Source organism: Malaya genurostris, chromosome 3 (genome assembly GCF_030247185.1).
Source record: "Malaya genurostris strain Urasoe2022 chromosome 3, Malgen_1.1, whole genome shotgun sequence".
NCBI lineage: Eukaryota > Metazoa > Arthropoda > Insecta > Diptera > Culicidae > Malaya > Malaya genurostris.
In genome coordinates, this window is record NC_080572.1 from 237,948,685 (window position 1) to 238,020,773 (window position 72,089).

The window sequence follows — 72,089 nt, forward strand, 5'->3', positions numbered from 1 at the left end:
TTTTTTTTTTTTGAGGGGTTTAGCATCAGATTTTTTACCTGCGATACACCATCGGGAAGCGAAAAATATCACCGTCGAGTGCAATAGCACTTTTTTCTGCGCTTCTTACCGTGTTATTATGCAAATATCCGAGCCCATTTGTCTTCACCGATGTTTTTTCGCGGCTTTTGAGATTTTCAAAAGCCATTCGATGACACCAGCATTGCGTGAGTTAGTTGAACAAATATGTTTAATTCAGACTGCACTTCTACTGGAAAATTGCACTAAGCAGTTGGGCGTTGCCAAAGGCCGCCTGTAGTGTAAAAAGTTAAATGGCATTTTGGCTAGCCGAGGTGTACCTGGCGAGAAACCTACATATTTCATATTATGTTCGAAATTATTGGAAACTGCGTGTTGCATTATTCTCCGGTTTGCTTCCTTCACCGGAGTATGCACCCGAACCCGACGTTACCGAAGAAGACGAATGACCAATTATCGATTTTCGTGAGCGCTGGCTCTGCTTGGCCAACCAGTCTTTGTTATTTGTTTTAGAAGATTGTTCTCATTGATCGATTTTTGAAGTTAATTACCTGCCGGTTTGCTTTTTTTGGAGGTGTGACTGCCTGGTGTATGTTGATCGGAAAGATACATTAGCGGCGCCGTTGCCAGCGATACCAATTTTAAATTGATGATGCTTGAAAAAATTGCAACCGAGAATCCTAACAATCTGCAAAATACACGTTTATTTATTTATTTATTTATTATACTGTACCTTGAACAGACTGTCGCGTATGCAGTCTGTTGCATATGTTAAGAGCATAGTCACAGTAGTGTAGAAAAAATCTTAGCGATCTATTTATTTTTTCTTCATATCTATGTTTTATGAAAGGAATCAGCAATAAGTTAAACTGATTTCTAGTCATGAGGGGTGCTTAATCTTTGCGTTTCGAGACATTTTAATACGTTTGCTTGAAAAAAGACTCAAATTGACCGAAGCAGTTGCTCCGAAATACTTGAGGAAGTCGAAGTAGTTTGTAAGCAAGTGATCAGCAAAATGGTTGGTAATGCCGATAGGTGTTTCGTTCACTGGAATTTCAGCAAAGTTACGAAAAAGAGGAAATTAAAACTTCTTGTTGTAATTTTGGAGAATCAAACTAATATGACTACGTTAAGGTGCTATGAATTTGACAGTAATAAAAGTAGACACATTATACAGTGTGATTGCAATTGGAGGCATTGGCTTTCAAATAAAGTGAAATATCGAAAAACATTGGAAAAAATTATTGTTAAGCAAAGTTATAGTTAAAACCGTGTAGAAAAGTTCAATCTCTTACCGCTTCCAATCAATTCGACCAAAACGACAAGACTAAAATGCTTTCCAAAAAGGTTATCAAAAAAGGCCGAAACGTCGGGTAAATTTGGAACTAAATTGATTGCCTAATGTTTTGTGATTGAGAAAGAATACCGTACCCAGAATTAGACAAGCAAAAAAAAAACACGTTGAAAAATGCGTGGTACTGATGAAGAAATAATTGGATCGCGATTGGAACAACGTGGACTTTTCTGGGTAATCTTTTTTATGGATATTTCCGGAAATGTATCATGCCTGGCAACATCCACAAATGGACTTAAACGGACGGAATTATATGAATTCTAGATCTGAATTCTGGAACAAAATTTGAGATCTGAACTTTGAACCAGAATTACGGAACTGCCTCTTGAACTATAATTTAATCCTGAACTCAGTTTCAGGATTGATTTCCTGATTTCAGATTCAGAGTTTAATGCCTAAACTCAGATTTAGAATTCAGAACCTTCATGCTGGAACTGGATTCGTAATTTGGGTTATGAAACTAAATTTTGGAACTGGATTCATTTCCTTATTTCAGGTTCGAGATTCAAGTTCCGAATTTAGTGCAACAATTAAATCCGGAACCAAGATTCTCAAAATGAGTTTCAGAATTCTAGAACTAAGTTCCTAAACTGAATTCTTGGTCTGGATTCCGAACCTGAATTTTAAAATTTAATTTGAGTGCAGCTTTCAGGTTCATCGAATGAATTTCACAAATTGATTCTTTCAAGAAGCATTAAAGAACTGTGCATAGTTTTTCCTCTACTGAGTACGTACTATCTACAAAAAAAAGTACGGGTGTGTAATGTTAGAGACATAACTGGATGTCGTGAATACGAATAAAACTGACACGGTTTCTTTACACTTTCGAATTCGAATTGATAGTTGATCGATTGTGTGAATTGCGAAACTTTCCCCCTTTTCACTACTAAAATTTTAAACGATTTTTGACCTCGATTATCTCATTTCGGATTTGCAAAATTCATTGAAAGAAACTATCAAGGTGCTGTACAGGATTCATTTCTGCCTTTTAGAAGGACCAAATTGTTAAATTCTCTACGATATTTAGCACAGTTCGGAACATTTTTCTCGAACGATTTTTGCACAGCGAAAAGTACACGAAGCAAATCAAATTATTTTGGATTTTAAATTAACTGACGAGTTTTACCTTCGATTTGCAAAGAAGTAATCTTAATAGTTCTTTAGATAACATTCAGAGCCATTAGAACGGCTGATTTTATATAATGTTGTCCACTTTTCGTTTCTTGTTGTCTTTCTCTCCAATGCAAACGACCAGCAGCTGATGCGATCGTTCTTGCTAGAATTGAAACTAGCTTTGCGTACAATCCGACACATCCGCTCGCAGTGCCAAATGATGCGAAACTGGTTTAATGCGTCTTCTCACCTTGACTACCGGAAGGCAAATGAGAACTACAACCTGAGCGTTTGAGGTTTTTAACCACGCAGAAGGTGCGCTCTCCGATGCCGCTGTTTGAATGCGTCTTCTCGCCCCGACGTCTGCTTCCATCCAACGCACAAGAAGAAATGATCGATTTTGACCACGGTCCTTGCGCGAAAAACCCAAGCAAAGGTAAAGAGTTTTCCGCGTTGTTTTAAAATTTTCAGAAAATTTAATTTTTGAGTTGTTTGTGGTTATCTCACACTGTTCAAAATTTTATCCTAAATTCCTGATCATCAATACAAGTCGAGATGAGATATTCACGATTAAGTTCTGCCCATTCTTCCATATAGCTAATTTTGAAAAGGCGCCCCATAGTAAAGTAAGTCGTATTCACGACAAAACTGTTACGTCGTTGTATTGTTTCATTCTCATTTGTTCAGCGGTATTTGTGTGGTAGAATATGTTTGTCGTCAATCGAACTTTAGCATAGATTCACCGTTATAACTTTGAAGGCAAACCAGAAAAAGTGACACATTCACATAATCAATCAACTAATACGAACGATTATTGATATTCGGAAGTGTGAATGAAGCATACAGGTTTAATTCGTATTTACGTCCTCCGGTTATGTCTCTTACATTACTCACCCGTCTTTTTTTGAAAATATCAATATTCTTTGCAATCTTTGATTAATTTCGCAATGAGTTAAACAAATATGTAGATGTAAGAATGTGGTCTTTGATCTCGTTGTAACATCCAAAATGTCGATGTTACGCCATTTGCGAACGTGCTTCTCCCGTCAGTTGGAGGTGCCCCCATCGAGCTGATAAAAGTTGACTACGCCAATGAAACGGAAAGGAAGATGATACAACCACAAACGAATTTTCCAGACATGACAGGCACGATCTTTTTTTGGCGCACATCTGCGGTCCCCCATGAAACTGGCAACAATGGTGATAAACTGGTTGCACTGAACCTTTCGATTCGTTAGCTCATTTGTATATATTGAGATTTTATGGTACACTTTATATTTTGCTTGTTTTGATGTAATCAGCTAACACCATGATCTCTCGTGTATTTAAATTAATAGCGAGAGGACAGTTTACAGCAGATATGAATTATAGCAGTTAAATGGAAGTTACATTGTAAACTTTTCGCGTTGGAAGTAAAGGTAGCTCGGAAAGCTCGGAATTCCAAGTGCTAACACAGTAGATTTCCGGTCATTTTAGAAAGTATCGGGTACGAACCAGAATTTTTTAAATTATTGTAGGCACATACATGTCTTTATTATTTATCTTTGATACAACTGTCAAACTGAAAACAAGCAAGTCACCTAATGAAAGTGTAGAAATATGCATAACATATTGTTTTCTGTGAAAGATTTGAATCCGCTCTTTATAAGTTGTTCGAACCCGCTATCTATCAGTATCCTAAAGTGAATTCCAAAGGTACAAGAAAATTATTGAACTATATTCGGCTATCTCGCTAAGAGTAAAAATCCAAACTTAAACTATCTTGTATTAAAACTTAAAATATCCAACCTCAATTCTAGCTTAGAAATAACCGCACGTGAACAGCACTTGTAGGAACTTGCCCGTGAAGACGATAAAACTAAACGTAAGCCCATTTGATATACATATTCTATGCCTTTCTGATAATCTGAACATTCCACAGGATATTAAAATTTAATGCCCACAAGATAAACGTGTTTTATTAGGATTTCGGAAGCTGTTGTGTTGTCGGAAGGAACAACAGTCGACTTTCATTGAATCATTATTCACTAAGAGATTTTGTAATTAAAATCTAAGTACCCCTAAAACGTATTTATTTCGGAATAAAACAAAAATACAACAGCTTTTTAGCAGTGATTACTTTCTCTATACAGTCCCAGTAATTACACTAAATCAACCGGACCAACAGTTCTTGAGATATATGTTTTCGAACATTTACAAGAAAATGTTTGCTTACGCCCTTCGGAAGAATAGGACTGGTGCTTATGGATAATATTCGGTAATAAGAAATAGGGAATGAAATTTTTCATGCCAAAAATCTTAGAATCACCACGAAACATTTTTTTTTCAAAGAATCAACTCTGGGAAAAATGTTGAGATTTTTGAAATCGATTTTTCTTTGCTTTCTCATATAGAAAGATGCAGATGAAGTGAAGTGATAAGTGAAAATTTCAGCCCGGTGGCAACAATAAGGCGCTCTAGCCAGTGCTATCGTAACCAACATCTCGGTCCTTCGGGGCCTTCAAATCTAGCAAGTCAGTGAGAGCAAAGTATTGCAATTTGGCACTGCACGTTTCATAACGATATCACATTCATAATCAAACATATAAAAATCAACTTTGTTTCAACAAATCACAGATATCTACCATCAACAATATTTTATTTATGTTTACATACTTCTTCGTTGTTTTCGTCTTTGCGGAAAAGATGATGGTCACAAAAAATTAGAGGGTTGTATTCAAGACACGACCGAGCACAATAACATTAAAAATGAAACGTTTCTAGGGTCTTTATAATAAATACAAAAATAAAGATGAAAATGATGATGATACACTAAACTTCACTACACTTCAAGTTACTTGAAAGCTCAATTTTAGATACAAACAACCTAAAGATTTAAACCTGAACAAATGAAACTATTTCATTTTATGATGATAATTTTCGAGAAACGTACAAGCTTATTAATTTGATATGATTTATATCGTTTATTTACCTCCACTTTTAACTTAATAATGGTCGTTCACTGGGTGGACTTATTAATTTTATAAACAGTTAATCGATCCAAGAGAATATTGTACCAGTAATCTCAGTAATGGTGTAATTTTATTAATCCTTCAAAATCGTCGATAATCTTTGGAAAGTGTCGGTAAATAATATGGCAACAATACGAGGAAAAAAATATGTGAAACAGTCCGCATAAAATATTGTCCGCCTGTGGAACTCAATTATACTACTAAACCGAGGAGACCGCTTTTAGATAAGTTTCAGAATTTAATTTTGAATCTTTTGAAGCGTTTAATTCCTGGTGGGACAACAACTTGTTCAGTCACATATAATGAAAAAGAAGTATCTATGATTATCATCATCACACAACTTTATACTGAATCCATTTGCGCGCCACCGTTTTGTTCGCATGAGAATGAAGATTGAAGTATGCAAACCGATCCATTGCCAAATTAAAACATTTTTAAGCATACAATATTGAAGCTTTGGAATCATTTGAATAAGGAAAATCCATTAACAAATCATCGAGGAACAAGCGCTGCAAATTAGATCCGAAAAATCTATCGCCGATAATTCTAAATTGGCCTGATAGTTACCAGAGAACCAAAATTAAATACTCAATTCAAACAAAATTTTCAATAGTATGTATCTGAAATATTCAAATGACGTCATCTCATAAGTTTAAGTTAAATATTTCCGAATCGATTGGTTGTTGAATTATATAAATCCATCAACAAATGACTGAGTTATAAGCGTTCAAAATTATGACAGAAAAATGTTACGCGATTAGTTTTGCATGTTTTAAATTGACACCCAACCTCGGGAAGCAAAGTGTAAGGCATTTGTAATGGCAAAATCGACCAAAAATTTGCTAAATACATGGGATATTTCAAAAGAATCGGTATCCACGCTGATTGGGTTTTTCAATAGCTAGATGATATATAAGATACTCAAGCGAACACGGTGCCAGGAAATTTCACCAACACATAATGCAAAAAGCGACAATCCAGTCATCAGCTCACTGGACAAGCTACTTGTTTCATTCACAGTCAAACATCAACTAGGCAAAGAAATATTGTGCAGCCTATATTTATAGATTTCTCTTCATACTACGCAGAACGATGCGGTGTTTTTATGCATGACGCAAAGCCTCCTATGCCAAACAAGAAGTTGACGTCATTTTGAACAACAGGGATTGGTGGATGAAAACATAGGTCGATTCCAACCATTTTTTCAATAGTATGCTATTGAAATACTGAAAAGACGTCGTCATACATGTTTAAGTTGAAAGTTTCCGAACCGATTGGTTGTTAAATTATAACAATCCATCAACAAATGACCGAGTTATTAACGTTCAAAATTATGACACAAAAAGGTTACGCGACTATTTTTGAAACTTTTAATTGACACCTGGCCCCATATAGTGAAGAGTAAGGCATTTTTAATGCCAAAACATGGCGGCCCAGCAGGGACTTGTAAAATTTATCAATTTCATGAGGATTTTTTTCAAAAAAGATGGCGAAACGAGGTGTAAATTTTTATAAAATTTACTAGTAAATTCATGTTGTTGCAAATCTTGTTAGTTAGTGCATACATTAACCTACTTTGAAACTACTAGTCCCCGGTCCAGATCCAACTTCCTGTTCTGAAATTAAAGGGCGATGCGCGTCAAAACTTTCAAGCTGTCATACAAAATGATGCAAAACCGGTACGCATCGATACTCGCAGGTACGGAAGAAGAAAACGCCATCGCCTAACACACAGCGTGCTTTGTTCAATTTTGTATAGTGTGCAGGGGTGCTACATTGAAATCTTTATTAACTTGACATAACTGTTTACAAATTGAAAAGGTGATGGTAGTTTATACCAAAGAAAGTTTTTGATTTTATTCAAGTTTAAAGAAAAATCTTGACAGAATCTTCTAGTTTGAAAATGGTTTGATGGCTTTGAAAATATAAGCAATATGAGAAAGGCATCCACTAGGTTGATTAAAAAATGTCTTTTGATATCAAATAACTTAATAATACATGAAACTTTAAGATTTGTGTTACCTAAAAAAAATTTTAAATCAATGGAAATTTTTAGATTTCCGCTATCAATTTATTTTTGTTGTCGAATGTCTTCAAATTGCATGTATTGTTTTCGAGATAACACTAGATCTCTACGTTTCATGCAATTCTAAGACATTTAAAAAAAAACTTTCCAAATTTTACAGACCAACGTTTCATGATGACTTTTGGCTTCAAACAAATTTTCGATTTTGGACATTTCAAATTTTCCAAATAGTATGGATAGAACGAAAAGCAAATCATTTCAAAATTCTATATGAGGCCTTTCGTTCCGTCGAAACTCTTTGAAAACTACAACATGGGTACATTCGAAAAAGATCTGTTGACTACATGTTGGAAAAAGTTATTTGAAGTCGTTTCTAAAATCAAGTCAGTAGCTTCTAAACCATTGATATTTCTGGTGAATTTTTGCAACGTGAGTAGAGTAGTAACCTTCTATGCACAATCTCTCAAAAGTTACCCAGGATTTAGGCACTTTTCACGATTTCAGACAGCGTTTTCCTAGACTTATAAAACTGCTCTGAAAAAAATCGTGTTAAATAGGGTTTCCAGCGATCATTGACAAGCCGGAAGTGACGATATTGGGTAGTGAATCGAGTTCAAACATCGTTTTTTCGTTATTTAATCATCAAATCGTTTCCGAAAATATACATATTTTAGGAGCTTCCAAGAATCATCGAAAAACTGGAAGTCGCCATTTTGGATTCTGATTCATGTTTCAATATCGTTTCTCCTCATCGACTCATTAAATATGTTCCCAAATTATTCATATTAAAAAGGGGCTTTCAAAAAAGACCGAGAGACTGGAAGTTTTTAACCGGCTTCGAACATAATGTGCTGACATTTACTCATCAAATCCGTTTCCAAAATACTCATTTATGAGAAGATTTCAAGGAATATTGATAAGAATTGGAAGTCGCCATTTAACTACTGTTTAACTACTTCAGACAACGTTTTTCTACATCTTCGATCTTTTAGAAATACTCATATTATAAGGGTTTCAAATAAACGTCGATAAACTGGAAGTCACCCTCGTGGATTCTGAATCGAATTTAAACCTCGTTATTCGTCATTTATTAATCAAATCCTTTCCGAATAAAATCATGTAGTAATGGATTTCAAGGGATATCAAAAGACCGGACAACAAGATTAATTTACTAGTAAATCAGAAAAAAACGGATTCTTGGTTGCTTGTTCCTCGACGTCTTCATGCATTATCCTGTTGATCTAATATTAACCAAATATTGCTCTTATAACTGTCGTTTACCAGTAATTTCAATGAAATGTAAAACACTAAGTTCCACATCACTGTTTAATACGAAGGTTTATTGTCCTGCTTCAACCCCAGGTCCCGAGATAATGACTGGTGCATTATATAAACTCAAAATCCGCATTCTGCCGTAAGCTAGAACGGCCGAAACAAAAGTGGTGATTACGATTGGTGAAAGTGCCTAAAGTACCGCGTAATTTCTTTCGTAAACATGGATTTCGATGGCGGGCTGCAGGATAACGTTGCACGTTTTTTTTATCTTGGTTCAGTTTTTTTTTCTCGTCGTTGGGCTACCGAGAGGTGCATCATGTGCTGCCGCCCGCCCCCCCTACGATGTTGAGATCGTGATTACGATGCCAGAAGATGGAATCTGTCTTTCGTAGGATGACGGCCGGATCGTTGTTGGCATCCCGGCATGATGTTAATGCCGTCACTACTCGAAAGGAGAGCGAGAAAATTAATTTAAAGTTTCCCTAGATTCAGGCGATATTCTCCAAAATGATGGGATAAGCAGATGTTTGCCGAAACTTCTCTGGTTGTTGAACCACACACTCAAATTGCGGCACATTCATGATGACCCCGAGTGATACATGGTGCAATTTACTTTCGTTTGATAGGCAAACATGTCCATCAGCTGCCAGGCGAAAACTTTTCCTGTTAAGAAAATTCGTGATTTTCTCACGAAAGCGGAACGAGGATTTGGAGAAAAAAATTTTTTTTTGGTGTAGAAATTAGAGCCAAACATGGTAAATTGACATACGAATCAAGAAACCAGGAACTACTGATTTGTGTTCTGTTGAAAAACTTGTGACTGGTCATGATAAGATACTGTTTGTTCAAATCCATCAAATTTTTCGAGTTCAGCTAATAACAAGTCCTGTAATCCTGGCGCTTGGATAGTAATATAAAGTAGGATAGGATGTTTTTTTCAATTTCTAAAAAGTAACTGATTTAGCCTTGGTCTCTCCTATATTATGAAAACACCCTCCGAATTTTTGTTCTAGGTACGCGCCTGATTACTTGAAAAATTTAGCGTACACTAAGACTCGAGCAGAAGTGCATAACGAAGAAAAGAATTCTTAAAAGTCTGCAGATTTTTTTTTAAAGTCAAAGTCACAATTTCTGCCTTTGAATTTCATAGCACTTGTCGGGCAATCTACGAAAAATCACGAATAAGTGCTGTTGATCCAACCGTCATAATGATGCTGATGGAAAAACTAACATGGGGTTAAATTGAGGCTGCGTTTGGTCGGAGCTACTCCACATCAATTGCATCGTTGGGCTCGTTATCGTTGTGCAGCAAAGGTGCACATTCTTCCCAGGAAACAATTATTTGGATAAACAACATCAACAAAAACACACAATGCTGTTTGGCGTTCTGTTTGCCAAGCTCACCATCAGGGATGATTAAAAAAGTTTACAAATGTATTTCAGCTAACCGAGTTTCGATAATGGTAGGATGCGAATGATGAATAGCTTGAGGGAGTTCTCGGTGAGGCCCCAAACGCCAGCCATTTTCCTGAGTCATGTCTGCATTTAAAAGAATCTATCGGCGCAATCTGTTAGTAATTTACGAATCTGGGCGCCGGTTTTTGCCGTCTGTGTTACTTTTAGCACATCCAGGTATCGATTCTAACACGAGACCCTGCTGACATGCCAGGGAATGAATGGATACCGTCGCAGTGGTGTATTCGAGTGCGTGTGTAAACAAAAAAAAAAGAAGGGAATCATCCTACGTGATGTGTTTGGGTAGCAGCTCCGCGATGGATTTCCGTTCTGGTGTTGGGCGTTATTGGTTCTGACATGCAAGCCGAGAAGAATGCCCCCGAAGGATCCCGCGTGGAAAGATTCGTGCTGCCGTTAATTGGAGGATTGCTGACTGAAAAAACAAACTTCCAAGGATTCAACTCTGACGGTCGGTCTGTCTTGCGGCAACTCGGGATTGCTGTTGCGTACTTTGCAGTGATAAAGAAGTTCATTGCGCAAACGAGCTACAGCCGCAACCGCTTGGGCAAATATTGGCGAGTGATTAATTTTGAGTAATTTCTCATTTTAATTTAAAATTACAGGCTTCGGAGCGTGTGAGCCAAATTGTACGACATCTACCAATTTGCAACGCATGTTGCCTTGCTCCGGCGGGAACTGTCCGTGCTGAACACGGCAAAGGCGTTACCATCGGTGAGCGAATAGTTTGTCCCGTGATGTCCTGCCAAGATCGAATTTGCCAAATTTTTTTGGTTTCGGTAAAAAATGAGTCTCCCGCTAGCGGCCAAGGCGAAAGGAGGTTTCGGTGTCACAACCGCTGCTGCAGCCAACAACCGATGCGGGCAGAGCGAGTGTAAATGATTAGTACGTACACTTGACCGGACCCGTGGTGACGACAAAAAGTACTGAAGTAAACATAAAATTGAAGGAACAGAAGCATGACATGATCAGATTTATCAACGAGATTGGTTTGTCAGGGGGAGTAGTAGTTGCGTGTTTACCGGGCAAGAAGCGATCAGTTACGTATTGGGAAGTGAGGTAAAATTATCAGTTTCATTGCAAAGATTTTTGATACATGGGGTTTGAACAAGCCACGACGAATCGATTGAATTAACGAAAAGAAATAATTGATCGGTTTTTTAAATTATAGATTCACAAACTTTCTAAAAAAATTCAGTTCTAGAGTCGATTGCATTCACAACAGTGATTAATAACTCAGTGAAATTTAGATGAAACAAGTGGGGACGCTAATGAAAAATTGTAGACAGTTTTAGTTTCGAAAAGTCATATCTTTTATCCTTACATTGAGGGCTTTAGACTATTGTATATTGAATTTAAACTAAATTATACTTTGTTACACTACCAATTGAACATTTTGAAGCTGATTTGGTTTTAAGAAATGAAGTCCAAATTTTCAAAAGGGCCGTTCCTTTTCGGTTGAAGGAGAAATTTTTAAAATATTTGAATAAGCTAGAAGCAGAAAAAAATGTTAAATTTGATTGGGATAAAAACTGTAATAAAGCCTTTGAAAGTTCTAAAGAATTATTACTTGAAACAGATTTCCTGGAGTTTTTCGACCCGAACAAACTGATTATTGTAGTTACTGATGCATCATGTTATGGATTAGGGGGAGTTATCGCTCATATTTGTCCTATGTTCGAGCCCCGACCTGGAAGGATTCTTAGGCTGTGAACCATTTCGCGGTTAATTTTAACTTTTGGTTAAAATCTGACACTCGAGTGGTTAATTTGATGTTGTCAAAAATAACCCTGCTCGAGAGCATGGTTATTTTTGACAGATCGATAGTTATTTTCCAACACTGAAAAAAATCTCGCGATGAAAATTCTAATATTAATTCTTTAGTTGAAATTATTTCCAGTGGAAAATAAACCCAAATAACTTTCCGTCCGTCAAATTTTGAAATGGGCCACAGTTTTAGTCAAATTTAACTACTCGACACCAAATAACCACTCAAGTGTCAGATTTTAACCAAAAGTTAAAATTAACCGTGAAATGGTTCACAGCCTTAGTGTCAGTAGGATCCATAGTACTAGCCATGCAATGATTCTGTACACTAAGAATCGGCTGCGAAGTCTGTTGAAACAGAAAGGCCAAATTCCACAAAAGGAATGTAATGCCAAGACTTTGCTTTTTATCGCTCATATTGTCGACAAGGTTGAAAAACCGATATATTTTACTTCGTTTTCGTTGAATGCAGCCCAAAGAAAGTATCCAATATTACATTTAGAAGCGCTATCACTTGTTTGTACCATAAAAAAATTCCATAAGTATTTATTCGGACAGAAATCTACGATTTTTACCGAACACAAACCACTAGTGGGAATTTTTGGTAAAGAAGGCAATATTAGTGGGTATAGAGAAACGCAATCAAAGAAATTACATAAACAAAAAATCAACTTTAAAGACTTACAAAATTGATGAATATTATCCGATTTCGACTTCTGAGAAATTACAGGATGATGAGTTTTACGTCATAATAATTCATCACCATACGAACCGTTTTGAGCTATGCTGGTCCTTGTGTACCGGTTTCAGAAGTACTGTCAATAATGACTAATTTCTCTTTTCGATCCGACTTGCAGTTCCAAAATTACAGGGTTTAAACTGTCATTTAAATCGACGGCCAATAAACACTGAAGAATATTCATGCAAAAAAATAAAACATGCTGATTTATAAAAAAAGGTATCATCTCACTGCTAGTTGGATAAAGTTTGTTTCTACAGTCAATACACTGTGCCAAACTGCCCGAATTATATTTAATATTGACTGTGATACAAACTGGGGAGAGAAGTTATTGATTGTAAATTCTATATTTATGTCAATGAATACCAAATAAAGTTTCCAATCTTTGTAAAGCCAAATATATTATATCAATATTGATCACTCCAGGGAATCCAATACAAATCGCAAAAGACACCACAGTTACCTTTTTAATCACATCACAATAATCGAGAGAGATAGTGATTAAAGAGAAACTGTCACTTGCTTATACGCCCTTTTGCAAAATTAACCGAGAAATGTCAAAACTAATTGAGCATGCTGTCCACATAAAGGTGGGAGCTTCCTAAGTAACCATATGTATTATATCACTGCACATTTACAACTCTATCTTTACATTGTTAATGTTTAATTACATTAATCCTACATACTTTAAAGTCTTACAACAACCTTCCGCCGTGCTATATATCGACATTCAATGCTATATTTTGAAGCAACGAAACTTTAATAATAACAGTGCAAGGAAATTGAATAGCTGCATTGAACCAATGTTTTGGTTTTGATAAAAGGTGAAGTAATTCTATGATTTACAGCTAGTCTAAGTTTACCTTTATTTACCAATATGTGTCGGTAGTACAGAAGTACAATGGATTACCTAGGAAAATTTGTCTTTTACTTACATCGAAACATTCGAAAACAACACTGTTAACATTGTGCAGTGTTATGCATTGGTAATTGTGAAAAGACTATAATGCTATTAGAGATAAAGTAAGATTCTTATCTGCAAACAAAACATGTCAAAGTTCCAGGTGAAAGGTGCTAACTACGAAACCAGAGAGCCACGGTTTATGGGTTCAAATCCAAATAAATATCCAAAATTATAAAAATAATACGCCGTAAACAACATTAATAGTGATGTTAATTTTTCATGTTGAATATTAAATATCTTTTTCAATATTTGAATTTCATTCGTAACTCATTATTTAGGCTCTCTTACTGCTTTGTGACATTTTTAATCTACAGTTGAAATTGTTACCATCGATAAAGTAGATATTTGCATTATAGCTACTTTAATAATGAGCAATTCCTGCTTCACCTGTCAAATCCTACAAAGAAAGAAAAAAATGAAACTTACACGACATGTAAACCAATCGTACTATTAAACAGACATCAGTTGAAACGAAAATCTGAAAATTACATTGAAATGCATTTACTTTTTCATCGACCAAGGCTGTATATTTACAAATCGCTTAGTTTTGTAATGTAACATTCCATTCAATTACCTGCTCCGAATATGTGCATGAAAATAAATGTAAATTCACAAAATATTTCTACCTGTGTATGAGAGTCTAATAATCGCCCTTTTCAGCTTTATAATAGCATTGTAAAAACATGAGTAACTCCACTGCTTTTAATTAATTTCATTACGTGAATTTTTAAAGCTGAAATAATGTAAAGTTATAATGCGTCGTGGTTATTTGTTTTGTTTTTTTTTTATATTTTGAGTATTGTTTTTCAATTCTGATGAAATAAAATATCGCCTATAAACAATACGACAATGAAAATAGCAAACCGTTCAAAGTTCTGTGCAGAAATAGAATTGAACCTATCGTCTTCATATTCAAAAGTGATGAAGTGGTGTTCAATTTTTCTGAAAATAAAACGACCTGATATTGTGTATTGTTATCACTGAAATCAGAAATCATCATCATATGCCTGAATACAAGTGGATTGATTTCTAAAATCCAGAAATTGTAATACTTTCTTCGGAAATGTTGGCGAAATTTAGATATTAGCATTACGATGAATTTGTTTCGTTCTGCGTTATTTGATCCAGTGTACTGATTGGAAAAGCTGTCTAAATCTTTCTAGATCTGGATTCTGGCATCAAATTTTTGACCCGAACTCCGAACCAGAATTGAAGATCTGACTTCTGGTTAAGAATTCAATTCCTAAATAGTTTTAGAACTCAGTTCCAGAATTCATGTTAGAATTCAGAATTCATGTCAGAATTCGGAACCTGTATTCTGGAATTAGAATTCAGTTCTAGAACTAAATTCGGAATCTGGATTCTGGAAATGAGTTCAATTCCAGGATTCAAGAATTAAACTCCTGAGCCGAATTAATCTGGTTTCCGAGTCTAAATTTTGCAACTAAATTCTGAGCCTGTTGCTAGTTCCGAATTTACTTCTTGAATTTAGAACCAGTTCCTGAATCCTGGGCCAGAATTTAGGCTCTGATGTAGATAAATAAATGATGACAAAAAGTTCTCAACAGTTGTAAACATCGGAAAAATTCCACCAATCGGATCATTAAAATATTTTCAAATGATTATCCGAAGTTTCATTTAACTGAGCATGTAAATAAAAAAAAATCTGTTTTAATCCACCTAGTGGTGTAATGATGCCTTTCTCATATCAATCATACTGTCATATATAATACACTAAGGTCTTTTTTTATGCGGTCTTTTTTATGCGTTTTTTATGCAAATTTTCAGAAATATGCGGTTTTTTATGCAAAGTTTCAAAGTTATGCGGTTTTTTATGCGAATTTTCAGTGTTATGTGTTTTTTTATGCAAATTTTCAGAGTTATTTGGTTTTTTTATACGAATTTTCAAAGCTATGTGGTTTTTTATACGAATTTTAAGAGTTATGCGGTTTTTTATGCGGTACGTAAACTCGCATAATAAAAGACTTCAGTGTACTGTGGTATTCGTACAGGACCACAGAACCTTTAATTTGAACCTAAGTTTTCAAATCGGTTCAGCCGAGAACACAGTTAGAACACATATTTTCATTTTTTTTGCACACATTACCCCATAACTCCGGAACCGGAAGTCGGATCCAAAAAATATTCAGGAATTTTGTATGGGACACATACACATACACACAGACATTTTGCGTACTCGACGAACTGAGTCGAATGGTATATGACAGCCGGCCTTCCGGGCCTCGGTTCAAAAGTTGGTTTTCACAGTGATTGCATAATCTTTCTATATGAGAAAGGCAAAAATTCTTAATCCACCTAGTGGTGTGATAATGTCTTTCTCTTGTCATCCAATGAGTCTCATATTGCCATATTTTTTCATTAAAATAATTATTGACTTCAGTATGTTCGCATATCCGACAACATTCTTGAAACCAAAAGTAACAGTAATGGTGTATTTAGAAAAAGAAATGCGATTATTCGATTATATGACTTAGGTTGATGCCAGAGTGAGCGCGGAACGCGGACCCAAGTGAAGTGATCCAATGCGATGTACTGTTTTCGCATCGCATTCACTCTGACAGGTTTGCTTTGATCAAATGCAACTAGTTAACACGCGCGCCTCGACGCTTTCACTGTGACAGCAACTTTAGGGTGAAGCCACCCAGTAAATCCGAACATCGGACGCATCGTGCAAGAAAGCTTTTGATTGCGTTTCGAGCTTGCATAGTGTATCGGTAGAACAACAGAGTGAAGATATACCAAAGCAGAGAGCGGATGTCTGATTACTCAGGTGATGAGATATATCGGGGTTGGATTTCCAACCTCGAACATAGGGTCAGAGTTTTTCTGGCCCTAAGAGGCGAATGACCTAAAGGTTAAAGCCTCTATGATCGATACAAATGTTTAACAATCTTTCTCACCCTATCGGGAAGACGTCGGCTCGAAAATGTCTTGTTTGATATTCCTTCGCTCTGTTTCTCTAGCGATACATAATGTAAACATAAAGCTTTTTTAGGTCAGCGCGGTTGATGCAAATGGTGCAGAATTGCCCGATGACGGACCGATCGAAGCGCTACGATCGGCCCCATATCGTGCTCAATCGGTCCGATAATCGGCCCGATGATCGGGCCGATGCGGGTCGACAACATCCACCGGGCAGAGAGAAAGCGACAAGCAACGCAAAGCGAAGCGATGCGAAACTCTGCGACAGATCGCACGGAGTCACGCATCAGAGCTCCGTCTACTCAAGTTCAGCAGCAAAATGACAAGTATGTCAATTTTTTACCAACAATTTCATAGGAAATTTAACTTGCAAAATCAGTTTAAAATGATCTAACTTTAGATAAAGATAATATTTGTAGTGCTTTGAATTTATAAACTTGGCAGTTGAAATAAATGATAAGATGTAAACCCAACATGATTAGTATTTCTACTTACGCTTTTGTTTGTTGAAATCTTATATTTTGTTTTGTTCTTAAGAGTGAAATGATTTCTTTCAAAATAATTTGAAGGATTGTTTTTGGTACATTTTTTTCGGCCCTGGTATCCAATGGTTCGGTGCCACTTTTAGTCCGGTCAAGGCAGAAATAACCTGCATTAAATGTTTGCTGTGAAGATAACGTATTACGAAATATTGTGCAGTTTCTAATATTATTATTTATCAATATTTACGCTTGGGTTGAAATTTTACTTTTGAAACGCGTACAAACTTTTCAGTTCATTAACGGTCTGATTCATAAGAAATATAACTGATACGTTTCAATTGCACAATAAACTTTGTTGTATCATTACATAAATAAAACCACAGATCAAATGGAGAAAACTCTACTTTTGTTAATATGCAATAAATAGGTAATTTATTTGAACAATAAAAATTTTGTTCACCGAAAAAGCGAATCATTTTCCAGGCGGCCAGTATGAAACGAGCTTAAACAATGCTTAACCAAGAAAAACAACGGTGTGTTGATTTTCGTTCTCTTGCATTCGCTGGCTTACCTCACGATGTAAAATACCTGGTGATCACGTTTTTCTATGTGTTAGTGCGGTTGTCATTTTATTTTGGAATAACAGAGAGACGCGAAGAAGAAAAACATAAACAACTGACGTTTCGGGAGTTGCTTTTATGAAAATATTTAGAGTTGATTCTGTTTGCGAAAATATTGACAGTGAATTGCGGTGTTTTGTTCCGGGATGTTTCAATCGTTTTCATCACCTGCATTTGAACCCCACCCACAGCACAATCACTCCATTATCCATAATAATTGTAATAGATACCACAGTGCAATCCGCCAAATCCTTCCTCCAACGAAATGAACAGAATCGGATGTGTGTAAAATTTTCTATATTTCGACGTTACCTTGCAAGCCCTTGAAGAATAAATGTCTAGATTTTCAATTAGTGCGAAAGATTCGCCAGGCTGCGCGACAACTGGAGCAAATTAGAAGTGAAATCCCGATCTGAACTGGTCGTTTGTTTATGTTTACATGCTTGAATCCCGGCGCGCCATACTTAATTTCGTGAGAAAATTACCAACACAACCAAAACTGTCTTATCACGCCACCAGTGTATTTTACGTCGTGGGCTTACCTGTGGTTCCAGGATGATAGTAAATGAAGCAAAATCTAGTACTGCACAGACCGGCAGTATTTTGTACGCTCTCTTTGCCTGCACGCACACACACACACACGCACCTCTTCCATATCGTCGGGTAAGCCAGAGAGAACTGTCAAATCGTGAAAAAATATCTTCCTTCGGGTGCGTGTGTTCTCAGGAATGACAGCATCAAGAAAACGGCCTATAAATTGTGATTTCTCGTTGTGGATTATCTGCTGGGATGTGCTAAATCGTGTTCAAAGCCAGCATTGAGTCGTGCACTCAATGAATGTACTGTTAAAAATTGCTGCATTGAAGTGGGTGACCTGGAGGTTGTCTCCGTTGTCCGAACAGTGAGCAGATACATAAACAACTTTTTGCTAACTGGAACTGGAGCTAGTCTGAAGATATTCGTCGGTGGACCAGCCAAATACCTTCTAAAGCTGACGGTAAGAGTGAAAACTTTTAATTAACCTAACAGTAAACAAACTATTTAGTCTGGAAATTCGGTGCGGGTGATAAGAAAAAGGATCGCGAGCGAACGATGAGAGAAGTCGATTTTTATTCTCTGAACACACCAATACTACCGTTCGCGACGGGTGTAGGTCGTAACATAACCTCAAAGAATTTTTGCTACTGTTGCTAGAGTCCATTGGCTCTCGCATGTTTGTTTTTACGGGTTTTTGCATTGATATTGTTGTTGGATGAACAATTTGTTGCTGTAGAAAAGTTTGTTTTGATACCGGCTTTGCATGTTTTAGCAATAATCGGTCAGGTTTTAGTGCAAGCTTTTGGTGGCTCATCAAAAAAATCAATCCAGTGTTGGTTGGAGTCTGACGTAAGTCAACGCGTGATGCTCAGCTATCTTCTGATGAATGTGAAAATTTATCCCTCATTCGGATGTATTTTTTTAAATTTCTTTTTACAGAATGATACCAATTAGATGAATATGTTCCGTAATCCACGAAATCGGCTGTGATAAGAATCCTACTGAATGCATAGCTCATCCGAGCAAGTAACGTGTCGGGTGGAATTTCAATTTGCAAGATATTTTGATTTCGACAAAAGTAAACAAGTGACGTGCCCAGAAAATGGAAATGTCAGAAATACCGGAAGTGAAGGTGTCCAGCTGCAGTAAACCATTTCAGTGTTCGGAGTGTAACAAACAGTTCCGGCAGTTGAGCACATTGACAAATCATATGAAAATACACACTGGTATGTTGAGGATTTCGGATTTTTTTATTTGTTTGTTTAAACATTGATGAGCAATAATTTTCTCACAGGTGATAAACCCTACAAATGCACAATATGCTCGAAAGAATTTCGCCAAACCACAACCCTGTCCAATCATATAAAAATTCACACAGGTGATTGAGAGCAAATTATTTCTCGTTAATAATTCCCCGAAATCTTATTGACAATCGTTTTGTTTTCAGGAGAAAAACCTTTTCACTGCACCTACTGCGGTAAACAGTTCCGTCAATTGAGTACGCTATCCAACCATCTCAAAATCCATACCGGTAAGTTTTGTTTGATAAAAACTTTTCGTCCGAAACTAAAAGTCAATTGATTCCCTCAGGAGAAAAACCCTACGAATGCTCAGTCTGTGGGAAACAGTTTCGGCAGAGCAGTACCCTGAACAGTCACATCCGGATTCACTCGGATGACAAGTACTGTGAGTATTTCTAGCGTTCTAAACTCAACCAAACCCCCGAACCGAATAGTGTCCTAACAATAATAGTGACAGCCTCTTCTCTTCCCAGCTGTGAAACCCTTCAAATGCAGCGTTTGCCCCAAGGAGTTCCGCCAAACTACGACCCTATCAAACCACCTGAAAATTCACACCGGTAAGTGGAAGAGATTGTGGCCCGTAGCTTCGCACATGATCGATTAATTGATTGTTTTACAGGTGAAAAACCTTACTTATGTACATATTGCAATAAAAGTTTTAGACAGACAGGCACGCTCTCGAACCACTTAAAAATTCATACCGGTGAGTATCATGTTTCTTCACTATTTTCAATAAAGCTCTACCACATATGAGTTAGAATCTGTTTTTGCATCATGGACAAATGTTTTAATCTTATTTCTTGACAAGTCAAATATACTTTTTTCCGGGTTTAAGCTCATGTCATTTAAACTCTTTCAATGATGTATCCGTCTTTTTAACTGTTATTATTTGTTCGTTTTCTTCGGTAAACAGGAGAAAAACCTTACGAATGTTCTGTGTGCCGAAAACAGTTTCGACAGTCCAGTACGCTGAATTCTCACATTCGAATCCACGCGGAGGACAAGATATGTAAGTAGTTTAACAAATCCTCGATTGATTGATGTTAAATACTGTTTGAAGATAATCCTTTAAGACGGGGAACAAATGTCTCAAAATGGGAGCCACTCCTTGTTTATTTCCTCTTTCAACTGTTACGGAATAATCATACATTTTCCCTAAACTCAAAACCAGAAGATTTTAATTCAGGTTAAATGTGAAGCTTTATTGTGTTACGCTTAAACTGTGCATAAAAATGACACCTTTTTCCGACAGAAAATTCACCAATCCGATTGCATGAGAAGTTCCAGTCAGAAAAAAAACACAACTCGAACGGTAAACTCAATGAATCATTCTGAAAAATTTCTCAGAATATTTTCAAATAAATTTCAAGAACATCATTAGGTGGATTTTTCGATATTCATCACCGTTTCAAAGAAAATTTAATTTGAAACGGAAATATGTTTAAAAAACATATCCTAAACGGACGTTCCTCAGCGTCTAATGGATATAAAGGTAGTTCTGAAAAGAACCTTTTTTGTAAGCGTAAAACTCGGAGGATGACAAGTTTAATTCTAGTGTCATCATTACTCGTTTGCAGTCAATAAGGCGGGACTGATGAGAGCAAAAAATTTGTTCGGTCACATAACTGCAAAGCGAAGTTTTGGTACTACTTTTCTTTCCTGGAATTTGACCTTCTGTTTAGACCGACATCGCAGCCGATTCCTAGCGTACAGAACCATTGCATGGCTGGTGCTACGATCCTACTGGCACTAAGAATCCATTCAGGTCGGGGCTCGAACATACGACAATTGGCTTTCAAGGGACGCATAACTGCACAAAGTGCGAATTAAATCGATATTGGAGCATTGTGATGAAAAAAAAATCAAATATTTTTTTTCTGGAATCAATTTTTGGTTCCTTAAAAGAGCCAAATTGTTCAATTTCGTTCATAATAAAATAGGTCGAATGTATTTTCGCAGGAGCTTCGTTGCAGCCAAAATTTTGTTGAACATTATTTAAGACAAATATTAGAAAAGGATTTATCTGCAAATGATGCCTTTCACTTCGAATCATTGCTGTGTTGCCGGTAATCTTTTATTCTAACACTTCGCATGGTATGATAGCAATTTCAAAAATGTTTAGCAGGTCATCAGACTTCACGTACTCTGATGAAAACAGAAAATTTGGTCTTCAATATGTCAAATCATTTACTCAAGAGAGATTTTTGAAAAGGACGAATGATTTTTTTGAATGTATTTTTATCTCGAAAACTGTTAACTTTAAAAAAATGTGTCGAAGAAAATGTTCTAGGAATTCTATGGCACACTGAAAAAATATACTCAGGTCTCTTTTTATGCGGTTTTTATCCGGATTTTTAAAAGTATACTGGGGATTTTTATGCTGTTTTTTTACGCGGATTTTCAAAGTTATCCGATTTTCTCGGTTTGCCTTAGAAATGCATGAATCGTCGAGATACGGAGTTATCTAGAATTTTTTTCAAATCAACTCTCTGACATTTCGATATTTTTCGAAAAAAACTTTTTTAGACTCAATTCATAACTCAACGTTACATTTCTAAGACATTGGATATAAAAAATTCTTTTGGATTTAGGAAATCTCAAAATTTTTTTCCCAGAGTCGATTTTTTTTCTATGCAAACTCACAAGGACGTTTTTTTCCATTCTTTTTAGATTAAACCATATCTCAACGTTTCATGCATTTCTAAGACATTTAGTATTGACATTTTGTTTTGAGATTACACCATATTTGGATGTTTCATGCATTTTTATGATATTTGGCATAAAAAAATTCTTTAGTTTTTCGTTTTTTACGCAGATTTCCGAAGTTACGCGTTTTTTTTTGTTGTTTTTGTTCCCCCCGCGTAAAAAGAGATCTCAGTGTAATGCGTTCATTTATTCGAATTTTCATAGCTATGCGATTTTTTTCATACGAATTTTCATAGAAATTTTTGAAGTTTGCCGGTTTTCTTGTTTCATCTTCGAAATGCACGAAACGACTAGATCTAGTGTTGTATTTGGGGGAAAAAATTAAACCGACTTTCTGGAACATAGATTTTTTTTTCGATATTGTCCGAATTTGTTGTTTTCTGCATTCTCAAAACAGTTGGCATAAAAAATCAATTACGGTATTCTCGAAATGTTTTCCAAGTGCCAAAGTCGTTTTTGCCTTTCTCATATAGAAAGGTTATGCAATCACTGTGAAAACCGACTTTTGAACCGAGGATCGGAGGGCCGAGTGTCATCATTCGACTCAGTTCGTCGAGTACGCAAAATGTCTGTATATGTCTATGTGTGTGAATGTGTGTGTGTGTGTGTGTGTAATATTTTTTCGCACCGAACCGATTTTCGTGAACTTAGATTTAAATGAAAGGTCTTGTCCCCCCACACAAAGTTCCTGAATTCAAATCCGATCACCGGTTCCGGAATTACAGGGTGATATGTGCAAAAAAAATGAAGAAAGGTGCACTTACTTTTCTCAGAGACGGCTGAACCGATTCTTACAAACTTAGATTCTGACAAAAGGTACAATTGTCCTATCCAATGTTCCTGGATTTTATTTTGATCCGACTTCCGGTTCCGGAGTTGAATGGTGATTAGTGAAAAAAATTTCATTTCAATCTACTTCCTCATTTTTCTCCGAGATGGCGTGACCGATTTCAACAAACTTAGATTGAAATGAAAGGTATCATAGTCTCATACAAAACTGCCAAATTTCATCCGGATCCAACTTTTGAAGTGTGTTAAAAATTGGATATCACCACTTGAAGCGGCGAAACAAAATACTTCTTAATTTACTTCGAAATTATTCCATTGTCAATAGGTAACCAAACAACCCGGTTCTCGGTTTTTGATTGTGGAAACACCGGAAGTAAATAGTAAAATAATTTCTAAACTTACCTCAAAACTGTTCCAATCGGTAGTCATTGTCAGTAGACGGCTAAACATTAATTTTGCTTTCTTGGTTGTTCTTGGGTTTTTGATGAATGACCGAAGATTGTAGCCATAGAGTCAAAAATGGATCCCAGTCACTTATCTCGAACCAACTTCGATTATACCGGTTCCTAGATTCCGGTTTCGGAAGTACCTTTTTTCGTTCCTCAGAGATGGCCTAACCGACCTGAGTACTGTTTCATTCTGTAGGTTATACTAGTTTATGGACAAACCTTTTTGTTTTTTAGAATAAAAAAAATTATTTTGAAGAATACCACACATTTATATATAAGAATATGTGAGATATGAGAAAGGCATCGTTACACCACTAGGTGGATTAAACAAGTTTTATTTTTATTATAGAGGTTCTAACCAAGAAACCATTCACCTCTTAAGGGCTGAGGACAGTACCGTAAAGTGGTAGGTTTTTTGCTATTTTCCCGTTTCAAATTATTTTTTTTTGGAAATGGTGCCGAATATAGAAAAATTTACCTGACAATGTCTTCGAAAGTTAGTTGAGAATATTCTGTGAAATTTTCAGAATGATTCATTGAGTTTAGCGGCCGTGTTGAATTTTTGTCGTAAATACGACCTGGTATCAAACCTCAAACACTCAGGTCATGCGTGGTATCAAACCTCAAACGCTCAGGTCATGCTCTCATTTGGACTTCAATCGTCGGGAGCAGCAGTCGTCAATGCTTTCATTTGGACTTCGGTCGTCAGGTGGAGCAGTCGCTAGTAATAAAAGTAGACCTTTAGCGTTGTACAAAACCTCAAACGCTCAATTCGCAGAGCCAGTTTCCCTTCGAAGAAGATCGATTACATCATCCTGTTGGTGGTCGTTTGCATTGGAGCAAAATACAACGGAAAATGGACAATAATGTGGAACATTATGCTAAATCAACCCTTCTAATGGCTCTAAATGTTACCTAAAGAACTATAAAGATTGCTTCTTTGTAAATCGAAAATAAAAATTATCAGTGTAGTGCAAATCTAAGATAATTTGATCAGTTTTTTGCAATTTTCATAGTTCTAAATTCGCAACAGTGTTTGGTAATATGAATATAATTACTTGAAAATTTTTCGAATAAAGTCGTTTTTCATTTTATAATTGACTTGAATATAACGAATTTCGTGCTAAATCATATTCGCGGTTGGCAAAATTTTCTCAGATTTGAATGAAACTGGACACGTAGACTTGGTCTTAAAATGTTACATCGCATATTTTGTTTTTCCAAAATTGATCTAGCCAGGCTGTTAAAAAGGGTTACACTTTTTTAACCATTTTTATTCAAATAGTGAACCAAAAAGTAAAAAACATTCATAACTTATTATATTATTGATTTTCACAAAATTATTCATATTTCCCAATGAAAATACTGAAAAACTTTCATATCAAGTCCTACACTAACTTTAAAACTTTACAATCAATTTACAAAAAAAAAACTTTTTTTATTTGAGAGGAGATTTCACAGAACGCTGGCTGCCCGATATTTGCAAAAAGTGTCAATAATGGAGAAGAAAAAGTTTTAGTTAGAAACACTTTTTTTCTAAAACTGCTCGCCTTACCATACATGGACGGTTGGAAGGGAACATAATAACCTACCTTGGGACAAGGTTTCATTGATTTCGAAAGTGGTGTTGGTGTTTTTTTGTAAGTTGACTTTAAATTTTGTAAAACGATTTTTTTCAGTGTAGGATTCGAATAGACGAACTTTGCGCAAAATCGCATTCGGAGTTGGCAGCATACCGACTTTTTCACAAAAAGCCATTTTGCTCACTTTATTTTTGCACAATTGATCTGAGCCCTTTTTTTAAAAGGACTATTTTTATCATTTCGGCCAATAATTAGAGTAGAAAAATCACAAATCGTACACAAAATTGTTGTCATGGTGATGTTCTCAGAATTAGTTGAATTAGTCGAATGAATATACTGAAAAAATTAATAATCGAGTTTTACACTGAAAAAATTTGAAGTCACAAAAAACGCTATTCTTTATATGAATGAAATTTTGTCCCAACATACATAATTATGTCGTCTGCCAACCTTCCATATATAGTAAGCTGGGTGTTTTGAAAAGTTTTTCTAACAAAAACTTTTTTATCTGACACTTTCTGCAAATATCGGGCAACTAGCAACAGGGTATTCGGTGATATTTTCTATCAAATTGAGATTCATTGTAATTTTTGGTGATTATGACTTTCAGTTTAGTTTAGTTTTGAATAAAAAGATTTGGATAAAAAACTCGGTTTGAACAAGGAATAATTTTTGTTTGAAAAAATTTGGTCCTTAAATTTGTCCGTCTTGCAATGTACGAACGGTTTGTAGGGAAGGTCACCCGATGTAGGACCCGATAAGAATTTTTCCAGTATTTTTTATTGAAAAATTTGACTGATTTTGCTTAAATCACTAGTATAACACTTTTCTGTAGAATTTATCATTTCCGACAATACAGGGTACTCCATCTTTTATGGCGGCATGTAAACATTGAATAACTTTGAGAAAATACAACCGATTTCCATAAGTGATGTATTTTTATTCAGTTTGTTTTTAGTTTTGGATTAGTTTTTGAAAACAATACCAATGATGTTGCCACCATTATAAGCAATTACAAAATGACTTCTTTTTTCTGCGTTTGTCATTATCTTGTCGAATAAAACACCCGAGATGTCGATTTCAGCACGAATGTTTGCCTTGAGTTCGACAATAGTTTGAGGCTGGTTGGCGTAAACCTTGCTTTTCTGACAAAACCATAAAAAAGTCCGGGGGTATCTCTTTCATCATTCCATCGACAGGGAGCTGGTAGTTTCCCAAATCTCCAGTGTCTCGTGTTTCAAAACGGTACAACGAAAGTTTAACTGTTGATCGAAAGGAAAAAAAAGGTGGGTGGGTAATCTCAAAGGCATAACTGGAGGACGTGAATACGAATTAAACGGGTATGCTTCTTTCATACTTTCGAATTGTGCAATTAATACAGCAAACAATGTAAACGATGTAAAATTCCGATTTTAATTCTAGAACTGAAATCTGAACGTGAATTCCGAACCTGAATTAATTACTTGTTAACTGTTAATTAATTATGTTCCGAATTCAATTCTGGCATGAAGGTTCTAAATTCTGGAACTGAACTCAGGATTTAAATTCTAAAAATTGAATTCCGTAGTAACTCATATCTTGAACTATGTACCAGTATTCTGATGTTGAATTCCTGAATCGGAATTCTGAATTCGAATTCTGATCATCAATTAAGACGCTAAATTCAGTTCCAAAATATAGTTCTAAAAATGCACTTCCGAATAGAGAATTAGTACTCAGTTCCACAGTCTTAGTTTTATCTTTTGAACCTGTACTGTGAAAATTCTGAAACTAAATTACAAAGCTTAAATAAGGCTCAGAATACAGGTGCCCCAGAATTCAAGTTCTGAACCGTCGTCCGATCGCGAAAAAGGCAGGCAAGCGTGATGACTTAATTTTTGAGTTATTTATGGTCATCTCATATGGTTGAAAGTTTACTCATAAATTGCTGATCATATTTCTGATGACATGGAGAATGCATTATGTAGTTGCATTCAGTAAACCTTGAGATATTCATGATTAAGTTCTACCATTCTTCACAAGGTGAATTTTGGAAAGGCGCCCCATAGTAAAGTAAACAATGATGGCATACCACTTGAGTAGAACACCAGTGCGTAAGTTTCATTCCTACATTCGGTGAGCAGCACACAAGAAATATATTTTCATGAGACTGTTATGAAAGAAGAGAAAGGCATTATCACACCACTAAGTGGATTAAGAAGGGGATTTTGTGTTGATTTTGCGTGCCCCACGTTTCTTTTACGCAAAATATACACCAGAGTGCGCAACGGTGTGTACACCTTTGTGAAAATATCTGCGTCTACCACAGAGAATTTGAGAGCTCTGGTCTAACACTTTGGTGCGATTCAGTGCTACAGGTAAAAGAAAATAAACACGCGCACTCATGGTGCGTGCCCACTTTATACAATAGTGGTGTATATATGTAAAAGAGAAGATATCTCGTTGAAGTTGTCAGTGCGAGGGGAGAAATTTCGGTAGCTATTCGTCACACAGAGGAGATGGACATTGAAAGTAAGACTAGTTCGCATCAAAAAGTGGCCAAAATGGATCTCCGTATTGAATCTAAAACTTGACAAAATCACATCGTCTCACTTTCGGCAGCTTCCGGGACTCTTGATTTTCACTGTCCATCATAAGTTAGGTGTCGCAGGAGACGTTAGAAAGCTGAAGTTTACCAAAAATACATGAATCGGCAAGCAATTTGTTCATGTGGAAAATGGAGTACTCCATTTGTGACAATCGGCCTCCGGAAGCGTCTAATTCCACTTCTATGGATCTATCACGATGGTCCTAGGCTTTTCTTTAGCTTCGCGCCATTACTCGAAACATGTTTCGTGCCAAAGGACTTCAATTCCCCCGAAAACACCGGAAGAAACGGTCAATTGAAAAGGTCGAACGGGAAGGATTCTTAGTGTCAGGAGGGCAATGCACAGTGGTCCGAATCGGGAAAATAGCAAGATTAAAATATTTTTGTTGTTGAATGTTAGTTTTTTGCATCTATTGTCTTCACAAAAGTTGTTTTCAATCCACTAGGACAAATTTTGATGTAAATGTTCATTGGGGTGGGTCCAAATTTGGACTGAAAACTGGAATCTAACATTCTTAATTGAATTTTTAAAATTATTGCACTTTGCAGAAAAGTTGTAGGAAATTGTGTTTTGAGCAACTTTACTGAAGAACTCTTTTTCTTAGCTTTTCGATGGATCGAGTTACTTCAATTTTTCGGAATGAAAGTAGGGTGGTTCTTGAAAAAACTTTTTTATTCTATCTTTTTTGTGAACAGTTTTACGAGAAAATTATCTTCCGAAGAGTTGTCAAGCTAAATATTGAGCACAATTTTCGCTTATTTTTTTAAAATATATAAGCTACCATTTAAAATGGTTTTTCATCGAAATCAATCCTTTTAGTAATAAATTAATTCAAATTGTTAAACAAAAATCTATTTTAGGCAGTAAATTTCTTGTTTATCAGTTTTAGAAAAAAATATGTTTGAGACACTTATAGGGCTTATTTGAAACCATAATTTTTCTGAATGAGGCATGTTTCTACGTTTTGTCATTTAATTTCTTTGACTTTTTAGATTTTTTGTAAGGCAATTTTAAAACTAATTTGCATGAGTTGGAAAAGAACACCCTCTCAGATTTCTCTCTACTTTTGAATGACAGATTATATTTAAAAAAAAATGGAGCAAAATTGTAAGCAATGTTTAGCTTGACAACTCTTCCAAACCAATTTTCTCGTAAAACTCACAAAATAGTTAGATTGAAAAATGTTATTTTTTAAGAGCCACCCTACTTTTATTCCGAAAAATTGAATAACTCCATCAAATGAAGAACTAGGATAGTGGCTTCTTCAGTAAAGTTGCTCAAAACACAATCTCCTACAACTGTTTTGTGAAGTGCAATAATTTTTCAATTCAATTAAGCTAAGAAGTTTGATTTCTGCTTGCAATCCAAATTTAGACCACCCCATTTCATATCGAAAGATTCGCCAGTTGATTTCAATCAACTACAAAAAAACTTATATTTAATAACGAAAAAAAAAATTTTTTCTCGCTAATTCCCCGATTCGGACCACGCTATGGATCGGCTGCAAAGTTCGTTTAAACAGAAGGTCAAAATAAGAGCAATGTAATACCAAGGGTTTGCTTTGGAAAACATCCTGATGAAGTAACATCGAAAGAAGATATGAAGAAAAATGCATTTTGTGGTATTGAAATTTAAGAAAAAACGAACATGGAAAAAGTTAAATAATATCCTTGATTTGGTTCTCTGAAAGATTGATAGTTCTTGTACGCAAACTCAAAATAGTAACCTAGCTATGGTTTGCACATGGTGGAATTACTTTATATTGAATCCAGTTAAATTGTGTAAAGCAGTCATTGAAAGGAACCGATCGAACTGTGAGACCATAATTTTCCATCACGACTACGGCCGGCCACATATTACGGGTGCGGAAACAAACAGTTCGAATAATGATGCATAATTTAAATAACTTTGAATTTATTTGCAGCCCCAATGAATTTTATTTTGTTCATAGAATCGAGTACAGTTGGACTCGATAAAGCTCTTTAACGAATTCCACAGCTATATGATATTGTTTTCCTTTTTGATTGTGTGAAGTTCCTCCAGCTGGGCCATACAGTGTTTTCAAACAAACTGTTTTCACTAGTCAAACCAAAAGTATAAATCTCAGGATCGAAACAGATCCGAATTTCAATTCAGGATGGGAAAAAGATTATGTTCGGGATCAATCGAAAACGACATTAGACTTAGTTTTTCAGATAACTCGGTAACCCTAATGGTAACTAGTTTGTAACATTTTGTTTCATTTTTTTTTCTCGCCCGCAAATTTCAGGTAAAACATCTCCATCACCACTTCCGTCAACTGTGACCACAATCACCATGAAGCTGGAAGATATGAAACCGCCGCTGTACACCATCATTTAGGTATAGAGAAGTCCAAACTTTGTTCACAACAGCACAACAACTAACCGAAGGTGCGACCGCCTAGCTAGGGCCCCAGTAAGCCAGTTACTGCAGATGCAATTTATGTTATTCTGTTAAATTTTGCAACCTCCCCGATCAACCGGATTGATTATCACAACCCTAGGTAGGAGTAACTGGGCTTCACTAGTTGGGAAACGCACCGCAGATGTCGTCTCAGCCAAGGTGCGGACAGTCCGATGCGAATGTATTATACTACAGCTTCGTCTTCGTTTATCATTAAGGTTTTAACAAATTGCGCCGGGAACCCATAATATACAGCCAGCCAGCCAACACAATCAGTTTGCGCGATGGCATTAATTTGGTCATGCTTGCCGCCCGAGTCCGACCTATCAATTCCATTCTGGTTTGGAAGCTTTGGATCAGTGTTGTGGGCCGAAATTAAAACATTATCAACCTACAAATGGCACTGTCCGGTAATCATCGGTCATTGGAGGTGCTACGTGACACTGGTAAATCATCGGAGCTTTACCATCGTACGGGAAAAGGGCATCGCATTTCGAGTTTTTTAGACTTATTTTTTCTTCTTTGGTAATCATTATTGAGCTTGGCTGAAATTATTGAAGCAGAAAAAAAAAACAAGCATGAAACAGAAATGGATGAAAAACGACGTGATATGATAGGACAAGTGATCGGAAGAATGCGGTGAGGGATGGTCAATTATTGTAACCGATTCTGTGTGTTTTAGATTTTTGCTTTTATTTAATTTTTGTTGACCACTACTGAATGAATGATGGGATCGCAATTTTTTAGCCAGTTTTATTTTAAATTGGTGCTACTTAAAATATGTAACACTTTTGTCACAGTATAGCATGAAAAACGGCTTAACCACAATAAGTCAAGAGTTTGTAAACCAGGATCGGTATAATTAATTGTATAGTAGAAATATATTTTGTTAAAATTATATTTAACAAAATAGCGCTCATGCAGAATCAATTGTGTGTTTTGTTTGTCTTCGGATGGCAGTCTAGGGATCAGGGTCATTTCGCCGAAAGCCATTTCGCCGAAAGCCGTTTCGCCGAAAGTCATTTCGCCGAAAGGGTTATTTCGTCGAATGCCATTTCGCCGAAAGGGTAATTTCGCCGAATCCTGAAATCGTCTTGAAATCGTCATTAGAATTAATTTAAATTAAAGACAAACGAAAGATGATAGCGTTAACGCCCGTTTTGTTGACCTACCATTGTACTACTTGAATAATGATTGATTGTTGTACTCTTGAATAAAGATTGATTCATGAACCTCAGAAAGTAGTTCCCAACAAAACTTGTTGGCTATTAGCTAGTAAGCATCAAAGCAATTGCATAGGTGTATCTACCAGGCAAATGTAGGTGGTATTTTCCGTTTATTATGTGAAAATGAAAAAACATCTAATGCGGCTACGCCACGTGGTTTTGGTTCATGTGTTGTCCGACCTCGCTACCGCTCGTTCGGACCTAACTAAAGCAAAGAAACCTAGCTTTGAGTAGACCGGGCAAACGAGGCGGTTACAGGTTTGTATGCAAGAGGCCGCCGCTTCCGACGGCGGATCGGCGGCCGACTCAGCTGGCGTCGGCTCGGCTTTGTGCCGCCGAACCATCTTGGCTTCGGTTATGTTGCTGCGCCACATCAGTTATACAAGAGACATAATATGCAGGAGATATTACCCTTTCGGCGAAATGACCCTTTCGGCGAAACGACTTTCGGCGAAATGGCATTCGGCGAAATGGCTTTCGGCGATATGACCCGCTCCCGCAGTCTAGGAATGGAATCCACATTTCCCCTATTTCTTGATGGAAAACAAAGTTTTTCTTTTCTCGGAATTTGAAGGTATGTTCTTATAATGTGCTTACCGGAGAAAAGGAAGTTAAAATCAATCAGGTCGGAATTCTAGATGGCGACTTCTGATAAGAATTACTATATTAACAGATTTTTCTGCAAAACCACTGATTTTTTACCTATTTTGCCACACAGATTCTGTGTCACAGAACACAGATTTTGTCAAAATTCGCAGATTTCTACAGATGAATATTTCATAAAAATGACGGATTTTCAAAATGTTTTTCACAGATTATGATCAAAAATATGCAACGCAGATGGTACACAGATTTTTCAAGTTGAAACACAGATTTTAAAATGGCAACTCTGCTTCTGATGCGTTGGGATTTCCTGATAACCTTCACAGTATGGTCATTTTCGGATCGGATTTGATGAGAACATTCCGGAGGACATCATCATTCGTAGTCGTTTCTAACTCCTAGATGGTAACTCCCGATCTATTGATATTATTTGAAATCGGTTAAAATATGGGTGTTTTTGGATTGAATTTAACCACCAGAACTTGAAACCCATTTTCCGTTCGGAAAATATATGTACTCTGAGGTCTTTTTCTACGCGTTTTTTTCGTGGTCTTTTTTTACGAGGATTTCCGAAGTTACGCGGTCTCAAATTCCCAAAGCCGATTTTCACAATTATTTTTTGAAAATACACCAGATCTGAACGTTTCATGCATTTCTAAGATATTTGGCATCTGAAAAAAATTCTCTTTAGTTTTTAGGTTTTTTTACGCGGATTTCCAAAGTTACGCGTAAAAAGAATTCTCAGTGTGCTGTAATGGTTTCCCAAACAATATCGATGTACTGGTAGTCGCCATCTTGGATTTCGGAACGACTACATTTTTTCCGTCATCGACTCAATCAGATGACAATCAGTTCGCGAACGGTTCGAAAGATCTAGTTCTGCTGGAAGAATGAATGAACAACGAATACTAGTTGTGTGATATAGAAAAAAAACCCTGTTTTAATCCACCTAGTGGTGTAATGATGCTTTTCTCATTACCATTTCATAAGAAATCGATGCAAGTTCCGACGGAATGTTCGACAGTCTGTTTCGAGAGCCGAAACTCGGAGATCGTCACAATCGCAGATCAAATAGCCAGGCTGAAGGGTTAAATATTAATAAAGTTTGCTTTAAAAATTTCGTATTTATCTGCGTCGTAAACATTATGACGATTAGACATTTTGACCAATATATGGAAAGTTCAGCGAAAAAACTATTCCATGCAAATGTTGATTATAGAGACAAAGACTTTGAAACGAAGTTGATTGATTCACCTTTAATTCACTATTTAGATTGAGTCAATTAAACGAAAATGAAACCAAACCAAAACCTGTGCTCCTGTTTCTGCTATATAAGAAATTCAAGTTAAATGGATAGTAATACTTTTCCGACAGCACAAAAAAAAAAACACAAATAAACAACCTACGAATTCGGTTGTGTTTTGAAAAACGTTTTCGTTCTCCCGTACACGCTATACGAAATCGAATGAAGCACGCTGTATGCTTCGTCAGCATGGCGGTGGTATTTTCTTCTTCCGTACCAGTACGTTTCGATGCGTACCGGTTTTGCATCGTCATTTTGTGTATGATGGTTTGAAAGTATTGACACTTTCACAAGAAATCGAATCTGGATGAAGCTGCACACTATCTTTCAAGAGCTTCAATTTGAATCAAGAATTGTGAAAATTGGTTTAACCGTTTGCTGAGAAACCGAAGTGAGTTCCGATTTTGGAATTCTTCGTCACTATTATCGGTGCTTCCGGAATCGGAAACCGAGGACTAGTAATCTAAAAGTAAGTTTATATATTCACCAACTAACAAGATCTGCCAACTAGTTTAATTTATCAGTAAATGTTACAAAAATTTATACCTCGTTCCGCCCGCCGTCACAAGATGAACAAAATTCCAATGAAATTAAATTTCATTAAATCTGTTCAGCAATGTCAGTGACTCATATAGAAACCGATTTTGGAAACGACACCCGGAGGGCCGAGTGTCATATACCATTCGACTCAGTTCGTCGAGTACGCAAAATGTCTGTTTATGCGTGCGTATGTATGTATGTAACATTTTTTGTACTTCTTTTTTTCGGAGATGGCTGAACCGTTTTTCATGAATTTAAATTCAAATGAAAGGTATAATTGTCCCATACAAAGTTCCTGAAGTTTATTCCGATCGGACTTCCGGTACCAGAATTACAGGGTGAAGTTTGCTGAAATATTTATACTGTCACTAAAAGCAGCGATGTAGAAAAATCGTAAGATAATTTCTAAACATCCCTCAAAACTTTTTCAATCGGTAGTCATTGTCATTAGACGGCCAAACAAATTAATATAGTTTTTTCTGATTCTCGGTTTTCGATTAACGACCGGAGATTATAGCCATAGACTCAAAAATGGATCTCAATCACTTCTTTCGAAACGACTTCGATTATACCGGTTCCCGGATTCCGGTTTCGGAAGTACCTGCAATAGTGCAACTCATTTCGTTTACTTAGAAATGGCCTAACCGACTTGAGTACTGTTGAACTCTGTAGGTTATACTAGTTTATGGACAAACCTTTGTGCTTTTCAAGAGTCAAAGAAGACTATTCTGAAGAGTACCACACATTTATATATGAGTAAATGAGAGATATAGGAAAGGCATCATTACACCACTAGGTGGATTGCAACAAGTTTTACCCCATTTTTTTGGTGAATATCCTATAATTTCGGAACCGGAAGTCGCATCGGGATAAAATTCAATAATAGCCAATGGGACCATAAGACCTTTCATTTGAATCTGAGTTTGTGAAAATCGGTTCCGCCATCTCTGAGAAAATTGAGTGAAAATTGAGAATCGGTTGTAGAGTCGGTTTCCACAGCGATTGCATAGCCTTTTTATATGAGAAAGTCCAAAAGTGAATGATCTCCATAAGAAAGTGTACTGATAATTGTATATTTCAAAAAGCTCGTAGTTTTTAAGAATGCAGTAGAAATCGCATATTTTAACGACATCTAAAAAAGTGCACAAAAGTGAACGATTACTAGTTTAAATACACGCAAAAAGTCACTGCCTTGTCCATCACCGAAATATTTTTCTCTCATTTTTTTCCCAGAAACATAGATAATTATTTCGGGCAGTTTTTCTACCAGTTTTTCAATCAATATTTGTTCTTCGAACTGCTATTTCGAGTTGTTTTTTAAATCAATTTTTAATTGTTTCATTTTCTGCATTTTTTGAGCAGTTTTTACTAGATGTTCAACCGTTCCATGAAATTGTTTTGAAATCGACATTAAACCGTTCCTCGAGCAGTTTTTGCGAACAATTTTCCGAGTGGTTTTTTAATCGATATTTATTCGTTCCTCGAGCAATTTTTTATATCCATTGTTAATCGTTCTTCGAGCTGATTTTTCGAGTATTTTTTCAAATCTCAATTCGTTTTACCTATTTTTATATATATAAAAAATAGGTATAGAATTCGCTCAAACTTTAGAAAATTTTTCCGAGGCCCGGAGGGCCGAATGACATATACCAATCGATTCAGCTCGACGAACTGAGCAAATGTCTGTGTGTGTGTGTATGTGTGTGTGTCTGTATGTGTGTTGTCAACTAAGAGGTCGAGATCTCAGAGATGGCTGAACCGATTTTGATCAAACTAGTCGCAAATGAAAGATCTCCCCGTCACCCAAAACGCTATTGAATGGTTTTGAGATCGGATGTTTACTTTTTGAGTTATACAAAGTTTTATGTCAAAATTTTCAGTTTTTTGACAGTATCTGTCACAATTGACCTTGAAAACAGAATATGTTTTCAGACTTAGATTCCGCACGGTAATACCTATCCAACAAGCCATAGATTGTTAAAATCCGTCCATTTTTAACGGAGATATCGAAATTTTTCTGTAAGCGACTTTTCCCCCTATTCCAGCAGTAGGAGTTTTGAGCGCTGTATGACAAAGAAATGTTTGGGAGCAACGGAAAACACGATTTTTTATACTGTTACATACAATTGTTTCTAAGTACCAAAAGGATTGTGTACAGCATCCTTTTTCATGACATTTAGCCTCGGACCGATTTTGGCACGGCTCGTTTTTGGCAACATAATCGTTCGAATATGACATATATAAACCAGATGATGGCAGAATTTTTTTTAATTATTTTGTTTTAAACTACTTACAGCAATAAATGCAGGAACAACATAACATCCATATACCATTCGAATCAGTTCGTCGAGATCAGCAAATGCGTGTGTGACAAATAATTTCACTTAATTTTCTCGGAAAATTTCTTTTCTACAAATTCAGATTCATACGAAAAGTCGTATGCTCCAAAACAAAGTTCCTGCATTATGTTTGGTTCCGACCTCTGGTTCTGGAACTACAGGATGATATGTGAAACGAAATCAAAATTGTGTAACTCATTTTTCTCGTAGATGGCTGAAACGATCTAAGATTCAAATGAAAAGTTTCAAGGTTCTATAAAACATCTTGCTCTTCAGTCAGATCCAACTTCCGGGTTCGGTGATAGTATACAAATGTCTATTCCACATAAATTAATCTGGTTTATCGGGTTAGCAGATTTGGATAGTCGATAAAAAATTAACTTTTTTCAGTTTTAGTGGTATTCAGTTGTCGATCAGAAGGCACCTAAAAATTTAATTCGTGCTATGATCTCTCAAAGATGTCTTAACTGATTTTCAAATATTTTGAAACAAATGTGAACTGTACAGCTACTCAGGTGAATTTATCTGACTTCGGCCATACCGCTTTTAGAATTCCGGTTCCAGTATAAAATCCAGTTTCTCAAAGCTCAAAAAAAGCCTAATCGAATTTTTTCTCAAAAAAAGCCTAATCGAATTTCAGAAACAAAAATACAAATTAAAACAAACTTATATACAAAAATTAATTAATTTTATCCAAATATGATATCCGGTTCTCGAATTACATGATGATGAATTTTTAAAATTCAAACCGATATAGAAGATGACAATCCCGAAAAGCTTCAAAGTTGGACTCAAAACTGTTGTAATATTTTCGTCATATGGCCATACGAATCGGTTTGGGTTATGCTGGTTCCTGAATACCGGCTCTGGAAGTACCTTAAATTACCGTAAACTCTAGAGTGGAGCTTACATATCATGGCATGTTTAATCGATTATCACACTTCTAGATTCAAATTCGATCCGATTTGCAGTTTCGACATTACAGAGTAATGAGTGATTAAAATCTCTAATTGTCGCTTAAAACGAGGGTCATTAAAATAATGTCATGAAAACTTAAACACCGAAGAATATTCATGCAAAAAACACATGCGGTTTGATAAAAATAGGTATCATCTCACTGCTAGGTGGATTAAACACGTTTTTATTCTTGTATCGAGAACTAGTTCATTAGGTAGAATTATCAAGTTCTAGACAGTTCTTTGGAATGAACTGTTTTGTCCATCTCTAATGTTCTCATCAAATCCGATAGGAAAATACTTTAAAGCAGGTATGCCCAACCTGTGCTTCGCAGGCTAATTTTATACACGATGAATTGCAGAAAATTATTATGGTTCCAAAGGGATCCGCGATATGAAAAGGTTGGGAACCACTGCCAAGGTGGTAAGTGACCGGGAAAAATGGGATGGCATGAGTTCCTGAAGTTTATTCCGATCGGACTTCCGGTACCAGAATTACAGGGTGAAGTTTGCTGAAATATTTATACTGTCACTAAAAGCAGCGATGTAGAAAAATCGTAAGATAATTTCTAAACATCCCTCAAAACTTTTTCAATCGGTAGTCATTGTCATTAGACGGCCAAACAAATTAATATAGTTTTTTCTGATTCCCGGTTTTCGATTAACGACCGGAGATTATAGCCATAGACTCAAAAATGGATCTCAATCACTTCTTTCGAAACGACTTCGATTATACCGGTTCCCGGATTCCGGTTTCGGAAGTACCTGCAATAGTGCAACTCATTTCGTTTACTTAGAAATGGCCTAACCGACTTGAGTACTGTTGAACTCTGTAGGTTATACTAGTTTATGGACAAACCTTTGTGCTTTTCAAGAGTCAAAGAAGACTATTCTGAAGAGTACCACACATTTATATATGAGTAAATGAGAGATATAGGAAAGGCATCATTACACCACTAGGTGGATTGCAACAAGTTTTACCCCATTTTTTTGGTGAATATCCTATAATTTCGGAACCGGAAGTCGCATCGGGATAAAATTCAATAATAGCCAATGGGACCATAAGACCTTTCATTTGAATCTGAGTTTGTGAAAATCGGTTCCGCCATCTCTGAGAAAATTGAGTGAAAATTGAGAATCGGTTGTAGAGTCGGTTTCCACAGCGATTGCATAGCCTTTTTATATGAGAAAGTCCAAAAGTGAATGATCTCCATAAGAAAGTGTACTGATAATTGTATATTTCAAAAAGCTCGTAGTTTTTAAGAATGCAGTAGAAATCGCATATTTTAACGACATCTAAAAAAGTGCACAAAAGTGAACGATTACTAGTTTAAATACACGCAAAAAGTCACTGCCTTGTCCATCACCGAAATATTTTTCTCTCATTTTTTTCCCAGAAACATAGATAATTATTTCGGGCAGTTTTTCTACCAGTTTTTCAATCAATATTTGTTCTTCGAACTGCTATTTCGAGTTGTTTTTTAAATCAATTTTTAATTGTTTCATTTTCTGCATTTTTTGAGCAGTTTTTACTAGATGTTCAACCGTTCCATGAAATTGTTTTGAAATCGACATTAAACCGTTCCTCGAGCAGTTTTTGCGAACAATTTTCCGAGTGGTTTTTTAATCGATATTTATTCGTTCCTCGAGCAATTTTTTATATCCATTGTTAATCGTTCTTCGAGCTGATTTTTCGAGTATTTTTTCAAATCTCAATTCGTTTTACCTATTTTTATATATATAAAAAATAGGTATAGAATTCGCTCAAACTTTAGAAAATTTTTCCGAGGCCCGGAGGGCCGAATGACATATACCAATCGATTCAGCTCGACGAACTGAGCAAATGTCTGTGTGTGTGTGTATGTGTGTGTGTCTGTATGTGTGTTGTCAACTAAGAGGTCGAGATCTCAGAGATGGCTGAACCGATTTTGATCAAACTAGTCGCAAATGAAAGATCTCCCCGTCACCCAAAACGCTATTGAATGGTTTTGAGATCGGATGTTTACTTTTTGAGTTATACAAAGTTTTATGTCAAAATTTTCAGTTTTTTGACAGTATCTGTCACAATTGACCTTGAAAACAGAATATGTTTTCAGACTTAGATTCCGCACGGTAATACCTATCCAACAAGCCATAGATTGTTAAAATCCGTCCATTTTTAACGGAGATATCGAAATTTTTCTGTAAGCGACTTTTCCCCCTATTCCAGCAGTAGGAGTTTTGAGCGCTGTATGACAAAGAAATGTTTGGGAGCAACGGAAAACACGATTTTTTATACTGTTACATACAATTGTTTCTAAGTACCAAAAGGATTGTGTACAGCATCCTTTTTCATGACATTTAGCCTCGGACCGATTTTGGCACGGCTCGTTTTTGGCAACATAATCGTTCGAATATGACATATATAAACCAGATGATGGCAGAATTTTTTTTAATTATTTTGTTTTAAACTACTTACAGCAATAAATGCAGGAACAACATAACATCCATATACCATTCGAATCAGTTCGTCGAGATCAGCAAATGCGTGTGTGACAAATAATTTCACTTAATTTTCTCGGAAAATTTCTTTTCTACAAATTCAGATTCATACGAAAAGTCGTATGCTCCAAAACAAAGTTCCTGCATTATGTTTGGTTCCGACCTCTGGTTCTGGAACTACAGGATGATATGTGAAACGAAATCAAAATTGTGTAACTCATTTTTCTCGTAGATGGCTGAAACGATCTAAGATTCAAATGAAAAGTTTCAAGGTTCTATAAAACATCTTGCTCTTCAGTCAGATCCAACTTCCGGGTTCGGTGATAGTATACAAATGTCTATTCCACATAAATTAATCTGGTTTATCGGGTTAGCAGATTTGGATAGTCGATAAAAAATTAACTTTTTTCAGTTTTAGTGGTATTCAGTTGTCGATCAGAAGGCACCTAAAAATTTAATTCGTGCTATGATCTCTCAAAGATGTCTTAACTGATTTTCAAATATTTTGAAACAAATGTGAACTGTACAGCTACTCAGGTGAATTTATCTGACTTCGGCCATACCGCTTTTAGAATTCCGGTTCCAGTATAAAATCCAGTTTCTCAAAGCTCAAAAAAAGCCTAATCGAATTTTTTCTCAAAAAAAGCCTAATCGAATTTCAGAAACAAAAATACAAATTAAAACAAACTTATATACAAAAATTAATTAATTTTATCCAAATATGATATCCGGTTCTCGAATTACATGATGATGAATTTTTAAAATTCAAACCGATATAGAAGATGACAATCCCGAAAAGCTTCAAAGTTGGACTCAAAACTGTTGTAATATTTTCGTCATATGGCCATACGAATCGGTTTGGGTTATGCTGGTTCCTGAATACCGGCTCTGGAAGTACCTTAAATTACCGTAAACTCTAGAGTGGAGCTTACATATCATGGCATGTTTAATCGATTATCACACTTCTAGATTCAAATTCGATCCGATTTGCAGTTTCGACATTACAGAGTAATGAGTGATTAAAATCTCTAATTGTCGCTTAAAACGAGGGTCATTAAAATAATGTCATGAAAACTTAAACACCGAAGAATATTCATGCAAAAAACACATGCGGTTTGATAAAAATAGGTATCATCTCACTGCTAGGTGGATTAAACACGTTTTTATTCTTGTATCGAGAACTAGTTCATTAGGTAGAATTATCAAGTTCTAGACAGTTCTTTGGAATGAACTGTTTTGTCCATCTCTAATGTTCTCATCAAATCCGATAGGAAAATACTTTAAAGCAGGTATGCCCAACCTGTGCTTCGCAGGCTAATTTTATACACGATGAATTGCAGAAAATTATTATGGTTCCAAAGGGATCCGCGATATGAAAAGGTTGGGAACCACTGCCAAGGTGGTAAGTGACCGGGAAAAATGGGATGGCATGACTGTTGTACCTATCGTTTATTGTATTGTAGGTATATGCACATCTAATGATTTTAAATTGAATTTTATTACACGAGAATTTAAATTTTGTTGTCTGATAGGACCTAGGCTAATAATTGGTTTTATGGTTTCCATCACAATCAGAGCATGACAATTCATCTGAGGGTATAGTTTATTGAACAGACGTGTTTGAAAGCGAATTACTATAATTTAAATAGAGTATGTCCGTATGATACTCTGTTGTACCATGGCCGAAGCCCTGGCAATGACGATATTGTGCTAGGTTCGCTGTACCATCATGCCGTTTATAATTTTCCCGCCGAACTGAGATTTTCACTTTCAGTTCCGGAAGGAACGAAGAAAGCTCTGCACAAAATGCTTTGAAATAGCAGGCATAGATTGTTGTTGGTTATCCAGAGTGGCAAGCATCAATTTTAAGGAGTCATTGTTCCTTATTGATCTATTTTCCCTATTGATTCATTTCCCAAAAACTTCAAGGATCAGCCCCATGGGGTTGTTTAAGCCACTAATTTGGAACAAGGCAACCAAAATTGCTAATGATCGACATTTTCAATCAAACAGTTCAATCAATCGTCACACTTTTGAATCCGCAATTGCACGAGAGTCTGCTTAGATTGTTCTTTATCAGGAACCAACACTGAACACGCGAACCCAGAATATAGACTTTGTTTGTCTTGATTTGTATTTGTTATGTAGCCGACGAAATTACATCAATATTCTAAATGTATGTAATTATATCTTTGTACACACTTGCGCTACAGATTTAGATATTTTAGCTTCTCTTCGCCAAGCTTGTGTTCAAGTTTTGTAGGCACGCAGTTATTACTATAGCGTTAAGTTTCTCTACCATTACTACCATTCTGCGATTTTGGTTGAAGCAATAAACTGCTTCTTATTATTAATTGAGTTCATCTTATATAAATTAGAAATTAATCTTAAGCGCTCAAATTTACCTTGGGGTAGTCGAAAAAACTCTCAGGCGAAAACGACATAACAGGGGATTTCGACCGAACTCGCATGACACAAGATCTGAGCATACCCATTAACACTGGCTGAGACCAGTGTGTTTCAGGGCGCTTTAGAGGGTTATTTTCACACTTCAAATCTGATTTTCTCCGAAACGATGACGAATATCAAAAAACCCAATTGACAATGTCTTAGAAAATTAGTTTATTCTGTAAAAATTTCAGAATGATTCGTTGACTTTAGCGATCATAAAAATCTTTTTTCTGAAGGAAGAATTTCATAGCTGAAAAAGGCAACTTTGAACTTGTTCATTGAATATCTCACCTTCAAAAGCATGGATCAGAAATCTATCCTGACATGGTCTAGATAATAAAAATTAGATTCGATTAGTGCATAAAAAAATATATGTTGGCCCGATAAAAATGAAGTGAATGTTATTTTGTGAAGCTAAGTCGATTTCTATGACTATGATTTATTTTTACTGCTCCAGTTTCCTGGTAACGTAACGAAACATGAGAGACAAATAAAATCGGTTCAGTAAGGCTGCCAAACAAGCGGTGTCTTTATTGGATGCAGACACATTTTATGCAAAATTGTAACCGAAATATCAAAACTTTCTTGGCCACCCGGCCACATCGAGAGTCATTTTGCACATTTGCGAGAGAGCATGGAGGGAAATGTAATACGCATTTCTCGTCTATTTTGAGTCAATGAAAATGACTTGAAATTTTGAAAATGAATAACCGTACCTAGTCACTTGATGTTTTTCTTGCTCAGTTTGTAGTGCCAAGTAGTGTACCTCTTTCATTGTCTTCCTTTTCTTCGCTGTGGGTAGTGAGCAAAACTCCCTCTTTTGTTACTTCTTTGAGAGAAACGAATGAAGAACGGGATGATGTCCATTCGGTGCGACAGCGAAGGTTGTGTGTTAGAATGTAAAATTTACTGCAGTAGAGTGATCGTCAGTGTGTGCACATATTCGATTCCAATTTAATTGAATGAAGTTTTACAGCACTGCTCACGATGGGTATGACAGTACTAACCCTTCAACTCATTTAATTTTTTAAGTTTTTTAAATCGTATCTTCGGTTAAACTTTTTATCGTATTCCGCAAGTAGGTTGATTGAAAAAAGATTACAAATAGATTCAATGACCACACAATTATTGAAACGATCATTTTCTGTAATATCGATCTGTTGCTAGTTAAGCATTTCAGCGCTTTTTTTTCTGAAGTTCGAATATTTATTGGTTTTGCTGTGTTTTGTTTTCCGATATATCGATTCAAAAATGATAATAATTGTAGACATAGTTGATCATGGAACTGTTGAAAAAAAGTTCTTAGAAAGTTTTTTTGGCCTTACTCATATAGAAAAGTTTTGCATTTGTGTCATATGCCATTCGACTCACTTCGTTGAGTTGAGCAATATTTGCGCATGAGTCCAATGAAGAGTCACTCATTTTTCTCAGAGATGACTGTACCGATTCAGAGTGACGATGCAAAAAAACGGGAAAATTGTTCTAAACTCAACTTATAACTGTTCGACAAATCGACAAGGTTATGTTAGTTTATTCCCAATTATACTTCTAGTATTTATTCAATTTTTTGAAAAAAAAAAAACATTTTTTGAATGATATTTATGAAAATATGCGTAATACGATATAGGCATCGTTAAACCACTAGGTCGATTAAAACAAGCCCTTTTTCCTAATAAGTGAATTAAATCCATTATTTTTATCACAAGTAATCGAAGTAATAAACTTCTCTGATGATCTCACGACAAATGATTTCCCTCCGATTGACCATCCCTAATCGCAGCAGCGCCGTCAGCTGTATTATAGTAAGCGAGTTCGGGCGAAAAGAGCGACACGAAAACACAGTGGGCGCGCATTTTCGGATCGTTTTGTTTCATCGTGCCAAAATCGAATGATCACTTTCCGATCGGCAGCATGAATCCCGATCGCCGAGACGCGGTTGTCCATCGCAGGTCAACATCGTTTTTTTTTGTATGTCAGCGAAGAAAATATAAAACAATCAACATCAGCCGATAAAAAGTAAATGAAAGCAAGAGTGGGCACGTATCTTGCCTGCCTGCATGGTTCATAATTACATGATTAAAAACAATATAAATTACGGACAGCAAATTATAGTACTGTATGTTATTAAGCATGATAGCAATTATATAATGAAACTTTGATTAAAAGTAATCTCAGATCAAATTGAACAAGCAAAGGGCTGCAAATCGGAACCAAATGCAAACAACTAGTAAAAAAAAAACAAAAAAGTCAGGAAAAACAATCTGCACCCGATCCACGACAGTTTCTTCCTGCGCTTCCTGAGATGAAATACACGTGATGTACAAGATGAATGATCGGGTAATAAAGTCATTAGGGATTTGGGGGTTGTAAAAATATATTTTAAGGTAGCAGCAGCTCGGCTTCCACAACTCCAAACCATAATTCCTATGCATGCAGCGGCAAATTAATTTGTTAATCATCAATCAATGAAGTAAGTAAACTCAAAAAAAGAAAAAGAAATGAGAACAGATCAGTACAGATCGCCGGTGGGAAGTGAATTGAGGTTAGGGAAATTCATTTTCAGATAGCATACGTAAGCAGTAAGCTGCTTAACTGGTAGAGCACATTAACGCAAGTGAGAATCAAGAATCAAGTTTTATGAAAACTTTGCAAAATACAGGAATACCGGCTCCGAATTCGGCAGAGCAAGAAGGAGGGTAAAACGGCTGAACTTTGTAGTGCAAGAGAGCATATAGGCGTAATCGCTATATATTCTGCTAAACTGATGGTATACATATTATGTGAATAATAAGTGTTTTTTTTTATTGAAAAAGAAATTTGATCAGTGTTTTGATTGCTCCGAAGTCCCTTACGTTTTCGTTTCACGGTTAGTGAACCGAAGCGTCACGTTTGCTGATGTTTTTCTTTCATGTCTAGAATGAACTCGGCGAGTATCCGCCCCCGCGCATTTCCGCCCGGATCAGGGTGCCCGGAATGAACTGACGAGGAACAGCTCAATTTCGAACGGGGAAGAATGAAGTTGTTTAACGATGTTGAAAATTGAGATTGTGTATTTACTTTTGTTGAGACATAAAATTTCCGACATCACGCCGGAGTATAAAACAACAATTCGTACGGGTTGCTGCTGCTGCTGCCGTGGGGGCCAGACTGGACCTTGACTCGATGTCACATCGGCTGACCGGTCGATCGGACGGCGGAGATGAAATTTAAGCCCCGTCATAAACCACGTGCTGACGATGGATTTATTTTTCCGTCATAGCTACATTCTAACCGGAATTGGCATTCTAACTTTCACTTTTCGTTGTCTTTATAATTTTATTCGTCTCGGTAAAGAAACTAAATAATTCGACACAAAATGTAAAAAAAAACACCGAACCCAGCACCACCTTCTTTTGCACCGAAACTCCTCGCACGATGATTGGCAGTCGAGTTCTTTAGTCTGGAACATCTCGATTTAACGATCGGATCTCACACACCGCTCCCTGGTCGATGGTGTCGCGTGTGACTGGTTGCTTGGATGTGTTAAATTTAATATGTTGATTTTTAATTACTACGCCATAAATCAGTGTAACACAGAGCGACTCACAGTCTTGATGGGAAAATGGCGTCTGTGGCGTCTTTGTTAGATTGCTTGGGCTTGGCCGAAGCCGGCGTCGCGGGTCCATCTCTCTGAACGGTAAAGCGTGGGTCAGACTGAGACATTATTCACACTTCTTCTACAGGACCGATCGGTAAACGTAATCGTGTAACACAACGCTTTATGTACTCAATTACAACATCATTCAAGTGGTTATTTTGTGTCCATGAGTTTTGCATATAGGGTCCGCCATGTAACTCTTTTTTTTAAACATGCAATAAAACACAAACGGTTCATCCGATTTCAAAATTTATTTTTTCATATCAGAGTACAATCCTTCCGGTTAATTGTGGAATATAATTTCATTCAAATGGCTGCCTCGGCTGGCCTTGCAGTACGCCATACGGTCGGTCCCGTTTTTTAGTACATTTTCGATTGTATGCAGCTTTATTGCAGCTATGGCCAGGGTCGGTGAAAGATGTGGGTACGGTGGGTAGTACTACCCACCCGAAAATTCCAAAGGTGGGTAAATACCCACCTAAAGTTTCGAGCGAAAAACAATGGTAATATTAGTATTGTTTATACAAATAAGAATATTTTTATTGCAACTCGAAATAATCAATGAAATCAAAATTATAGAATGCTAGTACTCAAGGTAGAGTCAGGATTTGAAGATATACAACAGTAAGGTGAGACGTGACAAGGTTCATTTGAGCAAGCAGAAGTCGTTTAGTAACTTAACATTCACCGTCTAGTAGAGGAGTCAAGCTTAAGCGTCTCATCAATGCAAATGAAACCGTACTCAACCATTTTAAACTGATTTTCGATATCATTATACATACTGCTTGGAAATGCATTGGTATAGATATTATATAGATATAGAAACTTCAAATAATAACGAACCATGTCTAATTTTCTCTGTTTGCTAAACCATTGTCATTGTTTCCGCTAATCAAGATTCAGTATCGAAAAGACTTGCACTCTGTGCGGTTCGATATTACCATATTATTATTAAAAGTCCAGAAACTAACCGTAATTCATGTGCAAATATTTTTTTTATCCATCAACATTATCATCTTTAAATGCAATGAAATCGTTCTAGTTTTTTCTAAATTTTAGATACCTAGGATTCAGTTGCGACGACGACTCTCTCAATCGAGCCAATTATTTTTACTCGAGAGTATCTTTTTCAGGTCAGAAAAAGACAAGTAGTTGCTGGAGATTCGGTTATTGAGAATATGGTGGGTGAGGAAACAGATCGGTGCCTAATTCGTCCAATTTGGCCATTGTTTTCATTGACTTGTGACACGGTGAATTGTCTTGGTTAAAGATATTTTTATCCTTTTTCATATGAGGCTGTTTGTGCATCAGTAATTCAATATTATAATCACTTTTGATGGTACTTTCCTTTTTAAAATAGTCGATGTTAATTATACTAGAGCATCGTAGAACTGACGCCATGATTGTCCCAGCTACCTGTTGCGTTTTCGGATGACTTTCTCCGGCTGAATGCGGATATGACCCCGCCGAAAAATGTTGGATCCATGTTTCGTTTATTGTTTCATGCCAACGCAAGAAATTTTTTATATTGCGACTAAACACTGCCGAACAACTCTCTGGATCGTTGATGCGTTGTTGCTTTTGTTCTATTGTGAGCGAACATGGCACCTATTTGAAATAGACCATTTTGATGCCCAGATTTTCGCGTAAGATCGAAAAAGCATATTCTGTTGATGTGCTAACCATTTCAGCACACCTAATCTCACGAGTTTTGATTTTGCGTTCATTACGATTATCAAAACTTGCCTAATTTTTTCCGGCTGACAGAAATCCTTGTTTCCAATGGATCCGAGGACGAGTAACACTTCTCAACTCATTGCTGAGTGCTGGACTTTCCCTTTAAGAAGAAATGTTTTATCAATACAAGGACTTCGTTATTTCCATGTTTACGTAAATTAAAAAATAACGTAACTAACGTAAAAGTAACTTATATATCGATAGGCTTAGTGTTTGTGAAACGATTGACGTAAAAATTTAACACATGTCATCTGAAGGTTGCTACTTTCGAAAAATAAGGTTTGTTTGACATCACAAATTTCATCTTTGGGTCAGTCCCGGGACTCTTTGAACAATGTGTTATGCACATCAGCGGCTGGGCTGGACTGTTTATAGGTTTGTTTCGTGCGCCGCTCGATACGCACGAGACACATTTTGATCGAAAATCAGCTGTTTCTTCTTATTCGAGGAAATTCTCGGTGGTTTCGATCATGGGTTGGCGGTTCAATGCATAGGGCGCTGGGCTTACAAGCCAGTTGTCGTATGTTCGAGTTCCGACCTGGAAGGATTCCTATGGTGTTTTTCATTGAAAATCTGTTTCTGATTCAAAAATTTATCTGGATTTGTCTGGATTTACTATATACAAAGAAATTTTGACCGGGCCTCATTTTCAGCGAGCAAAAGAAAATCCCACCACCTATCATATAGAGGCCAAAACCCGTAAAGAACTGGGAAATCTGACAAAATCTGGGAAAATCTGGCAAAAGATCTGGTTAGGTAGAGTCAAGGATGGCTTTTATCGTATCAAAGAATGCTCGCTAGCAACTCTTCACACGATTCAATCAGTGCCATCAAAGAGATACGGATATCATCGCAGCAACAAAAAACCGGCATGGTTCTTTTAACATAGGATAGACACCAGTGCGAGAGCGAATTTCTCTCGATGACATTTCTGAGAATCAAAGGTTAGCAAGCTGCTGTGGGGATTCTCTCTGAAGCAACAAATGGTCGCTTATTCTCGTTTCGCGATCCGATTCTGTATGGGCAGTGGATAATTGCGATAGAATAATTTTACTATTGCCGCTTATTCGAACTATGTGCGTATAACCTTTGTATAAGTTGTGTCTATGAAAATGTATGTGAATGTTACACAAAAAGGTTTTAAAATATTGCAACCTAGTATGAGAATCATCAAGTCGAATCATCGATTCGATTTTCTGCGATAATTGTCAACTTGCGATTCTCTCTTGGGAAATTCCACACAGCAACGATCATTATCAGACTGTAAATATTTTTAAGGGGCCGTGAAATACTCAGAGTGGAAGTGGAGCGAAGAATTTCTCTCGCGGTTCATGCATTGAGGGACACGATTTCTTGTAGCATCTTCTACCGGATTGAATATGTTGTATACAATATAGATAGTAATATAGCCGCTTCTGTCAAATTTTCGGCAATCACCAACACTGGTTAGAGTGTTTGACGTAGCGAGAAAAATCTGGCGAGACGCCAATAGAAATGTAATACCAAGGCATTACTTTTCGATTATGAAGTACTGAGTGAACGAGCTCAGCACCTTCCATCAGTGATTTGGAAACTACAGGGTCCGGCACTCGAAGTGTAACCAATTAAAAAGGCCATAAATTCAATTTGGAAAATTACTTTTACTTAATTCAAAGTACAATATGTGTAAAAATAATACAAAATTCAGAATCAATTCACTTTTGCTCGATATGACCACCTTTTGCCTTGACTTGATGACTTGAGAGAGCGAAGGAGTTGCTTCGTTTTACCGAATGTGACTTGCAGGTATTTTGGCCCACTCGCGGACAATAACTTTTTTCAGCGCCTCGAGACTGGTGTATCTTTTAGTTCGGACTTTGCTCTCCAAAATGGCCCAAAGAGAATAATCCATTGGATTCGCATCTGGTGAATTCGAAAGCCATTGTGTGGACGTGATGAAAATCGGAACGTTGTTTTTCAGCCATTCTTGGTTCACTCGAGCTTTGTGAGACGGTGCCGAGTCCTGCTGAAACGTTCATGGTCTGCCACCGAAATGTTTGTCTGCCCACGGCTTCAAAGCAACCTCCAGAATACTTTCCCGATAATATGTCGCATTTACCTTGACGCCAGGCTCGATGAAAACGATTGGAGAGCGCCCATCTGCGGTTACAGCGGCCCAAACCATTATCTGTTGCGGGTGCTGCCTCCTGGTGGCCAATCGATGACTCAAATTCTCGTATGAACGGTCGGTCAAGTAAACCCTATCGTTTTGAGAGTTTACGAATTGCTCAATTGGAAAAATTTTCTCGTCAGAAAATACAATGTTCGGAAATTAATCGCTTTCGGCCAAACGAAGCAACTCCTTCGCTCTCTCAAGTCATCAAGTCAAGGCAAAAGGTGGTCATATCGAGCAAAAGTGAATTGATTCTGAATTTTGTATTATTTTGACACATTTTGTACTTTGAATTAACGTAATTTTCCAAACTGAATTTATGGCCTTTTCAATTGGTTTCACTTCGAGTGCCGGACCCTGTAGTTATGTAGTCCTACGTCAACAGCTCGAACAACCCCACAGTAGTTTTATGTCGTATGCGCAATTTTATTTCAAGACAAAATACCAAAAACGCTTCAGATTTCGAATTTTCGCGTCTCATACAAAGTTCTACCGAAACAAAATGTTAATAAATTTATACTTCGAGATGGTGGGTCATTCCCCCGCCAAACCGTCACTCTCTGAGGATGCATCGGCTTCTCCATGATAACGTGCGGGTATTTCGTCCCCCAAATGCAACAATTTTGCTTATTAACATACCCGCCGAGATGAAAATGTGCCTCTTCCGAGAAGATGATTTTTGGCACACATTTTGCAACATTACCATGATTTTCAAAGTAAAACTGCACTATTTTCACGCATTCCTCGTTCAGCGGAAGAATAAAACTAAGTTTCTGTCAGATCAGAAGTGACATTAAGGTTACCAATGTCGAAATAAACGCTAGTTCAAAAAAAAAAGTTAGATGTCGGACCCTGTATAATGCTGAAAATAGTTGAGAATATTTACTTGTGGTAGAGATAAACGAAATTGTTAGACAATTTAAAATTCGATCATATCATTATTCCACTTGTAGTATCACAAAAAAAATATTTCATTCGTCGAACTTATTTTACACCATTTTCAAGCATAGCATGATAAAAAACACAATACAACGAAAGATAGACCCATCACGACGATTTTGGACAACAAATCTCAAGAACGAAAACCACACAGAAACAGTGGACGAAAACGCGAATAATGAACTATTTACCCCTCCATCCTTGCTGGATATCAATGAGAACGTTTACATTGGTCCTATTTATTTCCAGTACGGAAAATAATAATCCAAAATAATTTTTGCCAAGCAACCTAAGTTCCACAATTACTCATAACATCCACTTGCTTGCTGCTTAAAAGTTTACATCCGACGGGTTTTTGGTCGGGTACGGGTAAACATTTTTATTTTCAATCGGGTACGGGTGAAAAAATTTACTGCTCACTCGGCACAGTTGTTTAAATCGACAAAACTTAATTCTCTAGCTGCTAAACCGTTGATCCGATATAGGTACATAGTTCCTTTGGAGAACTCATTCACAAAAATATACCTCGTGATTTGATCACAATAAAAAATGTGCAAAGCCTACTACGATAAAAGTACATTTCAACAACTTTTTTCCCTTAAGGTCTGAGGACAGAGGGCCACGTGTTGAGTTTTAAATCGATCACGTGGCTCGCTCAATTCCCTTTGCGCATCGTATTTCTCTTGTACTCTCTCGTATATGAGCAAACTGTACTGGGTTGCCAGCATACATTTTGTTATTTTGATGAGAAGTTTTATCACATTAATCTATCGTATGGGTTGGACATTACATGGATTCCAATGAACAACGAAAAAATATTCAACTTTCACAAAGATTGAATGTCTGTGTGTTTGGCAGCCTTGTCGAGTCAATTTTATTTCTCTCTCCTTTTTCAGAATGCTATCAGGAAACCAAAGCGAAGAAAAATGGTGGATGCATTGAAACTGATTTTGTTTCACAGAAAAATACAAGACTTTATTTTTATCGCGATAACATATATGTTTTTATGTGCTAATCGCATCTAAACTAAATTATTTAGACTTTGTCACGGTATATTTATAATACAAGCCTTCAAGACCGAGATATTCGATGAACAAGTAGAGGTATGCATTTCCGAGCGTTCCAATTTTCAACAGTTCTTCAGTCAGAAAAAAATACAACAATACAATAAATTTTTGCAGAAAATCGACTTTGGAATTTCCGGAAACGGAAACATTCTTTCATCTCCAGAAATATTTTTTGGAAAAAATCGATAATTTGACTCAAAAAGTTGACTTTAAAAAAATCGGGATGACACCAGATCGCGACGTTTCTTGCATTTCTAAGATAACGCTAGAAAAACCGGATAACTTTGAAAATTCATTCGGAATTTTTACCAATCGAAAAATACTGTGCAATTTCAGAGCAGAGACTTTTACGAAGCATTAAATCATTTTAATGATAAAATCATAGGCAACAGTCATGATATCATGAAAAGATAAAATGATAGGTTTCATGATTTTTTAATTCACAACAACGGTGACGAATTTCTGCTCCGTGTACTAATTTTAACTTTTAGCAGGATAGGCATCAGTAAATTCTAGGTTAATTTTCCAAAAGGGCGTATAAGCAAGTGACAGTTTCTCTTGGTTTACTTTCTCTTCTATTAATTACCAAGCGGTTTCCACGTTTACCACTCTACTCTTTGCATGAAATGATACCCGAAACTTTCGACTTTCAAACAAAATAGTGATATCAAGTCACTTGTTTATACGCCCTAATGAAAACTCAACCGAGAATTGTGTTACTTAAGTAGTGTTCAATTTTACGTCTGTCTAGTAAAAACCACAACTTAAACCCGTCTAGGTCGACGTAAAATTGAACACTACTTAAGTGAAACAACTAAGTGGTGCCTATCCTGCGATTCCAATATGATTATCGTCTTGCCAGATAAGTTGCCGATCAGAAGGAAATCACAAAACATTTGAACGCCATCCAATCGCCAATGTTCCGAAAGAGTGAATACTCAACTAACCCAATCTAAAGATTAACTCATACTGCAATCACCGTAGAGCTGCTGTGCATTATTCAATGCAGCTTTTCCATTTTCGTTCAATTTCGTGTGTGCTTCTTAAGTAAAACATCATGTAATTGTATTCATTATTGATATCTTTTCGTCCCCATCGGGATCAATAGAGCCTTAAGCCCATTCAGCAGTGTCCTTTTGTCAATGTTTCAGCTGATCAGGCAGCCATCGATCGCTTCGGGATCCTGTTTGTTCCTGGTGCAACTGACCCTTTGTCACCGGAATAATAATAGAGAACACAGAGGAAAAAGAATGGTGCTGCGCTGATACAAACAGCAGTCCCCTAACAGGACACAAAACACAATGTTCCGAGAAAGTTAAGTCATGTGTGAAACTTACGAAAGTTGTGAGAAATGCCGAAGAATTCTGCATTCTCTCCGAGTGCGCACACACACGGAGGTCAAACGTAAGGAAAATAAATCACTATTAGGATCTGTTCCTTTATGTTTTCCAAAGATATGGGTTAAAAGGATGCAAGGGATTTGCTCGCTTCTTTGACTTGTTTGTAAATAGTAAATCCGTACACACCACTCAGTTCGGTGCCCAACGCTTCTTGGCTGATATGGTTAGCCAAAGGACGCATTGTGCCGTGTGGTACCTTATTAATTGTGATCCCGGGGAGGGAGGGAGAGAGAGAGCAAGATGACGCAGCTAGGCAAAAGGTGTTGTGCCACAAGACAATCAGCAGGAAGGGTCCTTGGCTATACAAAACCTGCACCCATTGGTCGTATTGCATGTGGCGTGCGTGAACAGACAATGAGGCGATCGGGTCGTGAGACGGGTTGACGATCAGAGTGTGATGTTTTCATTTCTGGGCTCTTGTTTGCTAACAACTTTTCCCGGCAGGAAGCTGAATTGACGTTTCACTAGAAATGGATGATGTATGAGTTGTTTGGGCATTTCGGAATAGCTGATGGGATTGATTTGATGCTTGAACATGAATCACTTGTTTTGACTATTTCATATAAAAAATATTGGTATTACACTCCTGTAGTGAAATTTGACCTACTATTTCAACAGACTTCGCAGCCGATTCAGAGTGTACAGAACCATTGCATGGCTGGTGCTACGATCCTACTGACACTACGAATCCTTCCAGGTCGGGGCTCGAATATACAACTGGTTTGTAAGACCAGTGCCCTATGCATTGAACCGCCAACTCGGGATCTATTTCATATAGAAACATTTAAAAAAATCACTCCAAATATCATTCGACTAAATGCACCGAGTTCGAAAATTTTTCATTGTCGATCAACCACTGTGACATTAACAGTTCTGCTGAAAAGTTCGTATCGTTTAATAGAAACACACATTTTTTGCCAAAATTCGTTTTTATTATTCAACATAATTGCCATCAGAGGCGATACAGCGATTATAGCGATCTTCCAACTTTTCGATACAATTTTTGTAGTACGATTTGTCCTTTGCCTCAAAATAGGCCTCAGTTTCAGCGATTACCTCTTCATTGCTTCTAAATTTTTTACCAGCAAGCATTCTCTTGAGGTCTGAGAACAGGAAAAAGTCACTGGGGGCCAAATCTGGAGAATACGGTGGATGAGGGAGCAATTCGAAGCCCAATTCGTTCAATTTCAGCGTGGTTTTCATCGACTTGTGACACGGTGCATTGTCTTGATGAAACAAAACTTTTTTCTTCTTCAAATGAGGCCGTTTTTTTGAAATTTCGTCCTTCAAACGCTCTAATAACACTATATAATAGTCACTGTTGATGGTTTTCCCCTTTTCAAGGTAGTCGATGAAAATTATACCATGCGAATCCCAAAATACAGACGCCATAACCTTGCCGGCCGATTGTTGAGTCTTTCCACGCTTTGGGTTCGGTTCATCGCGTGCAGTCCACTCCTAGTCCAACCCTTACCATTTCCTTTCAATCCTTCCCTCTTATATATCGGGAAAATGATGCTAAAAACAAATTGATGGCAAGGCACAAATCTCCAAATATCAAGGGGAACGTGTCATTTGAGCCAATTTGTTCTGATTCCTGTTGTTTTTGATCGATTGTGAGCTCATGCGGCACCCATTTTGCACAAAGCTTTTTCATATCCAAATATTCGTGAATAATATGTCCAGCACGTTCCTTTTATATATTTAGGGTGTGAGCTATCTCGATCAACTTCACTTTACGGTCATTGAAAATCATTTTGTGGATTTTTTTTCACGTTTTCATCGGTAACAGTCTCTTTTGGAGGTCCACTGCGTTCATCGTCTTCGGTGCTCATATGACCAGTACGAAATTTTGCAAACCACTTACGAATTGTTGCTTCGCCCGGTGCAGAGTCTGGATAACACTCATCAAGCCATTTTTTGGTATCGGCGGCACTTTTTTTCATCAAAAAGTAGTGTTTCATCAACACACGAAATTCCTTTTTGCCTTTCTCATATAGAAAGGCTATACAATCGCTGTGAAAATCGACTTTTTAACCGAATGTCATATACCATTCGACTCAGCTCGACGAACTGAGCAAATGTCTGTGTGTGTGTGTGTGTGTATGTAACAAAAATATGCACTTACTTTTCTCAGAGATGGCCAAACCGATTTTAACAAACAAAGATTCAAATGAAAGGTCTCATAGTCCTATAGCCTGCTATTGAATTTCATTCCGATCCGACTTCCGGTTCCGGAGATATAGGATGATATGTACCAAAAAAGTGAAAAAAATATGCACTCACTTTTTTCAGAGATGGCTGAACCGATTTTCACTAACTAAGATTCAAATAAAAGGTATTATAGTCCCATAGCTTGCTATTGAATTTCGTTTGAATGTGACTTTTGGTTCCGGAGTTATATGGTAATATGTGAAAATTTGAGAAAAAGTTTACACTCAATTATATCTGGAACAACTCAACCGATTTTCGCAAAACTTAGATTCAAATGAAAGGTCTTATAATACCCTAAAAATTTGTGGAACATTTTATCTGGATCCGACTTCCGGTTCCGGAACTAAAGCGTGATAAGTGGAAAATTACCAATTTTATTAGGATTTTTCCACGAACGATGGTTAAAAACAGGTACAAATCCCATAAAACTGTCTTATAAATTCTTCTAGTTTGCAGTGCTTGTTAGTTTGTTGGCATAAACGCTTAATTCGGCACTACTGGTCCCCTCTTTACCTGTTCCGAGAGCACCGAAAGTGGAGAAGAAAAACTCATAAAACTAAATTCACTTCGATTTCTCTGCGATGCTTGAACCGATTTTCACAAATCTTGATTTGAATTAAAGTTCATACTGTCTTTAAACCTACTGTGAAATTTCATCCGGATCCGACTTCCGGTCCCGCAGTTACAGGGCGATGAGTGTCAAAGTTTTCAAATCGCCATATAAAGTGACAATATGTACAACACCCAAAGAAGAAGAAAACACAAAACGAACAAGGCGTGCTTTGTTCTATTTCGTACACGTTGTGTAGTGATGTCAATAATAATAATAACAATCCTACTACATGTTTCATGCTGTTTAGCACGCAGTAGTAACAGAAACGCAGGTTCGTTTCGTTAGATTTAGTTTAATAGGTTTAAACGAAATAGAGCATGAGATAGTAAGTATAAGTTTAACTACGTTCAAAACTGTTCCAATTTGTAGGTCATATCTGTTGGTAGCAAACGAACCAACTTCGGCTATTCCGTTCATCTGAATCCGGTTTCGGGAGAATTGGAAATAGTGATTAGAAACTGCAGAAAGGATCTCACTCACTTTTCTTGGAGATGGCCGAATAGATTTTCACAAACTTATAGGTTCAAAAGAAAAGTCTTACAGTTTCATACGGAATTCCTTAATTTGTTGTGGATACTACTTTCGGTTCCGGAACTACAGGTTAAACAGGATTTATAGAGTTTGTGAGATTAGATCCGAACAAATTATCCTATTCCTATTCAATAAACAGTTGTTTTTGCGAATTTCACGGTTATATTTATGATGTAATAAGTAATATGAGAAAGGCATCATTACACCACTAGGTGGATTAAAATAGGTTTTTACATTTTTTTCACAATAACAAAAGTAGCTTCACTCAAAATGCAATATCTCACAAACTAATAATCAGACAGCTGTCAAATTTATACAATTCGACCAGGTGTTGACCAAGTTCGACGGTTTATTTCGGTACATGAGTTATATTTTACAATAATTATGCACGGAACATCCCGCGATCCCATTTCAACCAGAATATTAGTTGATTTTCTGAATTCGATTGGTTAAAATTTGGTACAACTAATCGATTGTAGTATTAACTTATCTGTCATTTTTGTTTTTCGATCAGCAGAAACGATTGTTGAAGCAACTAATTTTACTGTGTTAAATGTAGTCAATTAGTGAGGACACATACCTTTCAATTTCAACAAATATTTTAGTTGAAATAACTGGTGTTGTTATTGAAACAAAATTCTGTTAGTTGAAAAATAAATCGGTTTTATTTGTTTTCGACAAACTCGAACAGTGTTATTGTTTTGCGAAAATAATCAAAATATACTTACTGATACACGTCATGATCTATTTGAAATAAGTTCGGTGTGTTGAGATTCATGAAATAAATATCGTTGTTAAAATATAAACAGTATTTTATATTGACATGTAATAATTGGGAAAACCACCGATCACTGCTGATTTCAAGTTTCAATCAAGGAATAAATTATCATTACGAAATCAGAACTGATCTGAATTCTAAGTGATTTTGATTTTTGTATGATCATGATCATGTCAAGTCGAGATCAGTAAAGATCTAAATTCTAATAAAATACTTCTGATTCAATCGGAAATTATTGATGTAGAAAAACGTTTTTAATCAGCAAAAGTGGCCGGAGGGGCGAGTAAATTAGCGAAATTATCAAATTTACCTAAAATGAGTATTGAAAGATGATGCCTTCAAACGGTTGAACTAAAGTTATGCACTGATAATTTTAGTCAATTTATATGAGCTTGGATGCATCAACCGCTTGGAATTGGAATTTTGCGACGGCAATTCAAACGCGCCATTCAATCGCAGCGCGTTCTGTGTGTTTGAAACCCTTCGCTCCTGTTACTTTTATAAATTAAATTCATGTCAAAAAGCTTTTTATTGCTAATGCATGAATATCATCATCGGTATCAAACAGCTGGAAGTAAACCAGTCTGCTGGAAGTAAATCAATGACCGAATTTCAAGCATTTTTGCGCATACCCGAAAGATTACGAGATGATCATTCATTAACATTTTCTAATTTGTCACCAAATCTTTTTCATCTTAAACAAGGTTAACTTTATCACAACACCGCTGCTAGATAAACACTTGTTATCATAAATTTCTCAAATCGAATGACACAATTTCACCAAACGCTTTAATCATCGATGTTGTTTTCATTGACATTTTGAAGCGACGCGAACAGATTTCAACTGAAAAAGTTGTTGATTTTGCATTGCAATTATTGTTTTGCTTTCAACTGTCTCCGACATTTGACAGCATTCAAAACAACATATTTTTCAACTACTTGAATATATGCAAATCAAAACCCATATTGGTTGAATCAAAAAGAAATTAGTTAAATCAACTATCGCAAAAATCAAAAACTGCGATATCGCAATTTTATGATCGAAGGGTTCTCCGTGCACGGAAAAGCCAGCGATCGCAAAACAACTAAAATATTAGTTGTTTTTCTGATTTTGATTGGTTAAAATTTGGTACAACTAATCGACTGTTGTTTTAACTAATCTGTCATTTTTGATTTATCGTGCTGGCAGCTTAGCAACGACACCCAACAAAAACACGTACCACAAACAAGTAATGAAACGTTTCAGTTGAGCAATGCCAAACATCCTGAGCGAACAATGAAACGTTTCAATGAGATGTCACTCGTGCAATTGAGCAAAGACACAGTCCCAGCAAAGTTACTTGTATGCATGAAAGCAAAAAAATGTCTCAGTTGTTTCAACCAATTATTTAGTTATTTGAACTTAAGACGCCAATTGCAATAAATATTTTTTACTGTTAGCCTCTCCCGGGGGGGGGGCAGCTAATCGTTCACTGCTGGAACAACGAAATTTTACTTAATTAACTGCTTATATCTTTATCACTAAACTCACAAAGGATATAGAAATGAACCAAAAGATTACAATTCTCAAAAGGTTTCACCAGCAAAATGGTCACAGGAAATTAGGAAACTTTTCCTTCACTTGCAGAATGGCTCGCTGGTAAACCTAATGCTACAGATACACTTTCAAGAAAATACAAATAGTACCACTTCAGCAGCAAATTTTTAAGAATACATTACTCTCAGATGAAATTAAAACATTTAAACTGTAGGAATATCTATTTAACACATGGAAAACTTGTTTTACAATTAACTGTTATATTCTTCTGCATACCTTCACTTACATAAAAAGACCACTACGTAACTAACATAAATGACGTTCATTTACCATTGAAAATTTTCAATATGAAACGCTTCTGGTGAAATGAAGAGGTTTTTTGTTCTGCGTTTTGCTGTCTTCGTTCTCCGCCAAGTGACAGCATTTGAATACAACAGTTTCGGTTACCTGAATGTTTATGACAAAGTCAACAGATATGTTAGTTAAATCAACAACATTTTAGTTGAAACAACCAGGGCGTGAAACAACAATTGCAATATTGTAATTTTGTGATCTGCGGGTTCTCCGTGCATGCAATGGTTCTGTACACTCTGAATTGGCTGCGAAGTCTGTTGAAACAGAAGGTCAAATTCCACTACAGGAATGTAATACCAAGGCTTTGCTTGACCTCTTTCAGATTACGCATCGAGAAATTTCGATTTTTAGATCCCCAACTTTGAATATAACCCCTTAAAAGAAGTCTTGCTCGCAACCCTTGAGTGCTTAGTGTTAAGCAATTCTCGGGAAGCGAGGCGTTCACAGAAACTTACATTATTATTTGAGTACTACAGAATATTAAAACGATTTTACTAGTTATTTAAAATTCCAGACATTGAAATTTACTTTTAGGACAGCTCTTAATCACGTACAAAAGATTTATATAACTCCAGAAACAAACAAAAAAAAACTACCAACGGAGAGCAAAACCGCTCGGATCGAGGTCAATACTCTCATCAACCCGGGGAATAACAAAAACAAAATAATTACACTGATTCCGGCGAAATGAAACGCCCGGCATCATTCAATACATTCAGGGTTTCAACTACGCCACATCCAAATGGCAGCAGATGTTTATCGACTGTCGGCTTCCAGTTTTCGTGAATCGTGAGAGAATCTGCAGCGGAAAATCAGAAAGCTGCGACATGTCGGTGAGATTCGGCAACCGCAAATATATCAAAAATCTGTTACCCAATATCAAACATTTCAATGTAGCATTGTGCTGTTGAATTTACAGAAGAATACCCGGGGCTGGGCAGTGTTGGCAGCAGTGAGGGTAGCAATTTTCCGTGTTGAATTGATCTCATCCTCAAGATGACATTTTCTGACGTTTCTTAACAAGTTAGAATTTTCCTTTCGTCTGGCAACACTAGACCCTACACTTGCCTACAAACGTGACAGATTGCGCTTATTTTTTTGAATGTTCAGCTTACATGCCAAAAAAAAAAGCAGAATCCACATTATCTCATTATCAACCATTAAAATGCGGAAGAAAAAATTCTGTGATTACACGACATGAAAGCAGCTCCCGTTCGCAAAACCTCAGATTTTCGGTCAATTTTTTTTCTCAATCTCATCTTTTTTAGCCAGAAACTGCCACACATCTGCTGCCAGATGACGACATTTGGGAGCAGAGAAGCCCCAAATACCGGCAGGAATTTGGTAGCGTGTGAAAGTTGCCTGGTTGTCCAAAAACAGAATGTGCACCGCCAGCACAGTCGATAGCGTGCCGGAACATTGCGGCCTCTTTGGATGCTGCTGCTGCTGCTGCTGTTGTGGTTTTCCGGGCAATTGGTAATAAATGTAATAACTTCATGTAATGTGGTTGTTGCCTTTGGTCCATTTGGTAAATGCAACTAACCAGCAAAACAAACATTCCGACAATTTCTGAAAGGCTCTAATTGGCTTCAAGAAAAAAAAAAACTGACTAACAATGAACCGACTGACGGCTGTTTAGTAAATGGATGGATAAGTAGCATATCTAATGAGATGAAAACCAGGAGCAATTGAGTTAGAATGAAAATACAACATTTATCCATAACAATTTAGTTGCCTTGTTCGTTTTCGAACAACATTGTTATTCGATGTTGCACATTTTGTTGAAATGAATGATGTTGTGAAATACAACGTACTTTCAAACGTGTTGCGTGCGATTATAAACGGTGCGGTTATGGCATAAAAGGTTCTAAATAGGATGGAGCTCAAAACGCTCCTACAGAAATCTACCGCATATCACTTCAGCACGGCTCTAGAATAGTAGCATGAAGCCAAATCGTACCAACACAGCGACTATCTCATGAACGATCAAAGACTATTTATTACAAATGGATCACTCCGTTCTTCACAATTGTACGTGACCTGCCAAATAAGGTATTTCGATGCGATTTTTAACAGTTTCTTATGTTTGAAATGATAATCCTAAACAAATTTACCCTGACCCCGTCAGATATTCATGTCTCGGTTTAGAAATTGCTATGATGTATTTTGTTGATAGCTTGATGTAAAGCTCTCGAGTGCGCATTTTTGATAACGCTCTGCTGACATCCGTTCTGAATTTGGAAGTCCTGTTATTTTGATGTGTTTTCTATATACAGTATGAAATATAAAAAAGCAAAAATTTATTCACTACTTTATAAGGTTAAATTAAGAACGACATAACTTTAGTTTATGAATACACTTATTCAACTCTTCTACTTTACATTATTCGATTGCAGGAATCAAGTTCCATGCTTCAGTAATGGAGGCTTTCAAAGCATAGACATTGGGGTGAGGTTTTTCACAGACTTCAGTCTGAACGTTCGCCCTTACGGAATAATCGAGGGGGTTGAAGCCTGGGCTGCTAGGTGGTTAAGCATCTTTTGGTCAAAAAGCCACGTTATCCTTCAGCCTCTCCTGTGTCCTTTTGGACTTATGACACGGTGCTCCGTCTTGTAGGAAAACGATCTGCTGGTGCTCATTGAAGTTTTATTTGCCACAAGATGTCCCAATAGCAGTCTTCCCATGAACATCGCTACGTTTGTGTCTGTACGCAAAATTTCAAGCACATATCCAACCTCAAACTTACTGCGAGTCTATGTTCAAGTTCGTGTTCGTACATCGGGTACATGCAGGGTACGGTTGAATTAGTAATAGAGGAAAGATAGAACAAAGCAAAAAAAAAAAAAACAAGTGTGGTAGTAATCAGAGTGAGAGAAGGGTGAGTACCCAAGTAGCATGTTAAGTTGTGTCCTGTATTTTTCTACTGATTGTGCAATTTATTAAGTTAGTTTATATTACTATTCTGGTAATTGTTGTGTTATGGAAAAAGCGCCATTTTTCTGTGTTGTGCAATATATATTTAAGTTCTTCTGTTATTACGAATATTTATTCACAACGATTGTGCAACTGATACAAAAAATCATGCGTCGATCCCATCATAAACCTAATAATAAAATCAGCGAAAAAACAATTGTGAAACTTGTAAAAAATATTTCGTAATGTAAATAAGAAATGGAATGACGTTTACAAAAACATAACAAATTTAATTTCTAATAAATAAGTTTCACATTTGTTTTTCAATACAACTGCTCTTAACACAAGCATGGAACTTGTAAAATAATCTGCACATGAAAAATATTGTACATATTGTAAAATTGTTCTTTCGTGTTTTTGTAAATGAAAAATCGACAACGAACTGCATTTTTATGGTGAAACATGTATTCGTACGCCGGCGAACCAGAGTAAAATAACAAAGCAAAGCAAAGTTTTGGCATTACATTCCTTTTGTGGAATTTGGCCTTTCTGTTTCAACAGACTTTGCAGTCGATTCTTTATTTGGAGCAGGGGAAAGCCCGATGGAGATGAAATTTAGCAATCTCTCTCCTTCCAGCAGGTATAAAACCTCCTCATCATTTGTATCAACAGATTACAATGATCCAACAGATACATTTAGGCCTAACACTACAATTAAAACTAACAGTTACAACTAAATTTATAACACTATAACTAGTTGATGACACCAAGTATAGCAGTATTAGTACTCTTACTTAGAAGGTGAGAGAAAGGAGAAAAGTGGTTGGGTAAATTGAAAACAAGGGTTGGTGGAGGGGGTGCTAAACGAGCGAAAACGAACGACTGGGTTGAAATCAGCATGTAGATCTAATTAGTTATCAAAAAGATGGTGGAAGATAGAAAAAAACGACGAGGTTAGAATCGACATGTAGATCTAATTAGTGATCAAAATGGATGGTGGAAGACAGAAAAAGAGGAAATAACGACCAGGTTAATTTAGGCGAGCGAATCTAGTTAGTTTCAAATGAAGATGATGGAGAGACGGAATGGGGGTTGAATGAAAATAAAATATTAACGGTTCCAGACAAATCCTAATCTGACAGGTGGCAATCATCTTATCTTATTATGTGCTATCACTATCCTAATCAAAAACTTCACCGCTAACGTTAGTCATGTATGTTTAAACGGTATTCGAATAGTAAAATAAATAAAGTTAGCTGGAAAAGAACCCAATAAATAGGTTTTTGACAGTATTTAGAGGTAAATGAAGATCGAACTCGTTAGAACAACTGTTTAATAAGCGATACATACTGGAGACTGGTTCATTGAAACCGCAGTTAGTACTAGCGCGAGGAACTCGGAGAAAAGGATTGATTCGCAAATTACGACGATGGATGTCAAAATTCAGCAGTTGTAGGAGATCAGCGCAGTCAATCCGGGATTGGATTAAGTCCGCAACGAAAACAGCTTTGATGGTATCCCGGCGAACAGATAGCAAATCGAGATTTATGAGTCTACATCGATTTTCGTAGCTTGGAAGATTTGATGCATCTCTCCATGGCAGACGGCGCAAAGCGAAACGAACAAATTTCCGCTGAACAGCTTCAATTCGCAGCTTATCAGTTTGATAATACGGTGCCCAAACAACGACAGCGTACTCAAGGGTCGAGCGAACTAATGCGCTATATAACGATTTCAAACAATATATCTTGTCAAAATTTTTTGCAATGCGAAAAATGAGTCCCAACATCTTAGATGCTTTAGAGATTGTATACATGATCTTTGAAATTAAGTTTAGAATCCAGTAGCACTCCTAAATCATTGAGTGTTGACTTCCGTTTTAGGATGGTTTGCGAAATAGTATAATCATACGTGATCGTTGTTCTTTTGCGAGAGAAAGAAATGATGGAACATTTTGATGCATTTAGCACCATCCTGTTAACGTTGCACCAATTCAGAAATACATTTAATTGAGACTGCAAGAAACCGGTGTCATCAGGATTCTTGATGAGATGAAATAGCTTAAAATCATCGGCGAAAGATAGCTTCATGCACTTCAACGAAAAATTCAAATCTTTGAGATATATAAGAAATATGAACGGCCCCAGATGGCTTCCTTGGGGGACTCCGGAGCTTGCGATGAATGATGAAGTGACACAGTCACCCATTCTTAGTGTACAGAATCATTGCATGGCTAGTACTATGGATCCTACTGACACTAAGAATCCTTCCAGGTCGGGGCTCGAACATACGACAACTGGCTTGTAAGATCAGCGTCCTATGCATTGAACCGCCAACCCGGGAGTAAAACAACACGTTTCCCAAAAAAATCGCTCCCGCTATCGAGACGTGCGATGTTTATAAGGACTAAAACATTTAATTATTTCGTTCATTGTTCACCAAAATTCTCACGAATTTTCTCTTAGACCGGTATGGTATTTTTATGCCAAATGTCTTAGAATTAAAAACATCGGGAGCTAAAGTTCAAAAAAAGTTTTTTTTTAAATCGAGACCTAAAATTTCAAAATTTAAATTAAAAAAAAACTCGACTCTAAAACTCAGGAAAATTTTGAGGAAATTTTTATGCCAAATGTTATAGTATGAAACATCGAGATCTAGTGTCATATAGAATAAAATTATTTTTAAAAACGATTCTCTGGAACTTGAAAAAATTTTGAGTTTTACGAAATCGAAAATTCTTCTTTTTTATGCCAATGTCTTTAAAATATCATAAACTTCGATCGTGGGAGGGTGTTGGGTCTAAACGATGAAAAAAATCATCATTTTTGCGAATTTTTGTTTTGCACGAAAAAAAGCATCATTCGAACAACATTTTGTAATTTTTTCATGGAAAAATATTGAGAAATAAGTCGGTGAAGAGGTATTTTTAAGAACACTTCTTAAAAATAATGATATGCGGTGTCCACTGTATCTCAGTTTTGTTTCATTTTTTTTATTGTTGGTGGTTGTTCAAAGTGAAAACTACGATATTTCACGAAAAAATCCGCCATTTTGTAGCTGTAAAACCACCCCCAAAGTAACAAACAACGAAAAGGAAAACGTGTAGAAAGTGTGTGCAAAATTTGAACAAAATTGGTGCAGTAATTTTTGAATGACGATGGACACGGACTTTCAAAACCTGCGTAGGGTTTAACAGATTCAAAAAATCGTATTTTTTCTTTTATAAGGTATTATAACGAAACATTTCAAGAATATTTTGTCAAGTTTTGAAGTCAGTCGAAGTAGAAATCTTGGGCCTGTGCGCCGAGCTCTTGCCTCTTCGCAGAATGAGATAGCCATAGATAAAGGTCCATAACTTCCAGAGTTTCGTTCCAATAGGCTTGAAAATTTCACAGAAAATTCTTCAAATGTTTTACTATAAGAAAATATAATGAAAATAATAAATGATTTTTCATAAGTGTTAGACCCTACCCGCTAATCAACAGTTTTTTTGTGTAAGTAAAACTCTATTATTCAGAAATTGTTGTTGAATTGTGTGTAAACATTCTTTGCTATTATTATTTTGGTGTCCGAAATTTAATGTGGACAGGCTTTAATATTTTGTATCTTTCTTTGGCACAACTTTGATGATTCGGCATAACTTGTGTTTGAGTGCAATTTTTCTGGGAGTTTCGAGTCATTGCATTACTTATTGTGACCGACCCTAGCGAGCTTAGCTTAGCTATTTTAACTTTAGTATTCATTTCCATCCTCAACGAGCTCTGTGAAGTTGCTCAAAATTGCTAATGACATTTTCCGGTCTATAATTGCAAACCAAGATTGCCAATAAGATTTTTTCGGATCCGCAGTTGCTCCAGTCTTTTGTTGATTTCGTTAACATTGTTTTAAAATAAGGCTGTTCTGGAGATAAAGAATAGACCTACTTCACAACGTGTCCACATGCAGTAAATACATTCCCCGTAAATAGATTTCGATTTTCCATTCAGCCGGACCAGATTTGTCATATTGTGTTTAACAATAACACACGAAGGATTAGCATCTTTCACACAGCGAGCAAAACCCGAATCGGGCCTGATCCCATAAATGTTTCTATTCATCATGCCCTCCCACATTCCTTCCAACATATATGCGATGATGAGCGTTTCGAACGAGATAAGATCTAATCTTCCGTCACTGGTCTGTCAATGGTACCCAGGATTTGTGTCTATTGAAATTAGACAATGCACACCGAACAATGCATGGGACACCAAAAACAAAGGACAATTTTATGTTTTATGTTCGATGCTCGTTTCCGTTGTAACTTTTTTTTCACAAATCATGTATCGAATTTATGTGCAACTTCATCATGACAGAGAAATATTGTGAAATCTTTAATCGAAACCAATTAAAAAAAAAAACGCTTCGCAGGTGTGTAATTCAACCTGTCGTATCCCGTCGCGCACTGGCACATTCTGGTATATCCTTAACAGCCTATTTTCACGCAGCGCGAGATCCTGTCAACTGTAATTATGTTTACGACCACTTAGAGTTCGATTTGCCCCTATAAATTTCGAATTATCGAGGTTGATTTACAATTTGATCGAATTTTTACTTTTTCAATGGCGCGACGATCCTCCTCAGAATACCAATTATTGTTATCCTTCAACAAAGCGCCGACAGCTGATTCGATCGTGGCAGTGCTTACCTGAGGTTGAAGGTTTTTTTTCCACGGTACAGAAAGGGCTGAAGCCTTGAAAGGCCAACACTTGCTGCCACGTTCGGTTAGAATCGGTGAAACCGATTATAATAAATTTATCTCGTAGGGGGTGGAAACCGAAGAACGCATGCTCGATTTCAGATCCTTTTACTGCAGTTCTCGTTTTCTTTCCGTGATCGCGCATAAAACTGCCCGAATCCTGAACAATTTATCGTAACGAAAATATTGATAAAATATTTATACTGAAACCGAGAGCCATTGAAATTATTCATTCCTTCCCGAGAGAACCGAAAAGAAACTATGAAAGACCCAGGCATATATCGCTTCATCATCATCATCGTCGTCGTTGGTTTCGGAATCCTTGTGAGAAAGGTGCAAACGAAACGTTTCAATAGCCAGCAGCCAGTGGTAGGAGGAAAGGGAATATCCCATTCTCCGAATCGATACTGGTAGTTTGTGGGTGGAAGGGAATAAAATAATGTTCATAAATTTGATTTTATTGTTTTCGATGACTTTTTAGCTGAAAGGCATCAGTTTGGCCAACCTATGGCCAGGGATGTCAGGTTCACAGATTAATCTGTGTATCACAGATTTTGAGTTTTGTGCACAGATTTTAAAATTGACACAGATTTTCACAGATTGAATAAATCACAGATTTTCAAAGATTTTGGAAATCGAGTACAGTTTAGCAACAAAAAGTATAGAGCGTGTTGGTTGTGAGACCTTTTTTTTTTTTTTTTTTGCTCACTAAATTGAATTCGTTCACCTGAAATGGTACGGAAAACTGGTGGTGAGACCTTTTTTTTTTTTTTTGCTCGCTAAATTTGATTTAGAACTGCTATTGTAGTACAGTAATCGATCACAGATTTTCACAGACAGGTTTTGGGTTCGATCACAGATTTTTGAAAAAATGACCTGGCATCTCTGCCTATGGCAGAGTGAGGCTTGTTCTCGTGTTCCCGTCCGCGCCTTTACGGTTTGGGCATCTCGGTGTATTTTTTGTGTTCTCACGCGAGGATCCACCATCCTGCAAACAATGGGTAACTGTTTGTTGGTGGGTTATTGCTTCAGGCCATCTGAGAACTGCGACATTTGTTAATCCGGTAACGATGAGAATTTCACCGGATTTTTTAAGGAGTGTATCGAAAATAAGCTATCCACAAATTTTTCTTTCAAATTATGATAAAAAACGATATTTTATTCGAACTAATAATTGATCCTTTATTGTACGAGGTTAAACTTGAGCATAATGAAAACTGGATGAAATTTTAGTTATTCCTTCACGAATTTTCGAACTTTTGATCGAACACTCTTCATCAAGTTCGGGACAAGTGTTGCATCGCATTTTTTGGACGCTTGAGCCCAAATTTATTTGAACTCCTACATGTTCCCAGCTGCCTTGCCAGTCTTCTTGAAGACCCTCTTCACGATTGTCCAGTAACGTTCGATGGGTCGAAGCTGAGGGCTATTTGGTGGATTGATATTTTTCCCAACGAATTTCATACCCTTTTCCGCAAGCCAATTGAGAGTGGTTTTGGCATAGTGAGCCGATGCTAAATCCGACCAAAACAGTGGAGGTGTACAATGATACTTTTATAAAGGCAGCAATCTCTTCTGGAGACACTCAGATCGATAGTTTCCTGCATTTTTAGTTCCGGTAGTGTAAAAAATGGTTGACTTCAAACCACAGGAACATACCAGTACTTTTCGATCGAATTTCTTCCCTTGAATCGACCTGTCCGCATCGCTCACATCCTCCCCAACGACGACAGTAAAGTATTGTGGACCTGGAAGGGTTTTTGAGTCCTCCTTTACATAAGTCTAATCGTCCATCAAAACGCATGCATCCGGACACTGCAAAAGACGCGAATACAATTTCCGGGCCCTTGATGCTGCTCGTTTCTTCTGTTCTACACTTTGTTTCGAGATTTTCTGCTTCTTGTAGGTCTTCGGGTGATGTCGCCTCTTGATACGCCGGATCATTCCGACACTCGTTTCTGCTTTTCTTCATGATTAGAGATACCACTTTCTGGTCCAGTTTCGGGTTGGAAGAACCGGGTTTCCTGTCTCTTCCTGGTAGCTAATCCAAAGAATAGTGTTCACCAAAATGAATAATGATGGTTTTAACACTGGCATGATGAATTCCAAACCGCTTCGCCAATTTTCGCATAGTAATACTCTTCTCACTAGGCCATGTGTCCAGAACCATAATTTTCACTTCCTTTTCAATACGCGACATTTTGAAAACGCAGAATTTCAACTGCACAAACGAGTAAACAAACGAAAGCTGACAGCCAAACGCACAGCATGCTGTGATCTGTGCTTAAAAAACCATCACAAATACATGCGTACGAAACAAATGTATGTTATGCGGATAGCTTATTTTCGATACACTCCTTACTGGTATCGCTTTTAAGAAAATATGACTAACTTTTGTTAACGAAATAATAAAATTTCGTTTTTTTCAGCGCATAAATATTAAAGATGTTTGCATTCAAAGCATAAAATGTGTCTGTGATATCCAAATTTTGCACGGTAGCTCAATTCCCAGTCGCTCCACAGAGGCATCATCCTCTATGTAACCTTATGTTTCCTAGTTGGAAACTGATATGTGAGATTTTCATTGTTTTTTTAACTTTTGGGTAAACCAGAAACGATGAATTCAGCAGTTGAATAGTTGCAACTTTACACTTATCGCATCAAACCTGCGGTCATTTTTGCATCAGCATCAAGTGAATCTGATTTGTTTTAGAAAAGCTTTGTGCGTCGTTCTCACTGAGAAATTGGCAATTATTTCTAACAATGTTCTACAGTAGAAGCATTGCATTCAAGGAAAATTAGCACAAATTAGTTTAATTTGAGAGAAATGGAATAATTCGGTTCTTTCTAGATCCAAAATTGGCTCGAAACGAACTGTTTGATATTTTGCTACCATTGGTAACAATTCAATTCATGCTGTGTGCATCTGTGCGAGTGGATAATTTCTTTGTTGTCGTTAGCCCCACCTTATTGACTGTGGACGGAATGACGTGAGAATTCAAAGATTTTTTTTTATTCGACTATTGCCAGTACAGTGCGGTAAAACTTCATTTCAATAGAATATTAAGAGGTGAAAATGGAATTTATGGCCATTGACTGTCAGCATATTCCTTCTCTTGCATTTTACTTTTGTTGCCGAAGCTTCCAGAATTCATCGTCAATTGAATAACCGTACTTAGTCACTTGAAGTTTTGTAGTGCAAAATAGACTACCTAATTCATTATTCTTACTGTGGATAGTGAGCAAGTGCGAATGAGTAGAGGAATAAATATGAACTCGATAAACAAAACTCTCTCCGCCCACAATGGTAAGTAGAGGGTGGCGGTTCTCATTTGAGTTTTCAATTATCAGTTTTCAATTATAACTAATTCGAATGTTTACATGAACCTCACTAGATAGCCGCTCTCTCATTGAATTGAAGAAGATATTTTGTTACTTCAAGAGAGAAACTGAATGTGGTTAAACTGAGCTTTGGTAGAAAAAGAAACGAATGAAGGACGGGATGATGACCATTCGATGCGACAGCGAAGGTTGTATGTTAGAATGTGAAGTTTACTGCAGTAGAGTGATCGTCAGTATGTGCACACATTCGATGTCAATAGAATTGAATGAGGTTTTACAGCACTGATCACTGTCGCACCAACGGACAACATGTCAGTCTGAGAAAAGATGACGTAAGCCAATGCCAACCATAAAAAAAACAGTTCCATTTTCCATTCTCCAACACCAGCGTCTACATAAAAGGTTATTTTCAGAACTATCGATGTTGTCATAAAGAATCAACTCTATTATTTCATGTTGATTAATTATGTGCGGAAAATGTTTGCTTAGAATGAGTCGTTCGTTAGAGTAGATAAATCGTTTCAAATTCTGTAAGTGAAGAAGTGAAAGCTTGCATAATTAATATAATCAATCAATACAATTAGTGTGTACGCACTGGTGCCTACGTCCCATCGACGACATAACTCACCACAGCAGAACGAGACAACGTCGCATCCATGTACCCTGGGTCAAAGCATAGATGTCAGTGAGTATGTTGTAAGCAAGAAGGAAGAAAAATAAACAACAGCATAAGTGAAGTTGAAACAGAGTTTAGCCAGCAAGCGATAGTGTTTTTTAGACAACTTGTGATATTGCGAGCCAGGATTGTTAGTCGAAGTAGATCTAGCACCTACCGTGAAAACAGGTGAATTATCGATCTAACAGTAGGTGAGAAGAATTTATTCAAAAATGTCATAATGTTTATTGAACTTATTGAAACTTGATATCACAGGAAATTGAAAAGCGCACCGCTGCAACTAACCTGGAAAGAAAGAGGAAAAAGGGAAAACTATTAATGTAAGTAAGCAAATGAAAGTGAAGAAAAGTGAATTAATGAGATTATTGTTTTCGATTATTTTATTTGAATAAAAATAGTTTTAAGCTGCTGCAAATCGTAATAAAAGCACTGCTGTAAAAATTTAGTTATTTAGGGTGGTCCGAAATCGAACAAGTGCAACAGCCGATACTCGGAAACATGATGGAAGAGGGTCAGTTTTTTTTAATGCGACAACGCTTTTAACGAGCGTAATTGAATTTGTGCATAATCTCGTATTCTAGTAATTGTATTCTTATATTCTAGTAATATACTTCGTGGCCCTTATTACCGTTCTCACTTCCACTTTCACATTCACTTCACTTACATGTCACTTCACCTGATTTTCCCTATTACCATTATCACGCATAGTGAAGTGGTCACTGTAGTGGAAAAAACTCATTTTTTCAACGAAATGTTGACGGCGTGTTGTTCATAATGACATCAAGTTCATCCAAATAATTTCTTTTGTCTTTGAAGCGGCTTCCGTACTGAGGACCTAAATTCACTTCACTCGATTTTCACCGTGAAGTGATACCGATAATAAGGGCCACAATCACTTCACTTGGTTTTCACCGTGTAGTGATACCGGTAATAAAGGCCCGTGATTCTATGTAAGGAATCGAGAATCAAACCCTTTTGTGAAAGTTAACTATCTCACTGTTCCACTGCTATGATCTAACGTCTTCAAATCATCAGTGCCTAGCAGTACAAATTGAGCTGCTAGTACTTGTGAGCAGTTAAAATTAAACCATTAGGTAGAGGAACAATTTAACCCTTTTTGGTCGAAACTACCTAATATCATGTTTGGAAATCAATAAAACTTCAATTCTAAGTATGCAAATTTAACATATGTGAAGCGCGTATGTGAAATCGGAATATTTTCATTATTAATAAAAAGATAAGTTTCAAGAAATTCAAAGTTTTGCAGTTTTGATATTCAGATTATGTGCCACCTTCATGTTGCATAAATCTCTAATTACATTCAATTTTTATGTATTGAAAATTTTCAAATACAAACAGTTAAAATCGTATCTTTCAGTTATTTAAATGTAAAATATAAGTCG

At 36.7% G+C, this 72,089-nt stretch overlaps 1 protein-coding gene across 2 annotated transcripts; it reads left to right on the forward strand.

Annotated features, from left to right (window-relative positions):
- Positions 1-18,442: 18,442 nt before the first annotated feature.
- LOC131434469 (gastrula zinc finger protein XlCGF8.2DB-like) lies at positions 18,443-44,877 on the forward strand. 2 transcript variants are annotated; one of them, XM_058601201.1, is made up of 9 exons: positions 18,443-18,782; positions 19,262-19,548; positions 19,617-19,700; positions 19,770-19,853; positions 19,913-20,008; positions 20,097-20,180; positions 20,243-20,326; positions 20,537-20,632; positions 30,008-44,877. In XM_058601201.1, the coding sequence occupies exons 2-9, from the start codon at positions 19,425-19,427 to the stop codon at positions 30,097-30,099; spliced, it is 744 nt and encodes a 247-aa protein (XP_058457184.1). In that variant the 5' UTR covers positions 18,443-18,782; positions 19,262-19,424; the 3' UTR covers positions 30,100-44,877. The 2 variants fall into 2 exon arrangements, with proteins under 2 accessions (XP_058457184.1, XP_058457185.1); XM_058601202.1 differs by lacking the exon at positions 18,443-18,782 and adding an exon at positions 19,021-19,171.
- Positions 44,878-72,089: the final 27,212 nt, after the last annotated feature.

Bases quoted from the DNA above. Each gene is read 5' to 3' on its own strand.
- LOC131434469 (XM_058601201.1), top strand. From the start codon at position 19,425: ATGGAAATGTCAGAAATACCGGAAGTGAAGGTGTCCAGCTGCAGTAAA. The intron at 19,701-19,769 runs GTGATTGAGAGC...TTTTGTTTTCAG, and splicing joins TCATATAAAAATTCACACAG to GAGAAAAACCTTTTCACTGC. The intron at 20,633-30,007 runs GTAAGTAGTTTA...CGCAAATTTCAG, and splicing joins CCACGCGGAGGACAAGATAT to GTAAAACATCTCCATCACCA.